General features: G+C 39.8%; 3 protein-coding genes across 5 annotated transcripts; all 3 read right to left on the reverse strand.

Annotated features, from left to right (window-relative positions):
- Positions 1-7,949: 7,949 nt before the first annotated feature.
- On the reverse strand, positions 7,950-21,093 carry ppa1a (inorganic pyrophosphatase 1a). The gene is made up of 11 exons (XM_042082439.1): positions 21,017-21,093; positions 20,258-20,322; positions 19,247-19,300; positions 12,079-12,198; positions 11,092-11,178; positions 10,250-10,376; positions 9,787-9,914; positions 9,340-9,425; positions 8,950-9,019; positions 8,584-8,623; positions 7,950-8,161 (listed from the first exon to the last, which is right to left on the reverse strand). Exons 1-11 carry the CDS (start codon positions 21,075-21,077, stop codon positions 8,130-8,132), a joined length of 870 nt encoding a protein of 289 aa, XP_041938373.1. The 5' UTR covers positions 21,078-21,093; the 3' UTR covers positions 7,950-8,129.
- A 19,164-nt stretch (positions 21,094-40,257) lies between these two features.
- On the reverse strand, positions 40,258-42,511 carry LOC121700186 (neuropeptide FF receptor 1-like). Its single transcript, XM_042082990.1, has 3 exons — positions 42,249-42,511; positions 41,780-41,879; positions 40,258-41,053 (listed from the first exon to the last, which is right to left on the reverse strand). Exons 1-3 carry the CDS (start codon positions 42,418-42,420, stop codon positions 40,258-40,260), a joined length of 1,068 nt encoding a protein of 355 aa, XP_041938924.1. The 5' UTR covers positions 42,421-42,511.
- Positions 42,512-57,365: 14,854 nt separating this feature from the next.
- lrrc20 (leucine rich repeat containing 20) lies at positions 57,366-67,381 on the reverse strand. 3 transcript variants are annotated; one of them, XM_042083710.1, is made up of 5 exons: positions 67,014-67,381; positions 66,543-66,633; positions 64,509-64,658; positions 64,185-64,232; positions 57,366-57,831 (listed from the first exon to the last, which is right to left on the reverse strand). In XM_042083710.1, exons 2-5 carry the CDS (start codon positions 66,610-66,612, stop codon positions 57,707-57,709), a joined length of 393 nt encoding a protein of 130 aa, XP_041939644.1. In that variant the 5' UTR covers positions 66,613-66,633; positions 67,014-67,381; the 3' UTR covers positions 57,366-57,706. The 3 variants fall into 3 exon arrangements, with proteins under 3 accessions (XP_041939644.1, XP_041939642.1, XP_041939643.1); XM_042083708.1 differs by having other exon boundaries at positions 64,065-64,232; positions 67,014-67,372; XM_042083709.1 differs by lacking the exon at positions 67,014-67,381 and adding an exon at positions 66,843-66,988 and having other exon boundaries at positions 64,065-64,232.
- Between the last annotated feature and the right edge of the window lie 4,708 nt (positions 67,382-72,089).

Genomic DNA, 72,089 nt, shown 5'->3' on the forward strand with positions numbered 1-72,089 from the left:
GACATTCTGTGACTTCTTCATTGAGGGCTTGCTTAGCAGCACTGTCCGCTTTCTCATTTCCCCTCAGACCAACATGGCCTGGGACCCAGCAAAAAACTACACTCAAGTTCTGGTTCTTTAGACGTTCTAGTTGATCAAGCTCAGCTTTGGTTGTACTTTTTGCGTGACATTAATACATACATAGTTATTCTACTGATCTTTATACTATTCATCCTGCACATAGACTTATTCTTACTACTCTTATAATGTTTCTGCACTACAATGACACTGTTTCTACACTGCACATAGCTGTATGTTATGTACATATCTGTTATATATTTGTCATATTGAATATCCATATTTATTCTGTTTTATTATATTCTGTTAATACACTGCATATATCTATATTATTATTTCTACTATTATAATGTTACTGCTACATCTACATACATTATTCTACTTATTGTATGAGATACAAGGATACAAGGAAGTTTATTGTCACATGCATATAGTTACTGGAAGTAAGAAATGCAGTGAAATTATGTCTGGTGTCAGCCTATTTGTGCATTAATGGGGGGGGGGGGGGGGTAAAAAGTGCAGTAGAAGAGGGGTTTAGTAGATTAAGTGGCAAGGGCTGCATAAAAAAGGTGGGGGAGGATTGGGATTGGGGGGGGCACCAACAAGGAGCACCCAAGAGCAACAGGGGCAAGGAAAAACTCCCTTACCAAGGAAGAAACCTTGGGCAGATCCACGGCTCAAGGGGCTAACCCAACTGCCAGGGGTCTTGGTGTGTGTGTTGGGGGGATGACAGGGGAGATGGGATAGTGTGCTGTGTATGTGGGGAGAGGGCAGTGTGCAATATGTGTGTTGGAGAAGCTTCCTCATGAGACAATGTGCTGTGTATTGGGGGGGGGGGGGGGGGGGGGGCAGTGTGCTGTAAGTATGTTGGGGATGTGTGTTGGAGAAGCTTCCTGATGAAATAATGTGTGTGTATGTGGTGGGGGGGGGGGGGGGGGGCAGGGACTCACTATTGCAAGCAGAGTACTGTATGTAATGTATGTGAGTGATGACAGTGAAGATGTGTGTGTGGGCGGGAGGGGAGTGGAGCAGTGACTGTGTGTGTGTGTGTGTGTAGTGTGTGTGTGGGTAGGTGGGGGCAGTGTGCTGTAAGTATGTAGAGGATGTGTGTTGGAGAAGATCCTGAAGACAATGTGCTGTGTATGTGGGGTATGTGCACACTTTTTAATAATAAATAAAAAGTGTGCAAAAGTTGGAGAAAGTCAGATATGTGTGTGTGTGTGTGTGTGTGTGTGTGTGTGTGTGATAACTGCTTATACACTGCACATATTTATATTTAATTCATATTACTCTAAACCACCTTCTGTAAATCAACTGTATACTACTGTCTACATTGCACTATATTTCTTGACCTGTCTCTGTATATTTCATCACCTTTCTATACTTTGCATCACATAGAATGCATACTGTACATGAATCACAGCTAAGATCTTTGGTTGCTATGAAGTATTTATTATTTTAGTTCACAGACACATGGCTGAAACCTTTTTAGGCTCTTGGCATCATCACCTCCTTGATTCTTTTATTCAGGTTCATATTGCTAAAACTTGAAGCATACACACAGTCATACAAACCCTCCTCTCCCTCTCGCCCCCTCTCTCAGACACACATACACACACGCACACACACACAGACCTTTGACCCATTCCCCTACCCTCTATCCACCGTTCTACATTTTATTCTTTTCAATGACTTGATGAAAATCTTGATGAATTTGAATTTAAAACTCTGTTGATGCCTGCCTTTTTTTATACAGACATATTTTTTGGATCATTTTTGATTTTTGATAATTGTCTAGGCATGACACCCCATGATTGTCTAGGCATGACACACACCATGCATCCCTGCACATGAGACACCCCCACACCCCATGTACACACACACACACACACCCACCCACGCACACACACACACACACACACAGACAGCCCCTCCTCCTGACACATGACTCCTACCAAAAGCACCACCGCCAAATTCAAAGGCATCCATACTCAACAGATGTCTATACTGATGCCTATAGCTTTCTCTTGTGTCTTTTCTTAATGATTTCTCTTAATGTTTTCTCTTAGGGGCCCCGCTTAGCCGCTCGCTACTAGGACCCGCATTTTCAGGAGTTGATAAACTAGCCATTTTTACTTTGCTATCTTTACCCATACTTTTACACCGCTTTTATTCTCCCGAACAGCACCGCTCATAATTGCTCGCGCATGACACTCCCATGACACCACACACCCCTGGACACACGCTCACCCATGACCAACACATCCGTGTACACCCCCACCCTGGACACACGCTCACCCATTACCAACACATCCCGGCACACCCCCACCCGGACACACGCTCACCCATGACCAACACATCCACGTACCACCCCCACCCCTGGACACACACACACACACACACACACACACCCCTGTACACACCCCCACCCTGGACACACACCCACCCCGGTACACACACCCCTGTACACACACGCACACACACACACACACACACACAAGCCCTGGCCCCTGGCCAAAAAAACAAGAAATGACTAAAAAAACATACAAAATGATCATAAAAAGTACAAAAATTACACTAAAACCTACAAAACTGTCAAATTCACTATCTCCACGCAGGCACACACACACACATACACACAGCCCCCTCCCCCAGACACATGACTCCTACCAAAAGCAACCCGCCACTTTCAAACAACCTGTCAGACTCAATTGATGACAAGTTCAAAGACCGGATGTCCCGCCCTCACCGGAAATCAAAGACCTTTGACCTTAATTAACCGGAAGTCCCGCCCACCTGTCACTTTTTAATTAATTGATAATTGAAGGTACTTCTTACACTCTCTCATGTTAAGTCTATGGAGAATTTTAAAGTTTAGTTTTTATTTAATATCTCAAAAAGTAAAAGTCGTAGAAATATGAAAAGTCATAGAACGAAAATTTGTAGCAAGAGCTACGTGTCGAAGTTTGAACCAAGTTTCTACGATAAGCGGTTCAAACCAAATTAGGGCCTGGAAGAATAATAATAAGTCGGAAGAAGCCCGTGGAATAACAATACAGTGCATTTGCACTGTAATGACCATGGCATCACGCTAAGCAACATAAATCCCATACAGCAACATCTCCTCCCTAGCTTCTAGCCACACAAGAAATGAATAATGGTAAATCTCTGCTTAGCATGCTTCTCCGCTTAGCATTCTAATAACAGAAGGGGCACATTTATGTTGACCACTACCATATGACTCATTATATATCTGTAACTGTATAAAACACTTACTTTCATAAAGGACGCACACCATCCAGCACATACACATGGAAACCGATATTTTAGGCACTTGGCCACGAACTCAAAACGTGTCTCTCTGAAGCTCTGTTCTAGAATCTTTGCTCTGTTGTTCCCAGAGTTGCTAGGCAACAACAAATAAACGAAACGACAGTCTTTGATACCAATGGTATCAAAAGTGTACGAGTGATTACGAATGGATGTGTGTGGTTTGCAATTAGAATAAACAAGAAATAACATTTCCAATAATTTCCCATGATAAATTACATATTTGCACCTTCCTTACTTATGAAGCTCACTAATGCCACTGTATTTAGTAAAATGTAATACAACCTTGCCACCTAGCGTTCAGATGTATTTAACATTAACGTGACATTGCTTTCGTCAACTCCATGCTTTTAGCAAAGATCCTTAATATTTATCAACCGTCTCTGCTTTTAGGAAAACAATCTTTTTATCATAGTTCCCTCTTCAATGAGCTATTACCAGCTCGTTTTTGTAACAGAGATAGCTGTTTATTGTCCCTAGGTTTACAGAAACACCTATTCATATTAATACGGAGCCTATGGAGTGCTGCCGACCACTGTTCATTACGGCCCAGAATGCCTTGCATGTCTTTACAACAAAACAACACAGTAAAACCTAAATGCCCGTAAACATATGCATTTGCATACTTGTAACATTTTTAATAATACTGTCCCATCATGATATTTAACAATGAAAAGTTTAATTTGAATACCGTCAATGTGAAAACAACTCTATTATTTATGTAAGCTATACAGTATATAGCTACTGTTCTCCTTGCTATTTCAGTTCGTAAGTCCATACTATCCCATGGCAGAGCAAGGATTTCATGATTGGGCTAGGTTGCCCGGAGACATTGAGCATACTTGGAAGGCATTGTGATAGAAGGTGAATGGTGAGAGTTACCAAATACCTGTGGGTGGTTTGCCAAATGATGGAAACTTTTGGAATGTTTTCTTTATTTTTTAGCTTATGCACCCTCACATTGGAGTCCCGAGTTCATATACAAAATTTGTTATCGATAAGTGACAGTGTTCTGAGATGGACAACTTCCTGTTTCGGAGCTTCGCCGCCGATTTCGTTTGGCTGTGACGGGCAAACGCTTCTGAAAATCAAAAATCCTTTCTGTAACTTTTGTGAGGCTTGGTCCAAGGATCATGTACGTCAAGTTTCGTGAAGTTCGGACCAAATTTGTGACCTGTGAAACTTTAGTTTCGCTTTCTATTCAATCCAATATGGCGGAAGAATGACAAGGGTCAGTGACATCATTTTCAATTTCCACACTACACCGGTTCCGGCCGGACGTTCCAGAGTTGGACCGGTGGCGATATCTCAAAAGGTCTACTGTAGGAGCAGGAGCTGGCCAAAAATCGGGCTTACAGGAATAATAAGAAAACTTAAGAAGAATAAGTGTGCTGCTTTGCAAGCACACTTAATAAATATAACTGCAAGTGGTGATTTAACAGGGTCCAAGCAAAATGAACATGAGGTAGCATAGCTTTTTAGTTTACATATGTTTCGATTGTTTGGGCCCAATTGTTAAAAAAAAACGTGATTGGATTTCGGTTATTGGATTTCAGTTACCGGATTTCGGCTATCGGATTTCAAATCTTGAAAATTGTTGTTCAAAGTTGTTCAAAGGGAAACAAGGATCCTGAAATTGGATTAGATCACATAATCTATTCTTGGTTTTGATCAGGATAAAACCTTTGTGTTGTTCAAAACTTTTGAGTTGGATTGGAATAAATTTGATCCATAAAATTAGGATTACCCTGTGCTGTAACGTTATAGTGTGCTAACCTCCACAACCCAACAGTATTCTATTCTAGTATGCTAACCTCCACAACCAAACTGAAGGAACTGTAGGGGGCGATGTGGGCTGAGGTAGAGTGAGTGTGTGGCGAGCAGGCAGAGCCTCGGTCAGAAACCTGTTATAGTGTGCTAACCTCCACAAACCAACAGCATTTGAACACTAATGCTTCAAGTGGGATTTGAACTCTGAACCTAAGGATCACCAGTACAAGGCATTATCCCACTGAGCCACTGTCAATCCTACATGTTGGCCAGTCACATTCACATGGTGAAAATGTGTGTTGGTAAAATGAAGGGCTTTCCTGAAAGAGTACACCTGAAATCTTTTTGAAATTCTGGGGCAATTAGACATTTGTAGAGAAGAACACTAATGGATGAAATATAAATATGATAGACTTAATGATGAAGGAAAAATAGTAAACAAAGAAGTTCCCCTAAATGTCAGAGTGTCTCTCTGATTCTTGGCAACTAATGACTGTGTATGTTGATTGCCTGATGTCATTCAGGTGCTGTTCAATGGTGTGAATCTTCAATAACCAATAGTATTCGAGCTAGAGCCTAAAGCACTACCAGGGATTCAAACTCTCAACCTAACTAACACCAGCACTAGGCATTATCCCACTGAGCCACTGACAATCCTACGTATTTGGCAGTCACATTCACATGGTGAAAATGTGTGTTGGCAAACACACAACATCAAGAAAATTCCTAGCATACATTTGACAATAGAATTAAGGGCTTTATAAAAAAGAGTACAGATCTGAAGATGTGCACTGTTAATGGTATCCACATAATGATGGTTGTATGGTTGTTCTCCAAGGAAAAAAAATGACTCATATAGGAATATAGGTGATATAGGAGAAATGGGCTGAGTGGTCAAACTTTATTGGTCTATATCTCTGAAATGGAACAACATATCCAAATTCTTTTGATAACTTTTGTGAAGCTTTGTCTAAACATTGTCTGTGAGAATTTTGGTGAAGATTTGATCATTTTTGAAGCCTGTGAAACTTTTTATGATGTTTGGCTTTTCCATGAAATTGTGTCAAAAGTAAACATTTTTAGACCATAAGACCAGGGCCAAAAAGATGCATCTGAGTTTAGAGATTAATATTATGAAAGAATTTTGAGTCTAGGTCAATCTGGTAAGGAGAAATTAGCATTATTAACTTTTTTTCCAATAGCGCCACCTTTGGGTGCAGTACCCCAAATTTTGGGTTATGGGCAGAGGGGGGTACTGGTAACCATACCTGAAAATTTGAAGAGTTTTGGAGTTATGGTTTAGGCTGCAGTATGACTTTTACAGAATTTTGGCCAAAAATGAACGGTACAGAAACAATAGGGGTCCTGCAGTTACGCTGCTCGGACCCCTAATAAAACTTAAGAAGAACAATAAGTGTGCTGCTTTGCAAGCACACTTAATTACGAGTCGTCACAAATCATTAGCATGTACAAATGGAACGCACAATAATTGTATTAGGGACTCCATAGCCACCCTGGCAAACGCTTCCTTCAGCTGCTGCCATCAAGCATCGTAACATAAAGGCTGGGACCTGCAGCCTCCGTGACAGTTTTTTTTTCCAACCAGGCATCCAGGCTTATGAATGACGGACCTGTTGCCTGTCTGCCTCTCTCTCTCTCTCTCTCTCTCTCTCAAACACACACATATACACACATACAGTGCCTATAAAAATAATTCACTCCCCCGCCCTGGATATTTTCCCTTTTGCTGCTTTTATAAATAGAATCAATTTAATTTATGATAATTTACTCTTTAATGTCAAAGTGAAAGAAGACTTCTACAAAGTAATGCTAATTAATTAAAATATATAATACAAAATAAGTAGTTGCATAAATATTCACCCCTTCAAGTAGTAGATGCACCTTTGGCCGCAATTGAAGCTTTTTAAAGCTAATTAAAGCTAGGATTGAGGTCTGGGCTTTGACTCGGCCACTCAAGAATATTCACCTTGTTAAACCATTTCTGTGTAATTAGTAGTATTAGATAACTTTATTGTCCCCGTGGGGCAGTTGGGTTTGCGGCACAGTCGCAAGGCACTTCATGACAGGACATCAGACATATGACACCAAACAAATAGTGTATACATCAGACACATACAGACATAACATGAAGAACATACATCACACATTACAATACACTATACACCCTTGGATATGACCAGGCCAGATCTAGCTTGTCTTCCATTTCCAATTTTGCTGAATTCATTTTACCTTTACCTTTACAAGACTTCCAGGGCCTGCTGTCGAGAAGTATTCCAACAGCATGATGGTTCCACCACCATGCTTCAATTTAGGGATGATGCATTTGTGGTGATGTGCAGTGTTTGGTGTCAAAAATAACATAGCGTACATAGCATCTATAAACATAGCACACATAGCATCTATTCTAGTCTGATGGTCAAAAAGCTGACTTTTGGTCTCATCAGACTAAAGAACCTTCTTCCATTTCAGAGGAATTCTAGTTCTAGATAGTTCTACGGGGAGTGTGCTGGATAGAAACAAATGGACAAATTGAGAAGGAACCTTTAATGGCACCAGACATGTAGTATTTTCATGCTGATCTGGGATTTTTCTGACTAAAGATTCATCTCATCCTTCTAGAGAGATGGTAGGTCAATAGGCTACTGTGCATGCAACATTCAAATCTGTTTTGAAATTCAAAGCCTTTCTTTTTTCGTTCATCACAAAAAGAAAGGAAAGTCCAGGTTTTGTTATACTTTTATTAATTTTCTTTTTAATAGGCAGAGCAGCAAACTGGGACAAACACATTTCTTTGTCAAAATCCTTGCTTCTTTTTTTCCTTTGAAAATATACAGAGCAGAGGAGAACTGATAGCAACAGTGATCTGTGGCAATTGCTAATGTAAGTTATGTAAGTTTTGATGATTGGTTCCATTTCTTTTTAAATTTCCACAATGGTGAGCATCAGCTTGACTAGGTCTTGTTGTAGTAGTACCATTTGTCAGCTGAAAAACAAAGACAGTTGTTATATACCCATACTAAATGCATTTAACATCTCTCACAAATACATCTCAGTCATAATGGTATATGATAAAACAGCAGGAGAAAAAATCACGTAAAGTACGAGCTGCTTTATTACAAACATGCCAGTGCACTCAATACATACACCGGATCAAAACAGTTGCTAGCAAGTTGTGCTCTTGGTGGATTGGTACTTTCTGGTTATAGTGTTTGCATGTGAGAATGTGGACCTACATTTATCATGAATTATGGTTATAACAAGTTTTATTTGTTTTTAAATCAGCTAAACAACAACAGTACTCTACCCTCCTCCCCAACAGGCAATCAATCCCCATTTTAAGACTAGCACAAAATATTGCTTTTGAATTTCAATTGGCATGTGAAGTGCCTCTAGAAATGCACATACCTGAATTTGGAATGGGTTCTGAGTGACCTAAAGGACTTGTCTGAAAAGCAAACAAAATCGACCCATCAAAAAAACCTCCGTACTCATGTTCTGCAGCTCAGGAGACAGTTATTTATATTATGCACTCATGGTGTTTCTTCAATGCATATACATAGTTCATCTGGGTCAAGTCAAGTCAAGTCAAGTCAACATTCTTTATATAGCGCATTTCATACACAGAGATCATTCAATGTGCTTTACATGTGCAAACAGGAATATCTGATAAAAGCATAGAAGGGCAATAGTCAAAGAACAGTTTAAAAAGTAAAGAATAATAATAAAATGATAATAAGAAGAAGGCTGAGCATGGTGGCGATAAATACTTACTGCGTTAACAACAGCTTTCGCTTCATCACTGGAGCAGCATAATGGGCTGTCACACACACAGGTGTTCATGCTGGCAAAACAGGGAGCAAATAGTAGGGGGTTTAGGAATGAATACAAAAATGTGTTAGGCTACTGTTTGGAGTTCAGGTGATGGCTAGCATAAAACTAAAAAACTCTTCATCTTTTTGTCCAAGTCCTAGTGGAAATATTTATGAGAAATGTGGAGCAATAGCATAAATAAGCAACTTGTCTGAAACTTCTGGATCTCCATTAGAATAATCTAAGTAAAATTGTTACCTGCATTTTATATTATCATCTAATGAGCGTGTTATTGATTCAAAATGTTTCTTATAAAATTAATTGGATTTAATTTTTTTCATTAAAACTTACCAGTTTAGTTCACCGCTATCAGTCTTTTTGGAAATCAGAGCTTTCCAAAAACCATGAGTGTCTTTGATTGTCTGAATGGCAAAGTCCTAGAAATAAAGATGCATGGATCAACAGAATAACAAAACAAAACTCTTGTTTGAATGTACTGTTAAAAGCTGGTAACTTTATGTTGCATCATGTCAACCTCACATCCTATACACCATTCAATAAATTAACACTAAGCTCTAAAAAACACCCATTTTGTAAAAAAAGTTGTGTTGTGTTGTTTGACACATCTCTAGTGGTTGTGTCACAAACAACACAACACAACTTTTTTTACAAATGCCTTGATATACTCATCATAAAATATTTTAGCTATTCACATTTGATAAAAAAACAAGATATTCCTTTATGTTCTATGTGTTCTATGTCTATATGTTATCCATGGACATGCAACGAACAACAAACCCTGTCTTTGAATTCTCCATTGAAGGCAAACTGGTTTTCAGGTTTTCCGTCTGGAACTTTGTACATTTTGAACCAATCTAGTGTTGCCTCCAGGTAACCAGGTTTCAGCCTCCTTACATCATCAATATCTGCACATAGAGGTGAATATCAAGCGTAAAATAAGATGAAAATACAACACGAGGAAAACATACCAAAAATGGTAAAATCCATAATGGTCAAATGTACAAGTAATACATAGTCAAAAAACATAGTTCCACCACGCTTCTGATTTCACATCTGGTGCTTCACGGCAGAGGACCGATCATGTGGAGAGGGAGAAGGTTCACCGTAGCACACAGAGATGGCTTTTAATTGTATTTTATATAATAAAATAAATACAATTGTATTGTATTCATAAAATACAACTAAAGGTCATCTGTGTGTGCTCCAGTGAACCTTCTCCCTCTGCACAAATAATACATACCATTGAAGTTGCTGGCTTCCGGGTCCTCAGTGTTTATTACAATGACTTTCCAATCTGTTTCTCCTTCGTCAATCAGTGCCAACGTCCCCAGCACCTTCACCTTGATTATTTCACCTCGAGAGCATACCTAAGAGCCAGATGCCAGACATCATAGAAATAAGTAAGGTAAGTGCAATTTATTTATGAAGCCATTAAACACAACTTCCCCTGGCCACAATGTTGTACAGTGTACATGAACCAGATTATAAATATACACATAGACATTAAAAGACCTTCACCAGCAGGTAGACTCAAACCCATGACAGTGACCAGTTAAACAGCCAGGGACGAGCACATAGTTACATGACATCACATCACAGAGTTACAGACATTGCATCACAGAGTTACAGACAACGACAAATTGGACACTAGAGGGCCAGAATACAGGTGTGTTTTGACTCTGAGCCTAGACTTAAAAGCACTGATGGAGGGAACACTTTAATCAAGTAACAACTGGAAGTGTGTAGTAACAACTGCAAAGGCTCTGTCACATTCTTGCTTGAGACCTGACCATGATGACATGACAAGATGTGAAACACACTAGCCAATGCACTCCTCATGTCACTATGAAGACTGATCTACTGTGAAATTGACTATAAGGTCTATTATATAAGGTAAAAGGTGATGCAGGGAGTTAAAAGAAAACAGACTCTGGAGATCACTGAGATACTAAAGATCAGGTAACATGTTATGTATGTCCAAATTCCTACACATCCATTTGTCTATTTACACCATTTGTATCGTCCACCCCAGTAATAATGATAGGACATAAATGATAGGGTTTAAAATAAAACTGTGAATACCTTGTTGCCGATGTCACAGATATCAATTGGGTCGTTGTCACCGCAGCACCCCGTGTCCTCGTCTTTGTGGTGTGGGTCTTCCCAAGTCTGGATTTGTGAGGAGGAGAATATGTCATTTTCACAGATTAAATTACATTTCTTTCCTACCTGAGAATAAACTAATAACACTTGAAGCTAAACCTTGAAGACAGGGCGCACAGGATGTCTCAAAAGTCCACCTGAACTCCACACAGCCATTAGTGTCACAGAAGAATGTCCCAGCGGCAGAATCTTGGGGTCGAGGGGTCGATTCAGAGATCAATACCACTTACACAGACGCCTTATACTCATTGACCTGCACTGTTACATTCACTTCTATTGCAATCTTCTGGAAAAATGAATGAAAGTGGCTGGGTACTCAACAGTATCTGTAGAATAGGCTACTTCAAGTCTAGCCATGTCTGTTGTTGGATCAAACTTTGTGGAGTCCAAGTCTATCTCTCTATCTACTCATCTATCTATCTATCTATCTATCTATCTTGAAACACACAGCAGTGTGCTGTCAGCTGTATTGTCGGTTTACCAATCCGTATGCATGTATTTAAGCATTATGCATGCAAGTATGAGGATGTGTCAGTAGGCTAACACTTCACCTGATCCCTATGTCATGAGACTCATGTATCTCTAAACACACAATAGAATGTAATAGTATTCATTCATTGCAGTTGTACAATGAATATGGCACTGAACAATGAATGGCAGTTATAGCAATAGCAAAACTTTTTAGAAGCATGACTGTTGCCTTGTCAAGTGTGATTAAAAATGCATCTTGTGATCAACATGCTGTTTGCCTAATTGACTATGACAGTTGTCATGACAATGATCAATAACACAAAAATAAATGACTGATCTGCATAACGTGGTTATGCCAATATTATGACAGATAACTCAACTGATTTAAACAATATTGTGTTACTCGTGATATAATTTCAGCAATTCAATGTTTACCTGCGGGATTGCTCCGTAGTTCCAGATATAACCTTTGTGTGGGAACACGTTGCACACGTAGCGAAGCTGTCCTTTCTTTATGTCCTGCTTTAAAGGGTTCAGTGGATCTTTGGTCGCAATCTGAAAAGATTAGGAAAAGTCAAGAAATTAAATTTTGTCATTCCAGGGACATTGGAGATTTAGATCGCTTCCTTCATAGATATAGAATGGTAGGGATTGTGGAAGAAAGTAGCCTAGATTTTATCCAACCCCTTAGTTTAAGTCACATTCATGCCACTGTGACGTAAAGTAAGCAATTTCGTACTTAAAGGCTGTGAAAAGTCATGGAAATTTCATTCAAGGTTACTGAAAAGTAATAGACAGGGAAAAACCCAGAATGATCTGATTAAGGTCCCTACCAAACTTTTCTCAATTGATTCTAAAGTACTTTTTTTGCGTAGAATTCATTTCTGCTTGGGACATTTTTATATCACGCGTAGTTAAGGAGATAATTTGCATATCTGAATACATTAGTGAATATAAATGCATAATAAATAAATGTATTGATAATACGGCTGTAAGCAGATCAATTAATGGCTTTGTGGCCAAATAATATTCAAATTGTATCAAATATAAAAATATTAAATAAATCAAATATTATGCAAATTAGATTTTTTTTTAACCTTTTTTGTTCATGTGCCACTTCACCTTTACAAGAACATCATGGCAAAGCAATTATGAATGTTTTTACTTAATTAGTGCAAATATACACTCTGTGCATTATTTTGTGAGAGGAAATTTGCATATGGGTATCATTTTGTTGACTAATTTGCATGCGGTGAAGAAATACTTGTCTTGTTTTCATGCTGTGTTGTAACTGATCTTCCCCTCCAGTTGTCCACTTGATTTAGTAATAGTAAATAGCTTGTAGAAATAGTATACAGTAATAGTAGATCCACTTATGTTTGGATGACATTTTATAATTAGTTAAAGAATATTCTATCTCTTTCAGGTGTAAAGTTATCTGCAGTGTAAATCCTGGTCATGGTTATATTAGTAAATTTACATAAATAATGCCAATAACAAAAATGCCAATGCAGACTCTAGTAAGCACAAGCAAGCTCTTGCAACCCATTTTTTTAGTGCTCAAATGTTCAATGTCCTCAGGCAGATCTTTCATCGGATAAGCTTCCTTATCATTCACTTTCCTTCACTTTCCTTTCGATCAATTTCAGAAAGTCCTCAGTAACATTATGGGCTCTAATATGATGATCAAAAGCGCAGCGCAAAGTGTGTTGTTATCACGACGCAAAGCTTATTCCGATTGTACACTCAAGTTTTTCGCCATGCGCGTCGAGTGCAGATGCGAGTAGACTATTTTGTTTGAATGGTCGCCAGTGACCATGCATTTTTGATCGCCAAAATATAGCCCAATATTTAAATTTTTCTTTTTCTTCTTTGTCCAGTGTAGTCTCTAAGTGGCTGTAAGGGAAGGCAAAAGACAGGTAGCAGCTTCCATGGTAGTATACATCCACAGCAAACATATCAAATGATTGTCCACTCAAAAGAAGACCCTATCTTAACGATCTGAAACACAAGTATCAAACGCAAAACACAAGTAGCTTTGTGGGCGGATCTCAAGCGCTGTTGCTATTATACTCGTGTCAAGTCAAGTCAAGTCAAGTTGATTTATATAGCGCATTTCATACACAGAGGTCATTCAATGTGCTTTACATAAACAAAACCAAACAAAAATAACAAATAAAAGCATAGAAGGGCAATATAGTCAAAGAATAGTTAAAAGGTAAAGATCATAATAAAAAGAAAACATAAAACACAAGGTAAAATCATTTAAAAATAAAAAATAATTAGTAAGCAAAAACAAAGGCAAAAGTAGTAAAAAAAAGTAATAAAAGACAAGGTAGAATAATTATCAAGGCAGATTCAGAATTTGTAACTCGGCACAGTTAGCAGAAAGCATCTGAGAACAGTTTGGTCTTAAGTCTAGATTTAAAACTGGCTACAGTTGGGGCCTTTTTGATGTCATCCGAAAGTTGGTTCCACAGCTGAGCCGCATAGCAGCTAAAAGCTGCTTCACCATGTTTAGTTCTAACTGTAGGTTTTACTAGCAGGTTTTTCACCTGGGACCTGAGAGGACGAGAAGGTGTGTACTGCTGAAACATGTCTGACAAGTATTTAGGTCCTGCTCCTACTGATTTATAAACAAGCAATAGTGCTTTAAAGTCAATTCTGTGTTGATGTTGGGTGCAGGAGAGAGGTGATAGTATTCAGTTAAGATCTTGGCCCCAGTCCAACTCAGCTCTGTGCTATTTGGTCTGAAGTATTCCCTGCGATTCCAAAAAAGGTTAAAATTGTCAATAAAATTCATCCCAACTGAAAAGCATGTTTTTGCGAGCCAGGCTTCCCTCTGCTGGGAGTGGGCCACTGATGAAAATTTGTATTCCAAGCTCATATAGGGCCGAGAAAAGTTCCTTGAAATCTTCTTTGACATACAGCTGTTCTCTGTAGATGTCATTTGCTCCAACATGCACAATGATGCGCTTGATAGTTGCATATTTTGACACCAGTTATGCAAGCTTGTTTTTTGTGTCAGACACTGAAGCATTTGGGAAACAACATACAATCATCCTTTCCCCATTTATATGTCTCACAGCAGAGTCGCCTAGAACGAGGGTTGTGGGATGAATAGGTGTCGAGTGCTGCTTCTTGTCTGTGCCCATCTTTCTATTGTTGTGGTTTGATTGCTGCCTGCTTTGGGTCTGTTACCTGAGAAATTCCTCTCTCACCTCCCGGAGGCATTCAAATCTGTTCCATAGTGAATTTCCCCTGGGGATCAATAAAGTATCTATCTATCTATCTATCTATCTATCTATCTAGTGTTAGGGGCTGTGGGCTTCCCTTAGGACCACAAGCCCTGTAGTAGTTTGCTGATCTGTCTGTATTTCTGATACGAGGCCTGAAGTTGTGCCCGACGCAAATCTAAAATGGGTTGGTCTGAAGTAGCTACATTACACGTGCAATAAGCCAATCAGATCTCACATTCCCTTTAAAAGTAGGCGTGTTTGTTCCATGGCAGATTGCTATTATAATGGCTGATTTGCCAGGTGCACACCAAGAGCGGTTCACAGCCGATGAGACCGACGTTCTTGTCAGGGCCGTAAAAGACAGAGAAGTGGCATTGTGGGGATGGGAGAAATCCACCCAAATTTGCTTCGGTTAAACAGGCGTGGGAGGAAATTGACACAATTGTTTCCATGGCTGGCATTTTTCTTTTTGACAAAATGTAAATAAAGAAATGTCACAAAGACATACTGTACTTTCCGATGTTTTAGGCTCACTCTCACTGACTCACGAGGTTATGAATGCATGGTGATATTTTTGCAATGTTGTCTAACATTAGACCGAGATTACTTTGCTTCACTATACCTCACTATAGTATAGACGATGCAGCTCTTCTGTCAGAAAAGCTCTCCTCTTCCGTGCTGCTGCTGGGGCATTTGGGTTAAATGGCATCGGCACATGCAGTTCAACATCACGCCTCCTTATGTCCTCTAATATTTCCTCATTTATGTCATCAACACATCCATGATTCATGGAAATGTTGTGTAAAACACAACATGCCACAAAGAATGCTGTGACTTTTTGCGGACTGTACTGTAAGTGCCTCCTGACCTATCGGCATACTGAAGCACATCTTCAGTATGCCGAATGTTAGTTCAATTACACTGCGTGTTTGTGTGTGTTTTCAATTAAATAGCATTGCCATGAGATGGCAGACATCTGTCACAGCCTGACGGGTCAGGTGTAGCTTACGCCTACATTCCTCCTCACTGAGGGAGAGAGAGGTCAGTCTGGGCCGGCAGACCCTCTCCCTCCCGCGTCTCTTCTCTGTCCCAAGACTTACTCCATCTCACTGTGCAAAAGAAAAATTATGAGCAAGCGCAACCACATAATTTACCCCCCTCCCCCACCTCCCTCCAACATTCTAAATCAAATGTATGCACCATATTGCTATGTAGCATAGTAATGTTATACACCATTTCAAAGCTTTGACTCTTGGGAATCCAAAAATGACAACTTTTTTCATGTACAATACTGAAATATTCACAAGAATCCATAGAAATTGAATCTTCATGTTGTGTTATCCAATATTAGTTGTCCAGATGTAGTCTATCTTATACACACTCATTGAACCAACAAAGTAAATGCAAAATAGAGACTTTTTTGTAATTATTCCATATTTTGTGTAGTCAGTCTATATCAGAACACCTGATATACAATCTAAATAGTTCACAAGAAACCTCAAAGTGTTACCTTTCATTTGAGACCAGGATTATGCTTCTACACAAAGGGGTTCATGTGCAGTAAGCATTTGATTGTCAGTATGCATTTTGGACAACAAAAAGTCCTATGGGGAGTTTCCATAGGCATTTTACAAAACGCATGAGCATACCTTGGCAAATAGTAGTCTAAAGCACTCATATTTTCATTCTATATTGATCTACTTTTGCACACAACTTCACAAGACCTGGTGCTAGGGCTCAGTTGTGTTTATAAGTCATATCAATTGACCTAGAGGGCTGAAATGTGGTCAGTTCAGAGATGCTTGTAATCCGGCAGAAAGAAAAAACTATATTCTAGCTTCTGTAACTCTTTGTGAGGTCATCACACATTTATTTTGACTGTTTCCTACGAAAACTAGAGGTTCTCAGCTTTCTATAGAGGTCCAACATTTGATGGTAGGCCCCAGAAGAGGTGGGAAAAATGCCCTTGTAAATAGGCACAGTGCAATTTCAGGCAAAAACTTGAAATAATTTTTGAGATTAAAAGTTAACCACGCTACATTATTGCCAAGCATGCGCTCTTAAAATAGCATGTGAAAAACGCGCCACTGACTTTAGACTAGGTTTTTTCTGGTACCAGGGAACGTTTGCGCCGGAATACGCCTCCTCTTTTCGCTGAACCACCCCCTGGAGCGCAAGTTCATTCCCTAACCGATGTGCGTCTGTGGAGGGAAAATTCTGCTGCATTCTGCTCAAATGCAAAATAGGAAGGATACAAGTGCCAGTGAGTGCAAGATAGGGCCCTTAGTCTCTTTGCTGTCTCCAGGTACATTTTGTCATTTGGTTATGTAGCTTTTTGAAAGACCTTTCTTCAGAGCATCGGCCTCGGCTACAATCTGCATATGGATTTGTATCTGCATTTGTCCTGTTGTTGCAGATGAAACATATGATGGTTTCTTCACCACTCGTTCAGAGACTCTCTTCTTTTTGTCTTGTTTGTCATCTTCATATACTTCTTCAGGTGTATCTACACCTGTGACAGCCTTTCACACTACACTCTTTTTGCTTCCTCTCTAAATGTGTCCTGATCAACCTGCAAGTTGAATGAGCATGAACACCTTGTGCGGTCGTGCTCACAAGTCTGTCTTTCACATAAGTACATTTTTCATAAGGCTCATCACCAGAATGTACTTGCACCTTGACCCACAGAGATTCTTTGTCTTCAATTGTGCTCAAACCAGACGTAGCAATACTTTGCTTCTTATCTCTCTCACCTATGACTTTTGAACAAAGCAAGCACCTGCTGTCTTCTGTGGAATGAGAGAGTAAAAATGGCTGGATTGCCATTGCCAATCAACAGTTATCTACAAAAAAGTATTAAAATCCTAATTAATCTATTGTTAATGTTGAAAATATGACCAAAAACCTTTAAATTGTCATAAGATTTCTTTGACATGTAAACCATTGCCTCCTACTATGCAAACGTTACGTTAGCTGGACATACCAGTCTTGATTTGATAGCTGGCAAATTATGCTGATGGCAATACTGGTTGAAAGGTACATGCTAATTAGCAGTGAAGGTACAGTGTATTAGCAGTATATATTTACACTAATCAAGTAAAAACATCCATAATTGCTTTGCCATGATGTTCTTGTAAAGGTGAAGTTTTACATGAACGAAAAAGGTAAAACATGACCAAATTACATTACTAAATACATAATGTAACTGCAATATCCTATCTAAAAACATACTTTTGTATGATCATTTGTTATATTTGATACAATTTAAATATTATTTGGGCCTAAAGCCATTAATCTATCTACTTAAAGCCATATTATCAATACATTTCTTTATTATGCATTTATATTCGCTAAGGTATTGAAATATGCAAATTGTCTCATTAACTATGCGTGATATAAAAATGTCCCAAGCAGAAATGGATTCTACGCGAAAAAGTACTATAGAATGAATTGAGAAATGTTTGGTAGTGACCTGAATCAGATCGTTCTGGGTTATGCCCTGTCTATAATGAAAACATTTTTAAATGTTGTCAGTGAAAAAGGGTGAGGACTCTGTTTAAAGCTGTGGTCTTTTGTATACATTTGTATACATTTAAATGTATCCTTGACAGTTTTTTGACCTTAAAGGATAAGTTCGGTGTGATATTGACCTAAAGTGTGTTGAAACATGACACCGAGTGTGAACTTTTGTCTCATAGCTCATCTGGGCTTGTCCCCTGCACTCCGAAATCTGGTGCTAGTTAGCCGATGCTACCAACAGGTTTTCAAAGGGGGTACCTCGGGCATCGGCCTAGCCATGCAAATAAGTAGTAGCTCCGCACTTCATTTGTAGACTTCAGAGGGCCCTAACATTTCAAAATGAGACATTGAGAACTGTGAAAAAGCACTGGTAGTTTATTTACCAGACGATTTATACAGACAGTACCTTCAGGAAGTTTACCGTTCGCCGCCATCTTGAATTTAGTCACGATAAGTCGAGCAACGAGAACGAATGAACAGGTATGATAAGGGATCAGATTCCAAAAAGAATTCCTTGGAAATGCATGGATTCCAGTTGCTTCCAGTAGCAGCAACTGGAATCCATGCATTTCCACGGAATTCTTTTTGGAATAAAAAAATATATACAGTAGGCCTACTCTGAAGCTGTAGGGGGAGCTCTGCAGAGAACCCTGCAAGCAAAAAGCAAGAAAACGAAGCGAAGGAATGGCCAAAACTGCATAGTTTCTCTTTAGTCAATGGGGAAACCTTTCCTCATTTTTGCAACTCAGCAAACAGCTAACAGATAAGTAAAGTCAGGCCTCAAAGGTAAGAATATGGTGAAGCATGAGATGGCAAAAGCAGTTAACACAGTTGATAACTCCCACCTCCATTTTTGCACTTGTCCATCTTGGAACCTCAATAACGGCATGGAATATGTTCTACAGAGAGAGAGAGAGAGAGTGAGAGGGAGAGAGAAAGAGAGAGAGAATGCATAAAAGTCAATGCACATAACACACTGTACACATTTTAGTATTTTATCTCAGCAAATCAAATACCTTCCTACTACCACTGGGAGGCTTGAAAATACATTGTGCTCTTAAAATGTGAAATGTGAACAGTGTGAGATATTACAGGAGGATAATGAGAGAGTCTCCCCCTATGCTTGGTCATCTCCATTATGGACATAATTCGTCCAGTAGTCACCTCCTGATAGTCAGGCGGCAGGCCTGAGGCAGTTACATAAGTTTAATAACTGTTATTTCTCAGAATGGACACACTGAATCCTTTACTGGCCTGACCAAACACAAAGGAAGTGATTTTGCTCATTTCACAGCCCTTTGTGTTGCAGGCTAGCCCACAAGGAAAATACAGATTGCTACTAAGCAGGGATTCTTGGAAGGTGGGTTATTGATTTTTCAGAGTTAAACACCTTATAATTTTACAGTATGTAACTGATGCTGGAGGCCATATCAAGTCTGTCTGAAGAGACAAGCAAAACAAAAACTCAGTGTAGATAATGAGACTCTTGTGTACTTGCTCAGTACTGTATCTACTGTAAAATACTATATTTGTGTACAGAAATAGAAGCGGTAAGGCAAGCAAGGGCAGAGTACAGGGTTGTGTATGCCTGGCAGCCAACCTTATGGGCAACTCTCCACTCTATGTATGTGATTTTTGATGTGTCCATACATTATTTTTTATTGTGTTAGATTATATTGTCCAGAAGAACATTGTACTGGACAGGCAACACTCCAGCATATCAGGTCATAGAAAATAACACATGCAATGCTCTTATTGACAACTTGACCTTACAATTAAAATTTCTGACACATTTGACATCCAAGAGCTGCCCTTCTTTGTAGTAGCTTTGTGTGTGTTTTTGTGTTTGGAAATACCTGGGCTTCATCTGCGTAGATGGGTATGTCGTGAAATGGGGAGATGTATTTTCCCTCTGAGTTCTCTGAAAAGAGAAGTAGATGTATGAAGAAGAAGTATAGGGTGTTCAAATTGATCAGACAATTCAGCATTGCAATGGAAAAAATGCAAAGACCCAAATGACAGAATGGAAGTCCTAAATTAACTCAGTCAGAACATAGTGCTTAAAGGTTAGACAGTGTTAGGATACGTTAGGTAATTATAGTGGATGGAATCCACTATCTTGAAATCTCCTGGCTTCTTCTTCTTCTTCTTATTATTATTATTATAACTATTTTTTCTTTTTATTTGATTTGTTAGTTAGAAATTAAGATGTGATCCTACTTGCACACTGTGTGCCGTCGCTTGGTGTGTTTCTTTTCCATTTCTTTTGTATTCTTTCTTTTTGCTGAAACGTTTGCATTATATAAGTTTTAATGGTACATTCCAGTGTTTTCACCTCTAGTGGAAAACAACACTTGGTTGTGAAGACATTAAAATTAAGTCGTTGAAGGATTTTCTTTTGGTGTAACTGTTGGTTGCACCATTGCATTCATTCTCCTACAAGTTACTTTGTTGTAATGAAAATAAGTATGCAAGGATTGTGCTCTATACAACCAAAGCATTTTTCACTGAATAGAATACCATTAAACATCTTCACCTGTACATACAAAAAGGTAATGCACACAAGAACAACAGAATCACTCAATCACCGATCCAAGGGACATGACACTACTCACTGAAAAACACTCTGTAGTCTTGCGTGTTTGGCCTTCCCCTCTCCTCAGTGGTGAAGCTCATGACTTTCCGGGCTGATATTCTTAGTCCCATCTACTGAATTAGATTGCTAAGCACTACTAGTAAGCTACCCAGACCTCTCTGCTAAGTAGCCCGACGAGGCAAGGGGTGCTGGGGGTGTGGGGCGGTGGAGAAGGAGGAGGAGCCTGTGTGGTCAAAGAGCGTATGGCCAGCGACGTCCGTAGCTCCAGGTGTGTGTCCGAGGCACATGGCTGTGAACAACAACAGAAGTAACACTGGCCTACACACTCAGAGACAGCCAGTACAGTCAGTACTGCCAAACTGCAGCTTGACTGACATAGGAATAGACTACAGAGGGTTTACAGTGTGTAGAGCTTTGATGCCATGGGGTAGCAAATCAAGGTGTAAAACATGTAGCAAATATCATTCATATAACCAGTCTGAACAGCCAGTTGTCCTACTTCTCAAATAGTTAAAGGCAGGTTTGCACAGAGTAAATGTATTTGGAGAAAAAAAGATTTCTTGCAATACACTTGACTTGAGGTGCATGCAGTGCAGAATGTGCCCTTGTCTATTTAATCATAATGATGATGAAAATAGTGTCTATTTTTACCTAGTTTCTTATTTACAGTTAGAGCCTATTATACCATGAAAATCTTCTCATCTAGGGTTAGAAAAAAAGATTTCTTGCAATACACTTGACTTGAGGTGCCTGCAGTGCAGAATGTGCCCTTGATTAAATAAATGACCTTGCCGGTTCACTGAACCTGCTGTAGATGTGGCTGAGCGACAATATACTACCACAAGGCATTGCTGAAAGAATGGAACATATTCATGCAGCCAGAATGCTCAAAGTTCTAAGCAGGTTTGAGTGCTCTTAAACCTGACCCCTCTGATTTCTCAAGGTCCTCTGCGAGCTGTCATATCGTACAAAAAATAATTGATGTTCGGGATGCTATGAAAATGTGGAATCCTTGTGGAATGCGTTGTCCTTGCGTACTCTGTGCTTTGTCCTGAGGTCTCCTGTAATGTCAACTGTGTCAGCTAAGAACATTAGTGAGGCCACACAGAGAGAGCGAGAGAGAGAGAAAGGAAGAAAGTAGTAAAGAAAGAGAGATTGTGTGTGTGTGTGTGTGTGTGTGTGTGCATGACATGTATGTGTGTGTATATGTGTGTATGACTCCCCTTCTCTCTTTCTCTCTCTCTCTCTCTCTCTCTCTCTATGTATGTGTGTGTACACTCCAACTACTGCTAAGCAGATGGCACTGACTAACCAACGACTTAAACCAATTACTGACTGGATTAAGTGTTACAGCCACACTGGGACCTTTAACCCCGCTGAGGGATCCGTGTGCAAGTGTGCAATTAGCACATGAAGTAAGGACTGACCCAAAATAGTCACATGAACCTGGAAAGTTATTTTTATATGCTTGTACTTACCTAGTTGCTTATTTATAGTTAGAGCCTATTATACCGTGAAAAGCTTCTCATCTATATTACATTTTATGTGTATTCTCTCTCAGTATACAATATATACAACATATTAAAGTTTTGATTTTTTGATTTAGTTTTGATTCAGGGCTATATTAATGTAGCTGGATTCTTGTTTGTCCATTTGATGACTCATGTCTCAATACATTATTCAGTCATCTTGCTGGGTAGCCCACCTAATGAACTCAGAACCAGAATCTCTTAATAATACATCAATAAATGTCTCAAGAGGAACAGTCCACATAACATTTCAGTTGTCCTGGTCAAATGTCTCTCAGCAGCATGTCTGTAGATAATTGCATTTTAATTATTAATTAGTTAATTCATTAATTAACTAATATTAATTAACACTCCTGGTAGACTTTGCGGTTACAGCACCAACTAGCCTAGCACTGGAAGTTTCTGTCACATGTTTGTGTGCAATATTATGATTAAACCCAGTTCATAAATATTAATCTATACCTTCATTTAAGTGTCATGTATTTAATGAAGACTCAGACATGTTGTATATCTTTTGATAGCAATATGCATACAGGTTTCTATATTATATCGATGATATAACAGATGTATCTGCAATATACACAGACGTATCATGGATCCATTATTAGAATAAATTGTGGGTACTGTATATACCGTATTATACTGTATTATAGACTAGTTTATTCATTATAATGAATGAATGAATTAATTATTTCAGCATTTTAGCTACATGCCCTCTCATAGAGGAGACTGCACACCTTGACAAGTCATTCTACTGGTGTATTTATTTCACAAGGTACAACTTGACTAGCCTGATGAGCCAGACCCACATCAAGATGTAGGGTGCGTCTAGATTTCTAGGCTACAACTTAACTTGAATAAGAAAAAATAGTGCAACTCTGCTCATTTAAGAAACAGCAACCGGTAATGGTTCATTCATTGACGAGCTGATGTTTCAGTCTGTCAGACCTTCATAAGAGTAACTTTGTCATAGAATGCAAGCACAACATATGTAATCAACACATACTGTAGAAGACAGTGCGCTGGTGTCCTGTCATGATGGATGATGTCATAACTGTGTGCCATCGCCCAGTTTGGATATGTTGGCTCATGTAGGCAGACAACATTTCCTTTGACATAATGATATCCATTTGATGGAGTTGCTAGAGGTTTTTAAATGACCACGCATGACCCTGCCATAGGGTACTTCAGTGACCGCTGTTTGGATGACAATAGAAAATTTCAGTATATGATAGATCAACACTGAACATCACAGTCTCAAGTTATTATAGTATAGTATATGTACTCTTTTGATCCTGTGAGGGAAATTTGAAGGATGTCATGTCTTAGAGTGTTCAAAGCCTCCTAATGGTACTGTAACATAATTTTAAAAAGCTGTAAACGCATAGCTGATAAAATAGGTTGAGAAACCTTAACATGAAAGAGAAAAAAGATTAAAGGAATACACAAGGGAAAATAAATTTCTCTAAAAGCAAAGGGATACAGAGGCCCCCGAAATAATATGAGCCCAAAGGAACATCATGCTATTTTCAGGAAATAATAAAAACAAAAATCTGAATAATGCATGAAGATATTTAAACTATGACAAATTGATTTACTGTAAGACCATCATTAAAATGGAAATAGTTAACAGGTGACAGGGGGGGAGGGGCTTTCAGCCTTCATACTGTATTTGAAATTCAGAGTGTCAAGTCAAGTCAAGTTTATTTATATAGCGCATTTCATACACAGAGGTCATTCAATGTGCTTTACATAAACAAAGGCAAACAGTAATAACAAATATAAACATAAAAGGGCAACAGTGAAAGAATAGTTTAAAAGGTAAGGATCATAATAAAAAAAAACATAAAACGCACAAGGTAAAATCATTTCAAAATAAAGAATAATTAAAAAGACAAAATAAGACACAAGGTAGAATAATTTTCAAGGCAGATTCAGAATTTGTAACTCAGTGCAGTTAGCAGAAAGCATCTGAGAACAGTTTAGTCTTTTGACTAGATTTAAAACTGGCTACAGTTGGGGCCTTTTTAATGTCATCCGAAAATTGGTTCCAGAGCTGAGCTGCATAGCAGCTAACAGCTGCTTCACCATGTTTAGTTCTAACAGCAGGTTTTACTAACAAGTTTTTCTCCTGAGACCTGAGAGGTCTGGAGGGTGTGTACTGCTGAAACATGTCTGAAAGGTATTTAGGTCCTGCTCCATTTAGTGATTTATAAACAAGCAGTAGTGCTTTAAAGTAAATTCTGTGACTTACTGGAAGCCAGTGCAGGGACCTAAAAATTGCGGTATGGTCAGTTCTTTTAGTTTTTGTGAGAACCCTAGCTGCTGCATTTTGTATCACCTGAAGCTGTTTGATAGTCTTTTTAGGAAGGCCTGTGAAAAGTCCATTGCAGTAATCGACCTCAGATAGATCAGCCTTGTGCTGCTATGCAGATTGTTTTATATGTTTTTCACATATTATCAAATGTATGCAGTAGTCTATCAGAGGACATGGCATACAGCACATACACAAATAGAGTACATTTTGAAAAACGTTATTTTTTTAGATTTTTAGTACTGAGGAATCGTATTCTTTTTTTATTACTCTGATTAATCTGATTTTTGTGTATACCCCTGTTGACTCAATGATAATAACATCTCATTTCAGAATATATTTCAAAGTTTGACGTTCATTTGGATTATTAATATAACTATGTCTATTATTAATATATTAATATATTTTGTCATTTTTGGCGAAGACATGCATTCCGTTAGGGATATTGAACATATTTAACGTTCTCTAACCATCGTGATTTCGAATTGGTGCAGTTTTCAGCACAAAAACTCATTTTATTCTTTTGCTCTTTTGCATTGCTCTATGCTGTTCTATGGTGCTTTCTGCCTCTTGGTTGCGCACACATGTTTTTGTGACGTTCCATAGAAATCCATGTATGTATGAGTGTCATTGTAGAGGCAGGTCTATACACATGTATTTTCAAAGTAGTTATTTATTTTGTTAAGTATGTGTTCCGGATAAGTTTTATTCAGTATTTCTGAACGGTTGCTAGTTTTTAGTATCATTTTCTCCATTTCCAAAACTTTTTCTATTGTATTGTACCATGAAAGTATTACAGTTTTTTTTTTGTTGTTTCCATAGCCTTGTGAGCAGAGCCGGACAGTAACGGAGTACATTTACTTGAGTACAATTTTGAGGGATCTGTACTTTACTCGAGTATCATTTTTGGGGAGTACTCATGACTTTACTCAAGTACATTTGAGAGGTAAATATTGTACTCTTTACTCCACTACATTTCTATCCATTTACCCGTTGTAGTACCCGTTACTACTTTTTTTTTAAAAAGGAAAGAAAAATCTCGGAAACCCTCAATTTGTTGTTTCCCTCTCAAACGTGATTGGATTGTGCAGGCGCCAATGATTGGGACACAGGGACAGCCTATCAGCAATAAACTTTCTAGCTTCTAGATTCTAGCTATAGAATAGTGCACTAAATGATTTGCTAGCTGCGATAATGCAGCTTTTTACATTCTCGGTTACGTTTGAGTAGTCGAAGCCGCACCCGCCAATTTGCCAGCTGTAGCTAGCCATTCAGATGGCTAACTTTGGCCTGACAATAGTTAGCACAAAGATTGTTAAGGCGGAGCCCAAAGTTTCGCGGCATATAAAAAAAATGCTGTAGCCTACAATTGTATTTAAATACATGAGAGATATGCTACCCAAAGTCTTGTATTTGCCTGACCTAATATTGCAGCACTTGTTGAATTGCGACTTGTTGAATGTCAGAAGCACCTAAATACTTTGCTGGTCCACGTAAATTAAAGTTAGTTGCACCAGTAAAACCAATTTAAAAAGTTAGTCTGGAGCCATTGGAAAATTCTGAACCAGCACTTCATAATTAATAATACTGCTATGTAGACTACATGATGGGGTATCTTTTCTAATATTTATTAGTTTATTATAGTGTAAACTGAAATATTATACTGTGTTTTACAGAGAAGGCATGAGACACATCTGGAGGAATACTGTCAACTGACTTCAACAGCCTGCAAGAGGCCATCAGAAGGTGGAACAGGCATCAAGGCAAAGCAACTGAAGCTGCTGGAGACCAAGCAGGTGTCTCAGAAGACGGTTGATCGGGCTATCCTCCGCTTCATCGTTCAAGGTCTCCAGTCCTTCTCCCTGGGTGAGAAACCATCCATCCAAGACCTTGTTGTAGAATTACAACCGAGTAGTGCTGTCATGTCCCGCACAACTGTGCGGCACAAGATTGATTCAGCTACATCTAAAATGAAAGAACGCCTCAAGAACGAAATGAAAAAGGTACCATACATTGCTACCACTACTGATTGTTGGACGGCCAGGAGAAGGAGCTTTACAGGTGTAACAGCCCACTGGCTCGATCCTTGCAGCTTGGAACGCCGTTCAGCTGCCCTTGCTTGCCGTCAACTAAGGGGCTCCCACACATTCGATGCCTTGGCAGCTGTTTTGACCGACATTCATGCAGAGTATGAAATAAGTCTTAAAGGAGAATGTCTCATAGCCCATCTCGGCTTGTCCCCTGCACTCCAAAATCTGGCGCTAGTTAGCCGATGCTACTAACAGCTTTTTCAATAGTGGTGCTTCGGCATCGGGCTAGCCATGCAAATAAATCACTGTTTTACACCCATTTACGAGGCTCAATGTATCTCCACACTTCATTGGTAGACTTCCGAGGGCCCTGACATTTAAAACGAGACATTGAGAACTTTGAAAAAGCACTGGTAGTTTACTTACAAGACGATTTATACAGACAGTACCTTCACGAAGTTTAGCGTTTGCAGCCATCTTGAATTTAGTCACGATAAGTCGAGCAACAAGTAAGAATGAACAGGTATGATAAGGGATCAGATTCCAAAAATAATTCAGTGGAAATGCATGGATTCCAGTTTCTTCCAGTAGCAGCAACTGGAATCCATGCATTTCCACTGAATGAACGGGTCGAATTTCGTGAAAGCGTTCCGTGTCTTTGGTCAGCAGGACGAAAATAACAATGAAGAGTTAGTTGCAGAAGGCACAATTGAAGAAGAAGAAGTAGGAGAAGATTGTGATGCATCTGATGGTGAAGAGGAGGTGGAATTCATGGATGTGGAAGCCATTCTGGAGGAAGATGCTTCAGTATCAGCTGCCGAAACATCATCGGTGTGCATGCCACTTACTAGAGCCCGACCGATTTATCGGCCGGACGATATTAGGCATTTTCCAAACTATCGGTATCATTTAAAATGGCCGATAAATGAATATTTTAAAAATAAAATAAAAACAGATGAAACACCCTTCAACCATGTCATGAGTGTTGGCGTTGTATAGTTTGTCCACCAGAGGGCACTCTACACGTCCCTGCTGGCAACACTCGTGTATAACGCGCCACACATCCTGCAACCTGCTGATCCAGCCAGAGTCGGGCAGAGAGAACCAGTTATCCGCGAGTGAGATCATCAGTGAAGTGTGTTCAAGGTGATTTGGTCACGAGACATACATTGCTTGAAATAACAATTAAAAGAACATCCCCATCAGTTCTCTTAACTCAAATAAGCATGACAAAATTCGTGAAAACAATGTCCAGTTTTGCTGCTGTTAAATAGGCCGAGAGTGAAGAGGAATTAGCTAGTAATTACGTTACGTTGTTACAGTGTAGTTGACTGTCTGTCCTTTTAACTTTTGACAATGTGACTGAAGATGTATTTCTTTAATAGCGTGACAGTTATAGCAGTCAGACGTATCTCTCCCCGGCCTGTTATTTTGAAAGCGTATGTTTTACAATTTGCAGTATGACGTTATCCATTGCTAAATTAGGGCTCATCATAGACTAGCTAACCACAAAGCTAGCTAATAGACCTCTCCAGAATAAGTCCCGTAACTTCTGTATCCATCCAACTTCTGGGCGTCGATTGTCTATGGGAAATAACATGGCGTTTCGAAATATCATACTGGTAAAACATTTGTAGGTAGCGAAGTAGAAAAAGCTGGTGGGCAGATTGGCCTACACACTTCTGCCATCTAGTTTCCACTGGATTTTTTGATTGTCGGTGCCGTTTAAGTAGTATATTATAGACTATACTACTTAAATGGCACCGAAAATAAAAAAAATCCAGTGGAAACTAGATGACAAAAGTGTGTAGGCCAATCTGCCCACCAGCTTTTTCTACTTTGTCACCTACAGAGTTTGACAGTTACGATCTTTCAAAACGCCATGTTATTTCCCATAGACATTTGACGACCGAAGGTTGGATGGATACGGAAGTTAGGAGGCGGGACTTATTCTGGAGAGGTCTATAAGCCTATCTCATCTAAAAAAAGCGTCTCTTCCGTTTTGCTACGTTAAGACAGAGAATGTCTAATAAGGGGAGAACTGCCACTCTCGGAAAACTTCCGGTTTCTGAACTGGTTGCAGTTCCTTTTGTGGTTCCACATGAGGGCGCTCGTCCACGAGTGCAGAATGCATGGAGGTCTATGGAGCTGTACCCCTCAAAATCCACTTTTCTCGGGATATAATTTTTTTTCAAGTAATTTGAATATTGTATTCGAAAGGGGAGGCAAAGAAAATACACTTGGTGGAGTATTATATTTTTAAAGTCACTTAATTGTTCTAAAAAGCCTTTCAAATGTGTCAATGATGTCACTCATTAGCACAATGCTAGCGTGTTATGGGCAACAATGACCCAAACTGTAAGAAATCAAAAGGACACAAGTACTCGTTCATTCAACTTTTGACCTATAACCCATGTTGAAGTTATACAAACTACAATCAAATCTGAAATTTGTCAACGACAATCAGGTGAAAGACACAAATTTAGCCGTCTAGCTCCATTGACTCCCATTCATTCTGCACTCATGGCAATCGCCCCCAGTGGAAATCTGGTGGAACTGCAACCAAAATTCGGTACAATGGGACTTAATACGGAGTGGCCAGGCTCTCCGTAGACGGGCTCTGGTTAAGACCATATACAGTAAAAGAAATGGACGAACAGACTCCGTCATTCTCAATGGGAGGGTATTGACAAAGATTGTTAAGGCGGAGCAAGATACTTCGTCGTAGTTCATGTCTATGGGCGCGAAATGGGGATCGAATCCTGTCTGCATATAGAGGCGTGTCGATGACGTATTGACGAGCGTAAGTTGCAACCAGCCAACAGCAGCGGCAGAAATAACCGGCGCACACCTGATATAAGGTTGATTTTCTCCAGACTGGATTGCTCAAAAATGCTAAAAATGTACCTGAAATGCAGAGGTGGAAAGTAACGAAATACATTTACTCACGTTACTGTATTGAGTAGTTTTTCTGTGTATTTTGTATTTTTTAAGTAGTTTATAAAATCGGTATTTTAAATTTTACTTGATTACATTTTGAGTGAAGTATTGTACTTCGCTACATCAAAAATCCCATTCGTTACTTGAGTAAAAAAAAACGGAAAGGGAGAGAAAAAAATCGCGCCCTAAACCACTAGCCTAGTGATAATGATCAGCATGTAGCCTACAACAGGACATGAATCAAGCTGGCGCCATGCAGTCTTTCTGAAAGTGATGGAGACTGGATCACGAAATGCATCAGATTAGCCTAACCTATGAAAGTGTATTTTACGCTATTCCAATCGGTTGTCTCAGTTCGTTTTAGCACTAATGATTGCGGAGATATTTAAGCAAACACCATGGGATTTCGTGTTTTGACGTTTGTGCTCACCTTTCTTTGGAAAGAAGTTTATTAGCAGTTGTTTCCCCTCATTTTGATGTCTCTCTTTTTCCTGTTTTGGCCTTTGTTTTTAGTAACCTGACTTGGCTTTCTTGGAGAAAGACATTGCACCAGCAGCAAAACAATTAGCGGTCCACTACTAGCGATGCTCAACTAAATAAACAAAAGATAGACTACCTTATGAATCGTGCAGGCGGACTAAACCATTTAGCTCTTTAGCAAGGGAGAGTGAGAGTGACCTTACACAGTTTTCACTATGTTTTGTATACAAAATCCAGTCAGTCAACCTTTAAATTTCGTCTGACATTCATTTTGACATTTAATTTGGAAGTTAAAATATTCAGGTAAAATAAATATATGGTGGAAATAAGTATTGAACGCTTTTTTTTTTTTTTCCCCAGTAATTAGCCTAAACTACCAGTGAGTCTATTTGAAATTTTCACCACACATTATATTAACACACATATAAAAAATCCAAACATAAGAGTTTTGTGTATTAAAGTGGAATGACACAGGAAAAAAGTATTGAACATGCCTACTGAAATTTCTTCAATACTTTGTGGAAAAGCCTTTGTTTGTAAAGACAGCTTCAAGACATTTCCTGTATGACAAAACTTATTGGTCGCAGTATCAGGTCTGATTTTGGCCCATTGTTCTAAACAGATTCCAGGGGTCCCTCTTGTGAATCCTGATCTTTAGTTACTTCCAAAACTATTTAATTGAATTGGCTGCCTTCAAGTCTTTCTGGAGCTTTCTCCGAGTGGTCCTTGACTCTTGGAATTGACTATCCTTCTGACTCCCTGGTCAGAAATATTACAAGGAGATCCTGTGCATGGCCGGTTGCTGATGCAGTGATGTTTCTTCCACTTGCAGATAATGGCTCCCATGCTGTTTACTGGAAGATTCTGGTGTTTTGAAATGCATCTGTAACCAGTTTCATTGATATGTTTTGCAACAATAAGGTTGCAAAGGTCTTGGGAGAGCTTTTTGGTTTTATCCATCATGAAATGTTTCTTGTGTGACACCTTGGTAATGAAAAACCTTTTTATAGCCCATCAATATGTAGGCTACTAACCAAACTTATATTAATTTGCACAGATAGAAAGGATAACTACTCTCTATATAGATTCCTTCCCTTTCCTTGCCTTAGGGCTTTTTCTTAGCATGTTTAATACTTTTCCCCTGTGTTATTCCACTTCATTACATGACTCTACTTATGGAGTTGTTTGGATTTTTTATGTGTGTATTACCTGAGTTATTACTAATGCCTGGTGAAAATGTTGTGCCCCCTGTATTCCACTTTTCACGGGCCCTCTCCTCCATTGGGGCCCTATACTTCCCACTTTCCCCCCCAGTACGCCCTTTAATCTGCTGAACCTTCTGCTCGTTTCCAAATATAAAAAAAACTCTGCAACTCAATATTGGCCTGCCTGCCTCAGCTGCCTGTGAGGGGCTTTTCAGTTGTGCTGGATTACTGTTCACTGCAAAGCGACCCAAGGATGAGTGCAACTAACTTTGAAAATCAACTACTGCTCAAACTTAAAGGAGAACTCCGGTGATTTTTCACATAGATCTCCATTTCTCAACGTCCTTTTCAGGCAAGTACCTCCACTCGGCGGCCATATTGCAATACTTTTTTGGCACTTATCGTGCATCTATTTCAGCAGAAATGCGTGTGCGTAAGGCTTCACGACACCAATCGTGCTCCAGCAGCGAGATCACAACAGATGATTGGCACGATGTCTTCACAGCACACCACATGATTGGCTCAATGTATTTTACAACACACCACATGATTGGCTCAATGTATTCACATGTCAACGTTTTGCCGCGGAAGGGTTGTGATATGTGTAGACATATGATGTGTATACAACTGGCGTTACAAACTAACCCCATGCATTACTATGGAGGATTTTTTGAGTGCTGTATCTCCTCATTAGAAAGTCTTTGGTGAAACTGGTTGTTCTGGTACCCCCCCCGCCCCAAAAAAAAAGTAACTAAGTAACTTTTACTTAAAGTACATTTTAAATGAACTACTTTTTACTTTTACTTGAGTACATTTTCAGATTGGTATTTTAACTTGTACTTGAGTAATATTTCATCAAGGTATTGGTACTTTTACTTGAGTACAATATTTTCATACTTTTTCCACCTCTGCTGAAATGTTCAGAAGGGTTTGAGGATCATGAAAATGTGCCCGAAATTCACATTCCTAACTCTATAGTCAAGTCAAGTCAAGTCAAGTCAAGTCGGCTTTTATTGTCAATTTCTTTACATGCACTGGTCATACAAAGAATTGAAATTTCGTTTCTTACTTTCCCATGCAGACATAGACATGCTTTAAATACAGACATAGACATACTATGGACATAGCCATAGACAATAAACATTAAATTAAAGTGCAAGACTGAAATATAGAACATGTATGTATCAAAATAGAAATATAGGACATATATTAAAAAAAAAAATAGAGGTAGTTGTGTTGTATATTTCTATAGTCTTAACAGTTACATGAAGTTTAAACTTGTGCTTGTGTGACCTGTATATTTACATTGATATGCAGTATGCAGTAATTCAAGTATATCAGGCTTGATGTGAAGCAGCAACACGTTTGGCTGCGCAGTCACAGTGCAGTTCCACATGGCGGTGTTGGGGGGGGGGGGAGGGGGGGGGGTTTGGTAGACAGGATCCTAGTTTCCTAGGTTCCTGGTTGGCTGGTGGGTGGGGGGGGCTGTCAGTGATGGGAGAGTGGGTAGAGTGTTCAGCATCCTGATTGCTTGGTGGATGAAGCTACTTGCCAGTCTGGTGGTGCGGGAGCGGAGGAACCAAGAACCAAGACCTTAGCATATGTGGTGAAATTCTGAGCTATGCCCATAGACTTCAATGGAGCAGTCGCTGCCTCTGCTCTGCATAAAGGGGGATTTTGACCCCCCCCTTGTGCGATCCGGGTTCCCGGAAGTGGCTCCTGATGAAATATCTTGCTCCGCCTTAACAATCTTTGGTATTGAGTCATTTTTCAGTTGGTCCCCCCAGTACTGCGCAGACTCACACCTAACTTTGTGACGTTAGCCATCGAACTGAATCTTGTAACTCATATGATAGATACACAGAAATTCTTCTCACACTTCCTTCGCCTTCAAAGTCATCAAAGTTAAACATTTATTTATGTATTATTATTAATATCATCCTCACAAGTGATATCAAGTCGTGTTAATGTTGAAACTACCACACATGATAATCTTCAAAAACAGTCATGGTAAAACAAAACAAAAAAGTTATAGCCTTGAGGCTAATCTTCTTTCCACTTTTCTGACCTACGGTCAATCCATCGAAAACCTCTGAAATGATTATTGTTAGACTACCTAACGGTAAAACTACTGTTTTTTATTAGGTTTACTTGCCTCTATGCTTTACCTTAACATAGGCTACAATGCTATTGTAGGCTACATAGCTTTGTTCACGAGTTTCTGTGCTGGCTGGACTACACTTCTTATCCAAACAATAATTCTTATCCAAATTTATCTCCCTTCAGTGCGTTAGCTTCCCTTCAACCGGACATGCTATTCTTCTTACGGGAACCTAACGTTACGTACGAGGTAGTCGAGTCTTGTTTTGCCTTTGCCTTATTGTTTATGTAGATAACACAGAAGCTAAAATATCGGCACATGATATATTAAGTTATGGGAGTTCAAAAAAATCCTAAATGAATGGGCGTTCTATGGGGTTAGCAGAGAGTTGATAACCACCGCTACATCGATGCTTCTACTTCCGGGAATTCGCCTGCCCCCTTGGTTAAGACGGATCGCTACTTCCGGTCATGCGGAACACCATTCAAGGTGAATGGCAATAGCACAGATGATTTGCACAAGACGGTATTATGTACCTCTGTGTACCAACAGCAGATAAAAGCAACCATATTTGAGCTTTCATCATTTTCCCCGCAATGTGGACCGTAGAAGAAAATGGATTCAAGCCATCAGGAGAGAGGAAGGCCCACTGTTTAACATCTCTAATAGCACAGTCGTTTCTAGTATGCATTTCCATAGCAGTAACCTGTACAAAACACCTAGTGGTTTTAACAAACCAGAGTTAAACAAGACGCTGTACCTTTTGTTTTTTCATGGGTCTCTGACACAACCCAAGCCAGGAGGTCTGTTTTTAAGAAGACAACTGAGAGACTGGGGTTTGATGAAGTCCAACAACCTTGTGATAACTAAGATGTTGATGCCCTGGTAAGATTTGATCTGAGTAGATGAACTGGCAAGGAGATAAATAGCCAGGTGTACATTTGCATATACATTATGTTTATTTGGAGGATTTTACTGGCTCTGTGCACTAGATAATGAGTACTTAAATTGTACCAAAACGTAAGAAATAACATTACAATGTGCAAGTGTTAAGCTTCTTAAAACCATGGGTGACTGATTAGCACTGATATGTGCCAGTGTGCTCGGTTTCAAGTTGATATTTAAACACAAATTTAGCTTTCACCTTTTTCCTAAATACACAGCCTAGGCATGATATGAAAGATGAACCTTGTGTTTGTGTTATGGTGGGTGAACGGCACACGTTTCTCGCTCGTTGTAATCGCTTTTAAAAAGCACCTAAAGATGAATGCTTCAGTTGTACCAAAATGTATGAAATACAATTTATGCAAGTGTTTTGCTTCTTAAACCCGTGGGCAGCTCCAAGGAGCACTGCTGTGTGCCAGTCTGCTCTGTCTAAGCAGGCACGCCTGCAGGTGTACGTTCGTACGCACTGTGCGTACCATCAGGCTACTCAACAGCTAGAGAAAATTTCCCTTGTGGGTGTGTGTATTCACACCAAATTGGCCTACCATACCTTCCCAACTATGCACAGTATCCCATTAGCTGCATGCCATCAGGCTATTTACCATTTTCTATTACGTAAAGTTAGTGAACACGTTATCAAAATTAACGTGCACACATTTTGTTTGAGCAGGAGAGAGAATACACACGCAGGCACGCAATAGGCTACTTGTTGTTTTCTTTTACTCGGCTATCTATATATAGCCGAGTAACACAATGTTGAGCTAATTCACTAACTCAATACTCATCATGGATATCACAAGTTTAAACAACGAAAACAGAAAGGATGGAGGCAGCAAATCTAGGAGTTTTGGTGTGCTTGTCAGAATGTTAGACTGCACTAAAGCCAGACTTCACGTTACGTTAGAACAAAACTTTAGCCTGTATAGGGCTGTATCAAGTTGTCCTTACCATAGCATTAATTCCTGCAGGCGCCCCTGGTTTCAAGTAGATATTTACGTGATTTTAGCTTCCACCCGCCTACGTGCACTACGTGGAGTTTACCTAGTGCTGCACAGAGCCAACATAGCCAACATAGATTATTTCATACATTTATCTTTCATACACCTTTTACTGAAACACAGATTATTGTGATGTTATTTTGTGTCACAGCACTCATAACTTACTACAGTATGTCATCATTGTACACTACAGTAATTGTAGTGTACCGTAATTAATTAATAAGTATTGTTGTTTACAGTTAGCAGGATGTCAGCATCAGGAAAATAAGCTATTCTTGATATGGACTGAGTTTAAAGAGGTGCTGTGATCTGTTTCATTATTTCTCTACTTTTTTCTCTACTTGTCTATTTGTTTGCATCAGGTAGGTGCATTAGATGCAGCTCACACGAGGATAGTGGAACTGGAGGTGCTGGTGTTGTCACGTGAGTATTTTCACTTCCCTGCTCTTCTACATGCCTACGCACGCACCCACCCATACACTCCCACATGCTAAGTTGTTAGTAATAATCACTGAATCCGAAATCAAGAAAATACATCGAGAAATATGTCACACACACATGCACGCCCACATGCTGATCAACAGAATAATTGTAAAACAGACAAATTGAAAATTGAACAAAGCACGCACGCATGCACATACACACAGACCAATAGTATGAAAAATCAGGAACAGAGTTTATTTACAATGATGCGCATCAAGAGAGAGACAGCATGACTTCACCTAAAGATCCATCTGCTGCTCTAATTAGACAAGGAAATAGTTAGGGTTAAGTAGTAAGTATCCTTCCAGGCTGATGGGAGATGGCGTTGGTCATCCCATCTCACGTGGACTACACTGATTAGTGGCAACCTGGCAATCCGGAGCAGATAGCTACTGACGCAGCCATGCAGAACAGTGAAACACTGCAAAGTCATATTCCTTCTTATCTCTAAATACAGTCACACAGAGATATACAAAGGGACAGTACAGATATCATAGTCATTACCTAGAATCATACTTTTAGTATCAAAGTGACCCACTAATGAGAAATGCAGAACATTAAACCACATATTGGAATATTGGACATAATATTCTATTCCACTTTCTCTCAAGAACTTCAATGAAGGACTCGTCTCACCAAATCCTCTCCTCTACACGGAAATGTCTGACTTGGTGTCAGTGACTGTCACACCAGGGAAGGCCAGTTACCGCAACCTGACCTTGCACCTGGGTGAAATTCTGGTGACTCATTTTTAGTTGAGGTTTCCTCCCAACGAACTTGATGTGAGGTGCCTCGTGATGCTGGTGATGTCTGGCCATTTCACCTCCATTAGTACAAAGTGGGGAACCTGCAAAGAATCAACCACCTGACAATCTAGGCTTGCACTCAGATGTATCACAACGATGCTGCAGTGGGAGACCTTGACCTACCAGAGATCCACGTAGTGGTGGAGCACTTCTGGCTCCAGCCCCTGCCGCATATCTGTGGTTTGCCACGTTCCCTTGAGGACCCTCCCTGCCAACCACTGCTGGGTCTCATCTCTCCTGGCAGCAAGGACCTCATGGCTTGCTGTGAGCCTGCTCTCCACAGGTCAATTTTCAATAAAATATGTTTCTTGTTTACTTGTTACTTTGACACTAACCTTTTATAGGGCATATATAATGTGGATTTCACTCTGCAGCGTCCCGATGTTTTTGTTTTTTTAATGACCAACTGGTTAGGTTACGTTTACCTGAGTGCGTGGCATGTGCAACAATGTGATTACAGAGTCCTCTACCAACACACAAAACAGCATATCCCCGTAGTCTTGCTGGCCGAAGTAGTGTTAGTAATAGCACGGTGAGTGGAACATATTAGCAAAAGTTTCTGAACCTTAATATAACTTCTAACTTGTAAGTAAAGAAATGTTTTCAATCGTATTCAAGTGACCAAATGATTCAAAAGAGATTAGTCTTTGTTTTGTTTGTGCCATTTCATGAAGTCAGTTTAATTCCTGACCACCTGGCAGAGTTTTTTGCACTGCACTGCACTGCATTTTCAAACAGAACATAAATGACCATCTTTTTTTACCCTGAAGCCAAAGGCTGTCAGATAGCAACATCAGTAGTCAGTGGCAATATGAGGCAACACAACACAGTTGAGTGCATTGATTTGCTCCTTGGATTCATCAGTTCCAATTAAACCTAAAGATGACCTCTAGCTGGGATTACTATCTGGAAATGCTCATCTAAGAATGAAATGTTCGGAGGGCTCCACAGCATGTTCCAAAATACACGATAAAGAGGAGGATCTGCTGTTTGACATCCCCTAAAACTAATAAATGTCCACCATTAAGGAGATTATACCACAACCAGACTAGAGAGGAGAGTGAGATGGCCGGCAGTGGGTGATGCTGGTGTTATACAATGTTTTTGATGAGTATAACCAGACAATGTATAATAAGGACACAGCACTCAATCTGGAGAATCCTCCATATAAATGTATGGGGTTAGTTTATAACACCAATATACCACTTATATTTCTCATATTCTGTGTGAATTGATTTATTTTTCCACTTTACACACAGATTACACAACATCAGAGTTGTTGACAACTGGGACATTTAATAAATAACATTTTAAAATGATTTTCACATTCCAACAATCCATGTCATACCATTCCATGGCCGATTGATTGTGGTTTACATTCATGGTCTTCATTAATAAAAGAAATGCTTACATTCGGCACATAGCTTATCTAATCATATTTTATGTAGTGCAAAGTTAACAATACACATACAGTAGCATCAGTACGACAAGCTGCACAATTACAAATACTGGCACTTCTGTTGTTTCACAAAGCACATTACAGAAATAAATCAGTCCTTCTGTTTGTGAATGAGTTGATCAAGAACATGATTCAAACCAGTAAGAATAGAACCGACATTATAATACAATAAAACAATTATTTGAACTTAAGTTCAAATGTGTCAGTAGTATCTCCTCTTAAGTATTCCTTTTCATTTTATACACATTTTGTACATATCTATTTTCATTTTCATACATCTTGAAGCCCAGGCTACATTTTGAAAATCATAAGGGTGTAAACAGTAGCGGGTGACCCATAGTGTCTGGCTGGCAGACTTGAAACCACTTTGCAGGACTTAATGTACTATTTTTCTGTATTTCTTCATGTATTTTTTTCTGATCTCGCCTGTTTTTAAGTAAAGAAAAGTACAAAGAAAAGCAGCAGCCTTCATAATGCCTTAATAGCACAGTCGGATAAAAAAAAGAGCGTGCCATCAAAGCCATAAACATGCTGCTACTTGGGGAATATAAGGAGCAGCAGTTTGTGCTTTATTCATAACATTTTATTTTGACATGCCATTATTACTGACCTGCACATAATAAAAAACACACAAACTAAGCTGACGTCGTAATTCAACTCTTCCCATTTCAGAGGTTTGAAGATGGGTCATCATGGGAATATTTGCTAGGCTTGTGTACAAACTAGATGTACCGCAGAGCGGTACAAATTATTACCGCCGCCCAGTCCAGCACATGTTTTCCACAAAAATAAGTCATGCTGAAAGGCATATATGATTCTAACTGTCTCACTGAATTGCATTATGCACACTCAATTCTCACTGGTATCTGCTAGACAACAAGTACCAAAACATGATTAGTTCATAGATTTCACATGTAAAATACATTTTATACAACCCCACCCCCATCTTGCCTGTTCATAATTCTGAGAAATTCTTGAATTGTGCGCGTGTGTGCGTGTACATGTTAATGTTTATGTGTGTGTGTGGGTGGGTGGGTGGGTGTGTGTGCGTGCATGTGCATGTGCTTGTGTGTTTGCCTGTTTATGTGCCTGTGTGTGTGCATGTGCATGCATGCGTATATATGTCTACTGTGTGAGTATGTGTCATACGTAGGATTACTGTGAATGTATGTGTGTGCGTGTGTATCTGTTTATGCACATGTGTGCATATGGAATGGGTTTACATGACACCTGGAGGCAAACATACGCAAAAAATTGGTCATCCTAGGCCCTACGGTTCTCGAGATATTCACAGAAAACTGTGTCTGCCCTACCCTCCTTTCGGGGGGCTCCAGTCTAGCGGGGGGGCTACAGATCAAAACGAAAAACGATTGTTCCATGCTATCCATGTGGGGTTACATGCCCACCAAGTTTCGTGTACCCCGGTCTTACAGTGTCCTGGGAATTCTTGACGGAAATTTGGACATTCGCTGCGCGGCGGTCATAATAATGGCTTCTATCGGCATGGTGATGCCAATTTAAAGCACAACTCTCGCCAAAATGCATCCTAGTTTTTGTGAATGTACCCAAGTCAAACTTTCGTTTAAAAGCATAATTACGTCCGAAGCGCCACTTTTCAAAATCAAAATCGCTATTTTTAAAACACATAGTTTACTATGTGGACATAATTATGCTTTTAAACAAAATTTTGATTCGGGTACATTCACAAAAACACCCTAGGATGCATCTTGGCGAGAGTTACGCTTTAAGCTCCAGCAAAGCTAATTACACTAGATAATGTATTTGTCGACCCTGAGACCTTCTCCTTTATACTTTGTCCACCATATCAAACTTTATCCACCATCCCAAACATTGTCTATCATTTCACAGGCACCAGGCAGGGACACAAGCGTCACTATTATCTCATAATGATGAGGAGCATAGGCTATATCCACGTTAAGACAGGCAGGTCAGATCTCGTGCCCCAGGCCTCAGTCGATGTCCTCCAGTACGAGCTCGTTCTGTTTCTCTTGCCCACAGAACTCTCTCCTCCGGGTGTCCTGCGCTTGGGGCTGGCCGCTCTGTCCGTCTATGAACACCCGATTGTGGCGCCCCACGGCGGGCCTCCGTGGTTGCACCACGCTGGGCACCTCAGCCAGGCACAGTTGGAACTGGAACGCCGCCTGGAAGCCACGGCGGAAGTTCTCGTTGAAGTAACCGTAGACCACGGGGTTGACGCTGCTGTTGAAGAACGCCAGCCAGTGGGCGAACGGGAACACGTAAGCCGACAGCATGCTGATCTGGCTCGGCGTCATGTTCCCGTAGTCCGTCAGCATGATTAGCGTCCACAGCGGCAGCCACGATACGGTGAACAGCATGGCCACAATCAGGAGCATGTGGATGACCTTGATCTTGCGCCGGTAGACCCGACGGCCGTCCTCCTCGGCCCGGCCCTCGCGGAGCTGCGCCGGCGACTTGAAGAGCTTGAGGGCCACGCGCGTGTACATGATGACGATGAGCGTGACGGGCGCCAGGTAGATGTGTGAGAACAGCACGGTGGTGTAGATCTTGCGCATGCTCTGGTCCGGCCATGCCTCCCAGCAGGTGTACAGAGGGTAGGTGTTGTTGTGCTCGTCAACCATGAAGTGGAACTCGTCTTTGGTTACGGTCAGCGTGGCTGCCGAGGGACACATGATGACGATGGCTAATGCCCAGATGAAGGTGATGGTGATAATGGCTTGCCTTTGGGTGAGTTTCTGTTGGAATGGGTACACGATACATCTGAACCTGCAAAGAGAAGTATATAAGTATATATACTCTTTTGATCCCGTGAGGGAAATTTGGTCTCTGCATTTATCTCAATCCGTGAATTAGTGAAACACACTCAGCACACAGTGAACAGAAGCACACACTAATCCCGACGCAGTGAGCTGCCTGCTACAGCGGCGCTTGGGGAGCAGTGAGGGGTTAGGTGCCTTGCTCAAGGGCACTTCAGCTGTTCCTACTGGTCGGGGTTCAAGTCCAAAGCTCTAACCAGTAAGCCACAGCTGCCCTCCGTGATTCCCAGTGAGAATGTCAACACAACAAAAGAGTTTAACAATGATGTAGTAGACAATTCTGAAGAATTCCACAATCAAGAAGTTTAAAGAAAAGGTTTTATTTCAGTTAGCCTATACATGTATATAAATTAGCTTCTGAATATTGCATGCAATAACAGAGGAAGTGCCTCCAAACCTCTGGAGCACTTTGGTCAACGTAGCAGGGCCTTGTAGATCCAACTAGATTTATTAAAAAGTAAAACCTACACCCACCCAGAGATGTTCCGAAATTGATTAAAAATATCTAAAATGCAGAAGTTGGGTAAGACAAAAGAAAATCATCTGCATTATGAGAAAGTTTAAACTATTGCTCCTGGCCTGAACATTCTAATGGAAAGTTGTCCCCATATTTTAATTTTAGAAAATATAGCATTGGGCTCTTATGGTCAAAGTTGGGTCAAAACACCTTACAGACCTTTCTACTGCGATGGCCACCAAGGTGAACACCGATGCAGAAACAGATGCTCCTTGGACGAGTCCACTCATTTTACAAACAACTTCATCGAATGGCCATCCTGGGGGACGAAGAACAGAATACCATTAGCATTCGACCATCTGCTAAATGAGGACATTAGAAGATTCATTTTTTAAAACTGCTAAACTGTTCCATAGAAAAACAGAAGTGTTATTATTTCAACTCCATATCCTTCCTGATACCCATCTGCTGACGTCTCAGAAGGAAGATGATGTTTATAATAATTACATAACTTTTATTTATTTTTTGTTGGTGGCTACTGAATATTCATGGTCAGTTAAGTACACGGTGGCATTTATACATCAATAACTAATGATATTCAAACCAAGATGTCAACAGTAATGAAAAATAAATATATATTTTTTGTGCTTCTCATCTGCATACTGCAGTTGACTCCATGAGTGCCCACCTGTTATCAAGTTGTCAGCCAGCGTGATTGGCAGACACAGGATGCCCACAAAGAGGTCACTAATAGCCAAGTTGAGGATGAAGATGTTGGTGACCGTCCTCATCTGCCGGTTCCTCACCACTATCAGACAGACGAGGGAGTTGCCGATCATGCACAGGAAAAAGATGAGCATGTAGGCGAAGATGACAATCGTGGCAACTGGCCGCGAGTGCTGATAGTAAGGGGAGAAAGTGTAGTTGCTGGGCTCTTTGGTGACCACCTGATTGAAGGCCTGCACGAGGTGGAAGGCTCCTACCTCCACGTCCAGTGCGTCTGTAGACACTGCCATGAACAAACAAAACAAAAGTCACTGTTATTGTTTAATCTGACCCTTAATATGGTCAAACTCTCCACACACTGCCATGAACAAACAAAACAAAAGACACTGTTATTGTTTCATCTGACCCTTAACATGGTCAAACTCTCCAGATGTCTTCTGATGTGACATGTTACTCAGTCAGTAAGGAGGTTTGTAGTAGATGGCATGCTGATCCCCCTTAAATGTATCAAATTATTTATAATAGTTAGTGAGAATGAGAGTCCATTAGCCAGCGGGCTGGCCTCAACAGGAGCTGGAATCTAGAAGTAGTTAGAGAGTAATTATCCCTCCTATTTGTGCAAATTAATATAAGCTGGGTTAGTACATATTGATGGGCTATAAAAAGGTTTTTCGTTACCAAGGTGTCACACAAGAAACATTTCATGACGGGTAAAAGCAAAGAGCTCTCCCAAGACCTTTGCAACCTTATTGTTGCAAAACATGGTTATAGATGCATTTCAAAACTTCAGAATCATCCAGTAAGCAGTATTGGAGCCGTTATCTTTTCATCTCATGCTACTGGCAGACTTCATACAGTTGAAGGAATGATGAATGGAGTCATTTTGTTCCGGGAGAATCTTGCCATCCACCAGGATGACGAGGATGAGACATGGCTAGACCTTCTAGTAGGACAATGATCCAAAGCATTTAGCAGAGGAGACTCTCAATTGATTTCAGAGAAAGGAAATCAAAGCCCTGACCTTCAATCCTGAATACTGCGACTGATTAGTTTCGTCGTCATACAGGAAATGCCTTGAAGCTGTCATTACAAATAAAGGCTTTTCCACAAAGTATTTGACAAATTTCAGTAGGCGTGTTCAATACTTTTTTCCTGTGTCATTCCACTTTATTACACATAACTCTACTTATGGACATTAATTTTTGGATTTTGTCATATGGGTGGATTATCTGAGTTAATACTAATGTCTGGTGAAAATTTCATGCAAATAGCCTCATTGGAAGTATACTATGTTCAATACACATTTAATACGTGTCTAATACTTATTTTCCCCACTGTATATATATTCTTTGCTTTTCTTTTCTTTTTTTCTTTCAGGATGTATTCGAATGTACACATTTTTTTTTGTGAAAAATATGCTGAAAGACTAAGGCATGTCTCTTGAAGTGTACCTGACATTTGCGCATATGCTCATGATTTTACTTTTTGGAGTGTTATTTGCAAAAAACTTTTGGAGTAGCCTATTATTTGCAATTCACATATATTTTCCAGAAGCAGTTATCTAATGTATACAATATTTTTCATCCCTTACAATTTAACAAATTAGCATATTTGTGACTCTTTAGAAACAAGAAGAAACTTTGAATATTACACAGTGCATTAGGGGGAGATTAATCAATTCTCATTTTAATTAACCCACTGCCTCCTCACCTCGTCCATCATCTAAGCTCTTCAGGAAGAGAAACCCATACGTATCTGATAAGATCAGTCTCCATCCATCACCAGCCGAACACAACTCCTTGAGCATCATTTACCCCTCACAACTCTATCAGTAAGTTCTCCTTACACTAACATTTGCTCTGCATTGAGAGGTGGATTTCAATCGCACCATCTTCCACCATCCTCTCGGCAGCTTTCTCCCAGAGCAGTCAAGAAAACAAGAGTGGCTATCACTCCCATAACAGACCGTGGAAAAAGATGGCAGCGTGTTTTTCCATGCCAGTTTCCGGGTTATGGAGACAGTTTTGGAACTGAAAACTGGCAATCACTTGGTCATTAGTCAAAGTGTTGCTAGATTACGCCCTGCAGCAATACAGCCCACCCTCCTGCAATACAGCCATCCAGCACAGGTTTTTTGGAACTGTTGATCGTGTGGCGGCGACATCTAAGAGTGTTGCAACTCTCTTCTTCTATGGCTCTGGTTTCTCCTTTTTGCCTGATCCCAGCTTTGGCTGCAGTTTAACACAGACCCATTCCTAAACAGGTGAGCCATAAATCAGACTCCAGCTGGCCACACCACAATACTTCAATCTCCCACCAGAGGGCACAAGCTCACTTTCAAATGCGTGCAGTAGTTAGCTGGTGGGATGACTGGAGAAACAGATATGTTGTTTGTTAAATTAGTCCTTCATCCTGACCTTGAACTCCCTCCAAATAATCTTGTCTCTAGTAATCAAATGTGTACGGAGCCCAGGAGGTGTCATTGCAAGATATTTTTGTGTATCGAGAGAATGTGCACTCATTTCACTAAATTGTGCTCTCAATTTACTAAATCGTGCACACGTTTTACTAAATTGTACACTCATTTTACTAAATTGTGCTCTAAATTTAGTGTATTGTGCGCACAATTTAGAAAAATTTAGTAAATTGTGCACACGTTTTACTATATTGTGCACACGTATTACTAAATTGTGCACTCATTTTACAACAATTAAAATGAGGGCACAATTGAGTAAAATGAGCGCACTATTTAGTAAAATGTGCTCACAATTTTCTAAATCGTGCACACAATATACTAAATTGAGAGCACAATTTAGTAAAACATGTGCACGATTTAGTAAAATGTGCACACAATTTAGTAAAATGAATGCATGTTTTCTGGATATATACCAAAAACAATCTTGCAATAACCCCTCTAGGGTTCCGTAAATGTGCATCTGCAATGCATCTGCAAATACACCTACATCAGGCCTGATTGTATGAACTGTGTATTTTGTGATATATGTCAATTGCTGCTGCAAAACCGCAATTTTCCCACGGGGCTGAAGTGATTATCTATTTATCTGTGGCTTGATGAAAAAGGGCTGGATCTGCCTGATTAAATCAGATGTATTCAGATAGGTTGCCACAGATGAGTCGGGTCGATGTTGGGGCCATGTCTGGGAGGTGGAAAAGGAGCAGAGTAGGGGCACTGAGCATGTTGGGCCAGTGGCACATGCACAGAGAGCTGAAGACTGAAATAAAACAGCAATCTGACCTCCGACTCATCTTCAGACCACCAGACCAGAGAAAAGGTAGCGCTGCAACATTCAAACATGCTCTGGCCAGGATGTGTGTGTGTGTGTATCTTTTGCTCCCTGATGATCCTGTGGATTATGGGCTCTTGGAGCATCCACAGATATCAAGGCTTAACTGCAGCTGCTGAGAAAAACAGGCTGAATGTAGAAACCAGCATTCACTCTCCCCTTGACCAAAGGCTTTGACCAAAGTGCGGATTCCACTGTCCCTTCTTCCCCTCTGTCTCAAACGCACGCACACAGCAGGGTACAGTATATAGCCTTAGTATACTGTCAATATTTTGTGCCGCATCAATCCACACTCTACCCTTTTGTAACAGCCTGTGGATTAACCCTGGTAAGGTGTTCATATTTCTGTTATTCAGCCAATTGTTTATTGTTTATGATCCCCCATTAGCTGGGGCATGAGTCCCAGCTATTCCTCCTGGGGTCCGACAGTACAGATAATAATTAGGTTAAAAATTAATTACATCAGCCAATGTTCCCGGGTCTGGTGGACCCACCACATTATTAGCCTTTTAAATTAATACAGCCATAACAATTTATGTAAAAAAAAGATTTTTGATTATTGATGATTATTTCTTAGAACTTAATCAGAACAGGTACAAGCGGTTGAAATGGAACAATTTTGTAACTTTGTGTTGGAATAGCAGGTGCAGAAAGACCACATTCCCACACAGAGACACCTACACGCAGATACACACACACATACAGATGCATACAGACACAAAGACACACACAGACACACACACACACACACACACACACACACACACACACACACACACAGCAGGCTCAATTAGAAGGTTAAGGCACAATAGCACCTACAATTGTTACACCCGAGTCCGCCAACACCACATATATAGTTATGTCTGTGTGTGTGTGTGTGTGTGTATATGTGTGTGTGTGTTCTTGCAAACATTGGAAACGGTGTGTGTGTTCTTGCAAACATTGGAAACGGGTCCCACAGACTCGAACACCTTACAAGGTTTAATTCAGTTTTGCTTAGTAGTAGGCTATAATATTGTGCAGGCAAATTAGGCAGTCTCCTTATCAATTTAGATAGATAGATAGATAGATAGATAGATACTTTATTGATCCCCAGGGGAAATTCAAGAATATCCGAATTACCGATTCGTGTTATGGGTGTTTCCTTTGGTAAGAAGGCCAGGTTGTTGTGGTCGAAATATGTTGGCTTTTTAATCAATGTAGCAATTATAATTAAGGCTCATTCTCAACTAATTTTCCCTTTTTTTGCAAGAGCACCCTTGGATAGGCTACTTTGGATAATGCGTCTTATTCACAGAGCTACATTCGTCTTCTTCACATCATCGAAACTTTTTGATTGTCAGGAAGAAAAGCGGAGATAAAACAAATGAAGTAGGCCTAAAGCTCATTACATAAGCCATATTTGACTTCATGGTCACAATGAGCCCCAAGCCTCAAAGCCCCAAGCCCCAAACCTCTTCCTGAGTCTCATCAACAGGTAGGCTACTGAACCCATATTCAAGAAACTGCGTGCAACAACAAGAATAGCTTACATTATTTAGGCTATAGGCTACAAAACACACAAACAGGCCAGAACAATCACACTCATTGGAAGAAAATGAATTACGAAGGTAAATGAGTCCATAAATGTAAGTTTTTGTGATTATTTTCGTATTTAATGCTTATTTCAGTCTCCTTAAACGGACACGTGTCCACATCTGTGCGCTTGGTCCAACGAAATACCTGCCAATCAAAGAAAAATAAACTTTTTTACCATTATCGTGTGGGTCGGATGTCATGATCCCAGACTACTGCAGTTGTACTCGATCCCGTGGGGAGATAAGAAAAACTGAGGGGAAATTGAGAAAAAACAATCAGACTGCGGTAAAGTCCTCTCAGACTTTAAGGGGTTGCACCACTTTGTCGCACAGAAAAGAATATCCGCAATCCATCATCAAACCTCGAGCGTGGAAAGTGCCCCTCTGTCGTAAAAATTACTTCATTGTAGAGATGACTGAATCACACTGCGTGCTCATCCGTTATCAAGCACTCCTCTCCAGTCCAGTCAGAGTATGGTTTGAGCGATGCTATTCCTTTGCTCGTGTATGGGGGGAGCTGGAGCATCCGCGAGAGGGAGGGTCAGGGAATGTGAATCTTGCATCAGATAGGCTATAGGTAGGCTACTTGTATAAGCTGTCAGAGATAATAGCAGTTTGTGATCTCTTGATATTTTATTCCAGGTATATTCACAACAATTGTAGGCTATGTCATCATAGTTCTTCTAGTAGTCATCTGGAAAAAAATGACCGTTGCAATATGCTTGTTTTTCCACAAAGGGGAGCTACTCACTCCCTTTAGCACCTCACCAGTCCTGGCCCTGTCACTACAAGCGTCTTATGCTTGATCACCCTCAAGCACATTGGACTTTCTTAATTTAACTTATATAGTGTATTTAGTATTTCGTTTTGTTAGTTTCTTATCTTATCTTCTACTGTCTTTATTGTACAGTGGAGTTTAGTTATATGTTTATACTATACTAATGTTTACCATTTCTGTTGTAAGTGCATGTTGTGTGTTATGTCTGTATGCTACTGAGACCCTTGAATTTCCCCTTGAGGATCAATAAAGTATCTATCTATCTATCTATCTATCTATCTACTGTATTATCGCAATCAGAGTCTTATAGGCTATATTAGCCTGGCCCGCCCACTAGATCTTCTTTCGGGCAGGAATGGGACAACATTCCATTCTCAAAACTCTATGTAGTAACTGGTCTCCTCAGTTTCCTCAGGGCAACATTTATCCCCCTCTGCCCCTCATATTGATTAATGCTACTTCATATAAGTAAAGCGCTGCAATGTGAGAACAGTCTAGTAGGTTATCTGACATCAGAAACGCACTGTCACCGTCAGCACTCATGCTGCTGACACAGTGTCTGCGTGATAACTTAATTGGCCTTGATCGTGCAGGACATTTCAGAATGTCGACTGTGTAATCCATCATAAATGGCTAGTTTCAATGGTAAAGTTAGCTGGACAAATGAAAGAAAACGAGAAGGATTCAGTGAAGCATATCGTCATATTTTAGAACCTTCAAAATTAGAAAACTGATGCAACTGAGATGGAGGACAACTCTACGTAGAGTAGTAGAACGTAGGCCTATTGTCCAAAGGAACTTACATTAAATGAGGAGATATTTGCTGAATGTCACAAAAAGTGTTACAGAAATTGCTTGGCATCGCTTATTCAATGCCTCTCTACCGAAACACCTGTAGTTTGCGGAGGATGAACGAGAAAGCACTCGTTTGATAAATCAGCCAGTAGGCTAGGCCTAGTAGACAAATAACTTTCAGAAATAATCTGTAGCCTACTGCAAAAACGAATGTTGGTGGATAGGCTATTTAAACTATCTAGCGGGTGTTTTAACAGTTGCAAGAAATAGAAGCTTCATGGAACCATCGTTTTTCGTGTTGATCTGTAGTCCCCCCGCTGGACTGGACCCCCGAAAGGAGGGTAGGGCAGACACAGTTTTCTGGGAATATCTCGAGAACCGTAGGGTTTAGAACGACCATTTTTTTTTTTGTATGTTGATCTCATGGGGCCGTCACCCCAGTCTGAGGTCAAGAGGGCACTAGAGCAGGTTTTCTTCCAGGATGTCTCTGTACATTGCTGCATTCATCTTTCTCTCAATCCTGACTAGTCTCCCAGTTCCCAGGGCCGTTTCAAGGAATGTGGGGGCCCCAAGCAAAATGGACATGGAGCACCCCCCCCCCCCGCACGCAAAGCCTACAGGAACCACCGCATAGCCATAACGTTTAAGTTCACCCACAGTTTATATAAATACAAAATGTTGACAGTGCAATACTGCAGTTGCATATATATACTGTGCATTGTTTTGAACATTTGCAAAAACACCGCCGTACCATAAAATCCAATATAAATATAAAAAAATGCACAATAACTAAATCCAACATACTTAAACACACACACACACACACTCACATTAACATTTTTCAGTTCTGCCAAAGTGAGAAAATAAAACACTGCCATCTTATGCAGAAAAAGGATGCATTGTTCAAACTATAAAGAGTGCAGGTTGTATGGCAATTTAAAAATCCAACATAAATACAAGTACACACACACACACACACACACATAAGATTAACCTTTCAGGCCATCTTTATCAGTGGAGGTATCCTTAGGAAGAGCCTGAGGGCTGAGAAATTTAAGCAAAGCACCTTGAGGGAGAAAGAAAAGATATGTTAGCATTTCCATATTTTGATATTTAGAAGGGATGCAGCTGCTTTCACAACTACCAATGCTTACTGTAAAAACATCCCAAGCTAATGTTATACATTGACCTAGGCCTACTTGTAGCTTAACATAGCATTTAAGCATTCTGCTGTTTGAGAATTGGACAGACGCACCTGATGCTTTAAAGACAGTAAACAGCTGGCGTGCATGAATACTACTAGACATGAATGTTCCAGTCTGCTTTGATGCACAGAATTTATCGTGTGGTTTTCCTAACCCCCATTTGGTAAATAGATTGTCACGGTCGAATAGTTAGTATAGCAGAGAAGCTATGACACTTTCATCAAAACCTATTTGTGGGTAGCCGTGGCCCACTGGTTAGCACTCTGGACTTGTAGTCGAACCCCGACCAGTAGGCCGCGTCTGAAGTGCCCTTGAGCAAGGCACCTAACCCCTCACTGCTCCCCGAGCGCCGCCATTGTAGCAGGCAGCTCACTGCGCCGGGATTAGTGTGTGCTTCACCTCACTGTGTGTTCACTGTGTGCTGTTTGTGTTTCACTAATTCACCGATTGGGTTAAATGCAGAGACCAAATTTCCCTCACGGGATCAAAAACGTGTATATACTTATACTTATTACAAAGCTATAGCAATGTTATGTCATTAAATATGATAAACAGTGATTCTGGAACAGATCTGCGTCTTCCTTATCCCGTTAATAAACATATTACAGTATGTAACCATATTCCGTCCGTTCGAGAAAAAAAAGTTGCGCTAACTGTTCTAGCAGCTAGTTTGTTACAAGCAGCATGGGCCGTCAGGCAGGTAGTTAACATAAAATTTTTTTGCTAGGCTAGCCTTCCTGCTGCGACATTACACCATTTGTACAAGACAAGTAGAGCTATTTTATCCAGTGTAATTTATCCCTTACCACTATCTTGTTTTTTCTTGTCATTCTCTTCTGGCCTCCAGACGCATAACTCCGCTTCATTATGACTGCCGAGCTGCCAGCAGCAGAGACCACAAACCTGGCTGGCTGGCTGCTGCCCTTGAGGGGGATCCCGGTATTGCCGGTAACAGTGTTGTTGCACTTCAATGCATTGACTATCAAAGGGGCGCTCACAGTTTGTCGTTGCATTTTATTTTTAACCAGTCATTGTCTTGGCGCCCCTGGCCAGCTTGGGGCCCCAAGCAATTGCTTGGTTTGCTTGCCTTCTAGCGACGGGCCTGCCAGTTCCTGCCGCTGAAAAACATCCCCACATACAGTATGATGCTGCCACCACCATGCTTCACTGTAGGGATGGTATTGGCCAGGTGATGAGGTGCCTGGTGCCCTCCAAACATAAAGCATGGCATTCACGACAAAGAGTTCGATCTTTGTCTCATCAGACCAGATAATTTTGTTTCTCACAGTCTGAGAGCTTCAGGTGCCTTTTGGCAAACTACAGACAGGCTGCCATTTGCCTTTTACTAAGGAGTGGCTTCTGTCTGGCCACTCTACCATACAGGCCTGATTGGTGAAGTGCTGCTGTGATGGTCGTCCTTCTGGAAGGTTCTCCTCTCTCCACAGAGGAACCCTGAAGCTCTGTCAGAGACACCATCATTGGTCACCTCTTTAACTAAAGCCCTTCTCCCCCGATCACTCGCGACGGCCAGCTCTAGGAAGAGTCTTGGTGGTTTCAAACTTCCATTTACTGATAATGGAGGCCACTGTGCTCATTGGGACCTTTAAAGCAGCAACATTTTTTCTGTACCCTTCCCCAGATCTGTGCCTCGAGACAATCCTGTCTTAGAGGTCTACAGGCAATTCCTTCAACTTCATGCTTGTTTTGTAATCTGACATGCACTGTTAACTGTGGGACCTTATATAGACAGGTGTGTGCCTTTCCAAATTATTATAACCATTTTGGAATAAGGCTGTAACATAACAAAATATGGAAAAAGTGAAGCGCTGTGAATACTTTCCGCACTGTAAATATGGGTTTAAGAGACTTGTATATTATCACATTCTGTTTTTATTTGCATTTTACACAACATCCCAACATTTTCTGATTTGGGGTTGTATTTTTAAATCATATTTAAGCACAACTTTCAATGACTGAAGTGCTGTAGGCTAGAGAGCAGAGCAGAATACTGTACTAATAGCCTTCGCAGCAGGTAGGCTAGATACAAACCCATAACAGCGACCAGAAAACAAAAACTGCAGTGATGGCCAAGGCTCATTTGCTTTGCTTTTTGCAAATAATGGGAGACATTGAATAATGGTGGGGTAGCTCTTACAAAAAATAACTGCATTAGGCTACTTCAAGTATAACATTTTGGTGGCTCACGTGTAGTAAAGGCAATGTTTTGGGTATGAAAAAAGGCATTGCACTACACATTTGACCTACTGCACTTTACTGCAAAATGTTATTGTACTGCATTGTACTGTTTTGTTTGCAATCATCTTTAATCTTTCATCTTTTGTAAGCAATCTTTGAATGCCTGTTGAACATGTCCTCAGGCCAGAAGACATTCAATTACATACAACATACAATACAATTACAATACAATACAGACATACAATTGGCCTCTAGAACATCTTAGTCTGTGTTGGTGCTCACAACCACAGTTTCTCTTCCTAGCCGTGCCTAAGGAAAAAGAAGAGGGCATACCCTGTGTGCCACATAAACATTTGAACCAGGGCACTGTGTGATTTCATGTAAATGTTAAAGATTAGGTCTCAGACATTATATATGACATTACATGGTGGAAAATAAATAAATTCAGATAGACTGTAGGCTATAGCATATTTTCAAATGATAACAGCATTAGAAATGTTGACACATACTTTGCACACTTGGTTTTTGGAATCTTATTGCCATTAATTCATCTCTGTGGATTCTGTCAAACTAACAGGTTGATTGGAGACCATTAGGGGATTCCATTTTCTCTAAATCTCTAAATGTTTGTTTGGACTGGAACGCTCACCACTCATTGACATTCTCGTTGTCGCGACTTAAAGCTACCTGGCTCTGTACTTATTAAGATCTTTGTTGTCGGGCAACTAATGCCATACCAACTATTTGTCACTGTGTCCTTCAAAAGACCGTTGCTTTAGTTTACACCATCAACTATGAAAAATAGATGTCTTTTGTGCAGCTTATAACAACAAAAGACCCAATGCTTCGGTGAGTGCACTCTGTAGTGGACAAAGCACAGTAAAAACCTCTGAGATTTTCTCAGAGAGACATTAAGAGTAAGCAATTAGATTCTTTTGAGAACATGTGTGAGTTGCCATTGTTCACACAGCAGGCTACCTTTTCTTCCCCAGCTGGAAAAGAACATGACAAATGGATATCAAAAACAGCTTTAAAACCAATTAGAAAAGAAATTCCTATTTTCATTATTTTCCGCCTATCATGCAGCATTTCAATGAATACTCAGCAGGCTTGTTTAAAAAAAGAAGAAAAAAAGGCATAGACTGAAACAAAGTGTAAAAGAAAAGAATGGGATATTGGTCTCAGACTCAGACGAACACCAGAGAGATAACAGTAAGCATGCAAATTAGGGCCCCATGTCTGGTAAATGTTTTTTATGGATCAGCATAGTAAACATGGAAAGAACATAAAAGCTTTGCAGAATGAAGTGTCTGTGAATCTCATACAGACAGCAACATCAGTTATTTTGTACACGGAAAGGCTGGGAATTCAAAGTAATTGAGACACTCAATGTCAAGTGATACCAAGGACCCCGATTAAGATGCTTGGCAAAGTGAAAAGTCTAAATCCAATCCAATCCAATCCACTTTATTTATATAGCACAATTTAAACAAACACAAGGTTTCCAAAGTGCTGTACACACAACAATAAAAAGACACAGTAGGATAAAAGTAAAATAAAATAAAACAAAATAAAATTAGATAAGTAAAATCAAATCAAATACATACATACATAAATAAATAAATAAATAAATAAATAAATAACTGCACTGCCCACACAACACATTTAAAACACATTGATCACTCTACCTGGTGTTAATAAAAGCCAGAGAAAAAAGATGGGTTTTAAGCAGAGATTTAAAATGAGACAGAGAGGAGGCTTGTCTGATGTGGAGTGGCAATGCATTCAGTTTTGGAGCTGCAACAGCAAAATCTTGTTCTCCTCTGAGTTTTAGCCCAGTTCTAGGCACTGTCAGGAACTAAAGTGTAACTAAAACTTGCATAATGAATATGCAAAATCTATTTGCAAATTTAATCAAGTTCAAGTTTTATTTTATACTCACATGGCAGTTTTACCAGGAAAACTGAAATACATGAGCATACAGTGTGAGCAATCAAGTTAAAACGTTAAATAGGTTAAACAAGTTAAAATACATACATTAATTTAGGATTATTAGGATAATTACTTTAATGTTCCATTTAATGTCTAGTCAGGAATGGGATGGGAAACTTTCTATATCTTTCTGCTCTGGCTTGGAGAGTCAGCAATTATGCCCATTAGCTAACGGACCACTCAGATGTTTTAGCTCTGGCGTGTGTCTCTGTGTGTGTGTTTGTGTGTGGTGGGGGGGGGGGCAATTTCAGAAAGGGGGCTCAAGGAGGTTGCATGTCTTTTGTGCAGCTTAGCAAGTCTCTGCATAATTGGTTTCTTCTCTCCTGGAGGGTTGGTAGTGAGGGGTCCTGGAGGGCATGTTTGTAACTGATGCAGAAGAAAGATCCTAAGCCCAAACATACAGACAGTGACCTCAATTATTCTCTAGACAAGTGTAGACACATTCATTTCATGGTTTTGTCTTCAAACCTCTGCATGCAGTTATTGAAATAGGCCTTTACTGAAGATCTGAGTGTACCAGACATGGCACCACTTGACATGGAATGTCTCAATTAGTCTACAAGAACACCTCAATTAATTTAGCCAATGAATTGTGCTACATAAGTTGCAACTGAAATTCATGGGCAACTGCTTCATGTAGCAAACTGCCCTAACCTTTTCTGTGCAAGTGTGGCTTATTATACGGTAGGTATGTGTTGTTTTAACAGTGAGTTTGGGCTTTATCTGCCCCAGTCCCTAAAGACCATGCTTCGTGCAGACAGACTCCAATTTGTCTGGTCATCAGAGAATCTTCTAGCCTGGCGGGCCATCCTATATCATTGAAATGTATAGTCTGGAATCAAACCATTCACCTCGCTTAATCCAAGGGACGGGCAGAGAATTGTCTTTCAAACTGCCTAGGCATGCAATAGGCCAGCGCTACGACCATATCCGTATCCGGTCGGCAAAACGGCAAATACATCCTTCTTCGAAAGGAATGACTTAAGTGCATTGTGTTGCTCAACTTTCAAAGAAAAGCACAAGTCCAACTCCTCCAAAGTTGACGCCAACGCCGATTCAAACAACCGCTCTTCGTTCGCCATAGCCACCTTCATTGTTGTTCACCATCGCAGGACTGTCGTTATCCTGTTAAGCTCGCCTTAAGACTCTCTAACAAAATAGAGCACTGTGATTGGATGAAGTCCACGGCGTCAGCCAATAGAAATCCCTATGGTTTGATACTAGACGTACAGGCTGAGCAAATTAATTTGCTGCCGCTAGGGTGCGTCTAGATTTCTAGGCTAAGGATCTTCTTCATTGGTAGCAATAAAAACTTAATGTCCTTCTGTTTAATGAAACTTCCCATATTGCATTTTGAGTCCTCAAGAGCCAAAAATGTTGAAAGAAGATGACAAGCAAAGGACACAAAATCTTTTAATACAGTTCCTACACCTGTTAACCCTGGTCTGTTTGATTTCTGGACAATGAATGTGATTGTTTTGTTTTGTTTTGTTTAACATGGAAGACAAACCTAATTACAAGGAGGACAAACACAACACATTTTGCCTGACTGAGAGACTTATTTTGTCTATCCATTTGATAGCGAGAGTTTATTCAATTGCTTAGAACACAACACTATGTTTACATGGATACTTTTAATCTGATTACAAATGGAGTAATGGCTCAATCAGAATACAAATGCCTCACGCAAACATCTGTTCTAATCAGATTGAGAGGTGGTGTACTGCGTTCTGATAATCCGATTCCATTGGAAAAATCTACCCATGTAAACATGTAGCCTACTCCGATTTTTAGTACATTTCTTCTTTCTGCGCAGGTGTTCCCTATGTGTTAATAATGAAATAAGTTTCCATGGCAGCAATACAACTAGAAGCTTCTAAATGATTAAATGCTTGTTCCATGTAAGTGCATATTAAACGCCAATCGGTTTATTTAGCGTTCATGTAACCAGTTCAGTTGAAATCTTTAATCAGATAAATTTTTGTTGAAAAAAAAAAACAAAACGTCCACGTAAATGCGGCTACTGATGCATTGGATCAAACAGAGCTTGGCAGGCATTACAGTTTTGTTGTAAAACTTAAAGTTTAGAAGTATAAAATCATTTTATATTCCAAGGGAGACAAAAAGGAAGAGCTGGAGGGAAAGGGGCAATGGGAGGCATCCAACAATGTGGAAAAATTGTACGGCGAGAGGTAATCAAATTGAAAATGTCTGTCTCCTCTTGTAATGAGAACCAATAAACCTGGCACACTCATTCAAGTGTACATCCATTGGCAGTAGCGCTTTCTGTCGCGGTTCTTCTTTTTATTACAGGCACAGAACAATTCCATTTTGTACTTCAATGACAGTAGTAGCAGCCTTCAAAGCTCTCAGTCTGTGTGCAAAGTATAATTTTACCTGACAACCTTGATTCAAATAATTATTCAATCCAGTATTTATTCTAATTTTTACAAGGCAATGTTCAGGCCTCAGTTAATAACACCTGAAACACTAATGCAGTGTTTCCCACAGAATTGGATTCAATTTGTGGCGGTAGCGGACTTGGACAACAGGGGGTGGGGGGTGTATTAAGATCGTCTTGGTAGTGTATAGGTCTAATTGAGTGCCTGTCACTTTAAGACGTTTGAGGGAACCCTTGCAATTGTAACACAGTTGAAAGGCTGCTGATGTGTGGATGCAATTCATAACGTTTTCTACATAGTTAAAATAAAGGTTCGTACTTCTCCTTGGGACAAGCACTTTTGAATTTTGGAAAACAGTGTCAGAGTCAATAAAATGAGCCCTTCAACAAAATTGACAAGCAGCTGTAAGTAGGCTAAACATGCTAAATTCGACATCCAAACAGTATTCTAATGTTAGCTTTGAGATACTGCTTGATTTCATAACTTAACTTAGTTTAGTCTCTTCAATGTAGCCTACTATGTTGTGATAAGACCTTAGCAGAGTTCACTTCAATGCAGCAGTTTTGAACAAATTTGCGCAGCATGGTCACGATGCTAAGCGGATTTAATAGCAATTTAGCCCATCATCTTCTATGCAATGGTTCTATGTGGCAACATCAATCCTTCAACAATCGTGAATATTTTGTTAAATGCACATGCAGAGGAGGGGCAGCCGGCTACGAGAGAGAGCGGGGCAGGGCAAGGAAAGGCTGCGTGCGTAAAAAGCGCAGCTCAATGGCAATGCAAGGATTTGACCTTATATTTAATTTAATTTAAATTAAACATATAATATTAATCTGTGGCGGCCGATTTTTATTTCGTGGCGCCCCGCCACAGATTAGTCAATGTATGGGAAACACTGCTAATGCATGGAATTATCGCCAATTATCGTCATGTTAAGTTCACTTTAATTTCTACTACGTCAAAAGGAATCACATCTTGGTGTAGGCCTATATACAGTGTGCATTTATATAAAGAGATTGCTTCCTGGGCCTTTCTTCTGTTTGTATTTAATAAATATTGTTATTACTTTAGTGTTAAAAAAGGCAAGTGTAAATTGTTAAAAACAACAACCGCAACAAAACTGCTTCTCATGATCAAACTCAATTTCATCTACACACACCAGAAAAATCACTGATCAATGACCAATTCAAAACTGAGAGACGAGATGCTGGGCGGTTGTCCATCGAGTGGATTAGATCTCATATTGACCGTTTTCAAGGCAGGCATGCTGGACAGCTTCTGCACAGGCACTTCTGTGTGAGGAAAAGAGAAGAGCGTGATGAACACCTAGGATCAAATAATCAGAGATATACTGTATGTTTACTCATACTGCTCTTAGGGATGCTGCAGAAAGTTCCATAAACAACAACATTCGGAGGTCTGATAATTCAGTATTATTGACCTTATTCACACAGCTTTGTGACAGGGTCCTGTTGGCCCTGTAAGGACTTATTTTGCTATAATGAATGGGGAGCAATACATTACCCCTTACTCTCAAAGGGGAGCGCTTTTGTATGTAGGAAAAACCATAAGGTGACCAGAGCTGGCCCCAAGCATCAAGGAAAACATCAAAAAAAGCAAAGACTAAGAAATCGTTTTAGGAGATAGGCCACTAGGGAGGAGGTGTTTTTACACTTTTCAGACACTCAAAGTTTGAAAACTATGGATTGTTTTAGAACCAACAACCTTTCTACATTAACTCGGGGTTTTGTGTGCAAAAAGTGGAATTAATTGTAAAAACTTTTCGGACTAGATATAATTCGCTTATTTTAAAACATGCAGATAAAAACACTAAAAGATGGATCGTGAAAATCTGAAGACAAAAAAATCTTGTTCCTTAGACTCTATACTAACAAAATATGCACACAAAAAAAATCAATTTTCACATGAAATCCAGCGGGAGCCTATTTTCCAAACACAACTCTGTAGTCACAAATTTTACATTTCTACCACACAAAACATTTCTACCAAAATAACACCATGCAACACCACGCTAAATGGGAGCACCGGTGGGTCAGCGCACTCAGCACATGAATCATGGACATGGTGAAGTCACACCACGTACACGATACTTCTAAAAATCATAGAAGACAAACTCATTGACTCAAGTCAACCTCCGTAATGTTTCTCTAGATATCAAATAAAACTATACAACGCTACTCAGCTGATTAAAGGAGAAATTCTGCGAGTTTTCACATAGATCTCAGTTTCTCGAGGTCACAAAGTATTGTCGGTATGAAAAACCCCAAAAACAGTCAGTTTTACCTAACTCGAGTTGCTACAGCCTGCAGCTAATGCAACCACGTAGCTACAGCTACACTCTGGGGCATGTCCCCATGTAGCCTACATGCCCCCCGTGAGTCCCCATGTAGCCTACATGCCCCCAGAAATAAACATATTTCGCTGCAAGATGTGACAATAAAATAGCCAAAAGTGATATCATCACCTGCTTGCACTGTGTGGTTTCCGCAGCACGACAGCCATAATTAGTGCAAGCTGTGGAGTAAAATGGAGTGCCTTATGGGCAATATCCCCCCCCCCATCTCCAGCGAATGGTATCCCCAAGGAGCTGAACTTTAGGAATTATTTGGATAGCTTCATTCAACACCACCAAAAGGAGAACATATGATGGAGAACATACTGTAGGTTTGTGTGAAATTTTCTTTCTTATTTAAAAATATTTAAACAGACATGATCAATTATTTATTTAAATAAACATCCTTCCTGCATAGTCTGGTGCTGTTTAAAAATGTAGTTGATAAAAGTCTCTCTGGTAAACAAAATAAAATGTGTGTGGGTAGACATTGCAAGGTGCTAAACAGAGAGGTGAAAAAGAAATATCTGAGCAGCACTATAAAAAAGAAAACTAAGAAGAAAGCCAACATGACCAAAGGTAAGGTGCACATGTAGGTGCCTTGCTTGTAGCCAATGGTGATAGGTTAATGTAGCATTTAGGCATTTTTATTAAAACATACACAACATGTTTGTGCACCATAAAAACTGAGGCCTGAGGTCAATTATACTTTAATTGGCCAGTTTCGCCTAGCCAGACCTTTTAATCAAATGTCAGATATTGCATCCAGTGATGGATGCCCTTGGGGGGTGGGGGTGCACACGGGAGATGAGGAAGCCTGTTCCATATTTCCTGTGCAGAAGGCTACAGGTAAACCATGAAAACAAATCTCTTGATACTCAAGCTTCTGTGTACCCGAATTTGTGCATTTGCTTTTGCCCCTGGCAAAGGAGGAGCCTATTTCTGAATGCCAAGGCAGGCATAAGCAGGTGGATGCACACAGAGTGCTGCGACGCTCCAGCTGAGCTAGTCTGGTCTAATACCATGGGGGAAGCAAACACTGTGTACATAGGATTGTGGTAGCATGCGATTTCTAACCCTTTTATTGCAAATCTGCTGAATTCCATGTTTTGGTGTCTAATAATGTGGTGTCTACATTTTGTATCAATTACTTCTGTGGATCCTTGATGCCCTAGATGTAAAGCCGATTCAAACTCTGTTCAATGTTCTTTATAATTAAGAGATGTTTTGCTAAAATGTTGGATGCAGCCCGAGGTGACTTTGATTGACCAGATTAAAGGGTAATTTTGCTCATGGTGCATATATTATTTGTCCCCTCTGTAAACACATGTGAGATGTGTTGGATGCTGCTTACAGTATGTCTCTTTTTTCCTGCAAACAGTGAAAAATTGATGGAGCTTTTTTCTAATACTGTATCCGGAGAAGCCAATTACTCTAATTGCTTCAGAAGTCCACTTATACATTTTTAAGAGTTTTTGGTGGTCTGATCACAATGAAATGACACTTTGGGGAATTTGGGGTCCTGTTCACATGTGCAGAATATTCATTATAACATTGATTAGAACTAATCATAAGTGGCCAGATTTGGACATGGTCGTGCACAGAATTTCATCAAATAATTTTGTATAAAACATGTAAGATGTTGGAGAGGCCATTTTTATGCCTTGCCTTGCACTGGAGCACAATGGAATGGAAAGTGAGGATGCTCTTTGTTAAACACAGAGCTACAGTCGACAATCATCCCAGACATATTAATCAGCAAACTGCTGGTCTTCAGGCTCTGCACCTCCATCGCACTTGGATAAGAGACTTCTCACTAACCGACCACAGACTGTTAAACTTGGCCTCTGCATCTCCTCCACTGTACTGTCAGCGCTTGCGCAGCACAAGGCGGCATACTGAGTCCATTACTATATTGCCTGCACTCGTGTGACTGCAGACCGGCCCACTCCACCGACACCATCATTACATTAGCAGACGACACGACATTCACTGAATTCATCTCATGGGGGAGATGAGTCTGCCTACAGAGACGAGAATCAAGAACTGACTGCATGGTGTTCTAAAAATAATCTCTCAGCTGGCTGCTCAGTTGCGGACGAATAAGCTCTCTAGGAGGTAGTGAAAATGGCCCAGAAAATCCTTGCTCACCGCCCTCCCAGGAAGCTATCGGATATATGGTCTTTTGAGTCTCCGCCATCTACTTCAAGGCAGTATTGCCTAAAAAGGGTTAGGGTCAGGGTTAGACAAGGCAGTGCTGCCTTGAAGTCGCCGGTGACAACACTGCCTTGAAATCGATGGTGGGGGCCCAAAAAACCATCAAACAAGATATTGCCACGTCCCACTTCATTAGCACAACTATCATTATGGACTCCTCACATCCCGGGCATCATCTGTTCCTCTGAGAGGTGCTACAGACATGGATTCAGATTCAGAGACAATCTATTTTTCAAGACCATCAGCTCTGAACTCTAGTAAGCACCTAGAAACATTATACTTCAGCAATAATACAATACAATCTAGGTTTTTACTATTTATTGTTTAGGGGTTTACCGTTTACAATGTATTGAGCTATTTGTGTCATCCTTTACATTTTCTAAATCCTTAACTTCTCATACACCAATAGGAGTTGCACCCCGAATTCCATTGCATGCTCAGCTAAAAAGAGTCTTTTGGTGATCAGGTCACAATGAAATGGCACTGCAATTTGGAATCCTGTTGACATGTGCATGATATTCACTGTAACATTAGAACTAATTATAAGTGGTCAGATTTGGACATGGATGTACAGTACACAGAATTTCATCACGTTGTTTCATTCAACAAATGTGATGCATTTTTCACTTTTTGTCTCTGCATAAAAACATGTAAATAGATGGACTCCAACTGACTGCCTGCAAAGGTACAGCAGCTGCGCCATACAGTCTTACTCGCTTACTTTTTTTGCCGGCTCTGCCCTGACGAATGTATGAGAAACTCCATCGGTACCTTGTTCTAGTCAGTGCTTGGCATGTATGTGTGTAGTGCCGTAAAGCAGTGTTGGCAGACGTGGTAAAATATAATATAGATGAGTTGTTTGCAATATTGAACCAACTTGTATGTAAATCAAAACAGTTCTGGAACACTGTCTATGTAAGCTATGCCAGTTTAAATCATATGAATCCTCTGACACAATAACCAAAGTGCAAAGACAAAAAGCAAGGTGGTTCAGTGAGTAGGCCTTGTGTAGGCTAATATACTGTTGAAGTAGGTCTAATCTTTTTTTTTTTTTTTTAGCTAGGTGGTCCGTGCGTTTCTTTTTTATTGGTTAAGTGGTCCTTCATCTGAAAAAGTTTGAGAAACACTGCCGTAAAGCAATTTGTTACATTGTGAGACCGCAAGACTTTCTGACTGAGGCCGGCGGCTTGCGGGACTAATGTTGTAAGGCTGTTTTTCCCGCTCACAGACACTAGGGGGAAGGGAGACTGCCACCATTCAACCCAGAAAAAATCATATAACCATCCCAATGACTCTGGGATGTAGGTTTCACTCCAGGATGCCTTCTAGTCTTGAGATGTCACTGTGCCCTTCACAGATTCAAGGCACCCTTGGTTAGGTGCACGATAGCTGCACCAAAACATGACCAAACCTCCATGGTATGGTGTTCGGACACCTACATTTTCTAGCTATGCTCGCGGCGCTCATAATACACAATAAATGGTCTCTTTTCAAACTTTCTTTGCTTTACTCTATTACATACCAAAGGTATCCAGCCACGAACAGCAAACTGCTTTGAATTTCATCACTTTTAAGGAAGAAACAAATTCAGCCACAACTGTACCAAATGTAGAAAAGGTTGGAAAGTAATGTCAATACCCGGCTTCCACCGTTGTGCCCTTGAGCATAATTGACATGTGTAAGTCACTTTGGGAAAAAAAGCGTCTGCTAACTGAATAAATGTAAATGATGACAAGCTATAATCAGAAACCAGCATCTTCTGTGTGCCTGTCAAGCATGCAGGCATTTAGACAGAGGGGAAGGAATTAGCATGCAAGCTGATGCTCACTTTCTTGACTTCCAAAATATAGTTTTCTACCATTCAGACACTTTATGACATGAAAGTACCTGTAATTACAAAACATTATAAGAGCTTCTGCAAATGGCCTTTTGAAAATGAAAATATTCCATGAGAAATGTCATGACGCTTGCCTTATGGTATTTCCAATTCCTTGGCATTTCACATCATTATCAATCAGCTGCAGATTGTCTGTGATCTTTTACATATTTAATGAAAAGCCTTAAGTCAGTGACAGAGAGAGCAACAGAACATGGGGAAGGTTTGATTAGGTCTGCCGAACTTGTTGCATCAAGACACTTGCCACTGGGACAATGTAACTAATCTAGATTTAATTTGTGTTCCCCACTTCCAGGAACATAACTGGGGTTTGATTACACCCTATTATTCATTTTAATTTATATCCTGCCACCCAGTTTAATAATCTCTTTGGTCCACAGGAGAACTGTGTTGTGTGCCTCTAAGTCCAATAGCACTGTAATTAGTTCTCATCTAATTGTCATCTAGTGTGAAGACAAAGGAACTAATCACAATTTGGTCCCTTGATTGCGTTATACGTTGTCACAGCAAACCGTATCTAGAATTACAAATGTTTTTTTTTCTCTCTCGATTTAGCAGACACTTTTTCCCAAAGCGACTTACCTATGTCAATTATATTACAAGGGCATCATTGCATGGTCCCCGGAGCAACTTGGGGTTAAGTGCCTGCCTTGCTCAAAGGCACAACGTTGGAAGCTGGGAATTGAACCCACAACTTTTCAGGATACTACATGCTAGCCCAGCTCCTTAACCACTATGCTACCACCACAAATGAGAATGAATGATTAGCCTTTCGTTTTGGCCCAGAGATAAATTTTCATACGGCCGTATAAAAAATAACTTGTATACAACCATAATGTCATATTCTGTAACTGCATGCACACCATTTAAAGATGCTTCAAGAGGCAAGCAAATGTAACACTGTGTGTAAAATAGATATAAAGAAGAGAAATTTAGAGATATGAAAGTGTTTTTCTACCTGAAACTTCAAATTCTGCAATTGGGTTCAAACTCAACTGTTTGTCAATAAGCACTAGCAATTGTTCAACTGTATTTCCTCTCTTGAGGAATGTACCTACCGGATATCTGATTGTTTTCCAGATTTATGTTTTCAAGTGTACGGATGTCTGTCAGCCTATCTGGAAAACTTGTGAGCTTGTTTTGGGACAAGTTGATGCTGGTCAAATGTTCCATCTCACCTACAGCATCTGGTAATTTGGTGAGCACGTTGCCTTGCAGGTCCAATTCTGTTCGGAAGTTATACGACATATGAGCATGAGATAAATTTTATAGATAGATATATAATAATTTTATAGATTTAAATAGATTTTTTCCCTTCAAGTCAGTAAAACTGTCAATATTGTGTGAAAGCTCCTGATAAAAAAGAAAAATGAACAAGCTTAATACATGGAAATTAAACTGCAATTAATAGTGCATTTGTGCAGTGCACAAAATACCTAAGGAATGACGAGCTTTACAAACTCATAAATGTTTAAGTTATTATTACAGAATCAGGTACATACCTCTTAATTGAACAAATGTGGCGAAAAATTTATTGGTCAATGCTTTTAGTTCATTGTTGGCCAATGTTATACTCTGTATATTCTCAGTGACGGTCCTCAACACCTTGAAGACTCCATCAGGGAAACTGATCAACTTGCAGTTGGACAAGTCTGTAAAAAACAAACAGGACTGTTGACTGGGGGGACAAGTACAATCACAGGGGCTGTCCGAAACAGAAGGCAGCTGCCTGCTGCCTCGTTGCATTCAACAAGTCACTTGCCTTAGTAGGCATCAAGGTACCAGCTAGGAATTTTGTTTTGGACGGTAAGCAGGGTTGAGTCAGATTACTTTGAAATATAATCCATTACTGACCATTTTTTCTAATCAGTAACATAATCAATAGGATTACCCAAAACATGTAACGTAATCTGATTACTTTAGGATTACTTTTTACACAACTTGCACAAGACATACACATTCTTTTTTTCAACTGTCTTTAATTCAAAGTTGTGGCAATATTCCCAAGTACTGAACGCATTTTTCATTGTCTGCATGATAAAATGTAATCAAGTAATCCTCAACAATGTAACCATAATCTGATTACACATTTTTTTAATTGTAATCTGGGCTGATTATAGTTACTTGATTTTTGTAATCTGATTACGTAATCCATTACTACCCAACCCTGACTGTAAGATGGCAACACAGAACCTGTGGCGCATTTCCCAAGACCATAGTTGCTAACTAAGTTTGCTAACTAAGTAACCTAACAGGTTAGCAACTATGGTTTTGGGAAACGCACCCCAGAGCGGTAGAGAAAACAGAGTGGCGACACTCCCATTAGAGACCCAGTAAAAAGATGGCAGCGCTTTTCCATGCCAGTTTCCGGATTATGGGAGTTTTGAAACTGAAAACGACCAATCACTTGGTCAGTAGTCAATGAGTTACTAGATTATGCCCTCCAACATCCAGAAATACATCCCACCCTCCTGCGATACAGCAATTTAGCACAGAACTTTTGGAACTTTTGATCTTGTGGCGGACTGTCGCAACTCTCTCTTTCTATGGCGCTGCACAGAACGCCGCTGCCAGGATACTGACAGCTGTCTTAATCAGTGGGAGTTGAGGCAGAGAGGTTCTAAATAAATGGTTGAGCAGCATGAAGGATACATGTTGTACACGGCCTTCAAAATTCAGCAAAACAAAGGTATCTTAGAGTTAGAATTTCATACAAGTATTTGATTCGGACATGCCTCAATCCCTTGCTGCCGCCGAATGATATCTTAGAAGGAAGGAACAGTTTCTGTTTTGGACACAGCCATAGTGCCACAGTAGTAGGCTACATTTAGGCTATACCAAAACCACAAAGCTGCAAACCTTTTCCTTGATTACACTCATTTACACTCAACTCATTTGCTTTCAAAGGCTTGATTACTAAACTGCAACCTTAATCAAAATTCCCTTGTCTGTGACCAGTCTTAAACATAGGCCTCCTTCACCATCCCACATTGATGATACTAGATGATTGAACACTAGTGATTTATTGATTGTTCCTCAGTCTACCTAATGAGTCAGGTATGGCAACAGGGAATGTGCCATAATGTTACCCACCCACACACACACACACACACAAAACAAACACAATCCTGATGGGCATCTTTCTGATCTAGAGCAACACTGCCACCTGTTGTCCATCAAAATCACCATATTTTGAGACTGAACTCCCATGTGTTGCAGTCAGTCATCCCTGAGGTGTACCCTGAGGTGTCTTGAAGCTGTTGAGGCATTGATGTTAGGCCTACCAACCTAGTCGTGAAGTCATAATAATGTTATAGCTTTATACTTTGCCACTGAAATCAATTAATCAATAGGCCTAATAATAATGTTTTAATAAGAGGATGGTGGACATGATTAAAACTGGACCTGCTACTGTGTCTGGATAAAAGCAATTATAGCCTATTAAGTGATTCTTCATATGACTGCTAACACTCAACCTTTCTAATACTTTAAGACCCTGCAAATGGACAGCTCAATTCAGGCACCATTACACTTACCTAAATGATTATTTCCTTCTTCAACTGCTTCATTGACTCTTCTGGCAACATTGGCAACATCCTGGGCCATCTTGAAAGGTGTTTGAACAATCTAAGAAATATTTAATTTGAAATAGGCTACATAAGTTGTTAGGTAGGCCTAGATGATAATTTCATTAACAAACCAGAATTCCTCAGTAAAAATAGCTCTAAAGTTAATTCAGTATGGACATTGTAACAGCAAACGAATCTCTGCCTCAGACTCTTTTTCCACTATGGTGATTGCAATAACTTCTTTCCGGAAAAAAAACAATAACCTACATTTAACTGATTTTACTGAACAGCCTCCTCGCCCCTAACGTAGTTGGCGTCACTCATTCATTCATTGCTGAGGCGGAAGTTAACTAAAGGGGTTGAGAAAATCCTGGTGCTCGGTATGCTAACATTGTAACAGCTAGCTGTGACTAAACTGTTTCGTTTTCTGGCTCTTACCTGATGACTTTGTAGCGACGACTGACTTTTAGAACTCCCGACCTCAGGCGTGCATATAAACAAAGCTGGCGACTATGCCGCTTTCAGCCAATCACACTGACACTACAGTGCGGCATCGACAAATTTGGCGATTTGTGATTATATTTTTAGCACCCCACGGACAAATGCGCAAGTCACCCACAATCTATTTGTCTATCGACAAACGGCTCTGAACATATCTGAGAAACTACTAGAAATCGACATCAATGGCTTCTAAACCCAAAGTGTCCCAATCTACCAAGCTCTGAGAACATAGACTACAGAAAGTTTGTTTCCATGCGGTTATGTGGCTCGCCATTATGAATTAATACGCATGCGCGTCTCTCAACAGATTGACTTCCCATTGTTCATAGGCTGCAAATGTAAGAATTCTCCAGCTTTATAACATACATTTTACCAAATTAAAGTTGCTCATAAACTGTGTAATTCGTTTACCTCTGAAAACAATCTATTTTAGCCTACATGTAACAAACAAGTGTGACACAATCTCTGAGAAATAATGATTGTAGCTTCCATGTTACCTGTATCAGAGCAGATGTTCCTGTACTCAGCCTACAACATGAGATTTTGGCCACAAACCCACAGAATCAGTCCAAGCCCGCTGTCCGAGGCACTGGCCAGAGTGATATCGTTCTGGAACCTCCATGATGGGTCAACATTTCTATACAGACATGTTCTGCAGAACAAAAGAGGACCACCTAGTATTTAACCCATGACTCGCTGTCCTCAAAGCCAGTTCGAGCAGGGAATGCAGAACACCATGGGCCTGAATGAAAAAGCCATGAGGTGTCCACTATGCTGTCAGTGCACATACCTCTCCAAATAGCCTATGTGCCTCCCCTAGAAATGTCCATGTTGAACCAGCTAGACCTACTCATTTTAGTAGAAATGAATGAAAGCTTGTGCAGTGAGATAGTAAGCAGAGTCCCATCCTTGCTGTCTAGTCCTAAGAGTAAATTGCATTTTATGAAAAACGGAACAGCACATTTAGGCTATAGCTATCTTAACACACACATGTAAAACAATAGTACAAAGTATAATACTAAGTAATAATACTTATTATTAATAATAAGTATAATAATGAATAAACAGTGGAGCTATATCAACATATTATGTTGATAATTGGGAATATGCTTTGGCTAGCATGCACAAATAAGTGGGGGGTAATGGTTGTGTGAAAAACTACAGTGTGTTGTGGTGTCCTTGAAGTTAAGTCATGTTCTTCAAGTTGATATTGATAGATTTCTTTTCAGTTTCTTCAACTTTACTTTATTACCTGTAACTATACTGCCACTATAATGTGAAAATAGAATCAATTATGTGCTGTTTTGACATTAACCAGCTTTGGTGATATGATTTCTTCTTTTATGGTTTCTTTTGTAATTACACTAATTTGGCATAATCTTTCTTTGGAGAACCAGATGTTTTATCAGATGAATCTGTTGATTTGTTCTAATTGGTGGAGATAAGGGAGGAGATCATACAGGATTTGAGATAATGAAAAACATATGGCATAGGTATAGAAGGTGAAAGTGGCAAAAAGATTCAAATTGAATCTGGCAGTCATTTAGAGTATTTTGGATCATCACCCAATGAGCTTTAAGGTAGTTGCCCATTGTAGAGCAAAATGTGAAATGTGATCTGAATAAGAGGTGATTTATTTCTTGTGAGAACCAAAAAAATCTTGAGACAAGATATTTTTCTTTGGGTGGGCAGTGACTGAAATGAGCTCCCAAGCACAGAAAAAGGCTGAAAATCCACCCATTTTTATTTGCTGCATGCCACACTGATGTTTTCCGCTTATATTATGCCCCCCCCAAGCATTTCTGAAAAACATCTTCTTATTATTATAGTTTATAGTTTTACAGTCCTGGCTTATGAGCCTGTGATCTCCAGGCCTGCAGGGAATGAAAACATGATTGATAAAATATGGTTATTCTGTTTGCATGACTATTAACTTCTTGTTTTTACTGTTTCACACAGATAATACAAATAGAATATTGTCTGATAATACACCGAATATAGAACTCGTGTAGTGGTCATGTGATTGTACAAATTGCTTTTAGTCCATTTAAACAGGTTCATGGTGAATGCCCCAGGACATTAAGTATTATCTCATTGTTATTTACTAAATATATTCATGCTAGGGGTGTCAATATGAAAATGATCATTTCTGTGGTGGTTATTCACCTATCCCATAGCCTACATTAGCCAAGGCTTTAATTATAAGTTAATAAAGTTATGTATTCACCCTGTTTGATCAATCAAAGCAACAAAACATAGAGACCATTGCCTTTGGCATGCCATTCTGGTTGAAAAACTAAATAAAAAAAGTACATAATTAGTTTTTTTCCTGAAATAAAAAATACTTCTGGACACAGAAACATAATGAAAGCACAGTGAACTATTTAGCTATAGCTCTACATTATACTGATTCTGTATTATACTGATTCCATAGGCTACTGTTTCAATGATAGGATGCATCAAAAGCCATCAAATCACTGAACCTCTGGTGAACAAGAGCCATAGAATGCACAGGAATGTTGGGAAAGTTCAGTATTGGGTTAGTTCTGGCAGGCCTCGTCAGTGAAGCAGACACACCTGATTACCCTGCTGGTTCATGATGTCTGCATGTGAACTTCAAACATTTGCCAGGATGGGGTTTACAATACATTCTGTTATTTAATCATCAACTGCTTTTGAATGTCATAGGTGGGTCATTCCATGTGAAATCAGATAAGGTTATTGCAGCACCGTCTCAGATTTTGTTCAAACCTTGTCTATATCAAGAATGGGTTCCAAAACCAAGGCCTGTAAAATATTTCTATTCAAAGTCTATGTCTTCATTTTATTTTCAGTCCTTGAAATTACATCAGTTTTATAGCCTGAAAATCACATTATCTGGGAAGCAATGTTTGGGCATTAATATCATGAAAAGTATTATTCATAGACAGCCCAAACTTTGTAGGGTGGAAGACAAACATGTTCTCAGAACCATTACAATTTAGTACAACATTCTCATTGATTTTCTACAATGTCCTAGATTGGGGAAAAAAAGTGCAAAAAGAGTGGTGTGTGTGGTGTGTACAAAGAGCCAATGTTGTACCATAGATAAATAAATAGAGTCAAAATCATTGTTTTTTTGTACCATAGATAAATTAAGAGTCAAAATCATTGTTTTGCCACAGAGACAAGAATGAAAACACATTGGTATACAATATAACCAAGTAAGTGTATTTATGTATGAATGAAACATGGTACATCATTGGCACTTTATACACAAAATGACTATAGCATGTCTGTCTTCCACCTTATAAAGTTTGAGCAGGCTGGGAATAATACTTTCCAAGATATTAATGCCCAAACATGGCCTCCAAGATAAGGCCTTTCTGAGAGTGTAGAAATATTACAAAATCAAGGGTGAAAAAATGTATCAAAACATTGGAATTTAACAAAAAATATTTTACAGGTCTTTTGGGACCTAAATGAATAGGTAGACAAATTTTGAGCAGAATCTGAGATGGTGCAGCAACCATTTTCCTGGATTTTGTCTGATTTGACACGGAATGACCCAGGTCTAAGTCCCTTTCCCCCCACCATCCTCATGTCCACACTTTATATGTCAGTCTCTAAGTTCTTCAAGTAATCAAATAAGTAAGGGATAATGTATAGAGCGCCGGTCATTATCGGGAAATAGGTCCTGACAGGGTGAACCGGACCCCAACTCTGCGCGCCCTGTCAGGACCTATTTCCCGATAATGACTGGGGTTCTATACATTATCCCTTACATAACTGACTGGGCCCTAATTCAAAGGCTGGGCAAATTATAAAGTTATAGCCAGTGAGCAAAGTGTCTTGTCCATGAACTGAAGCCAGCATGTGGTGTGTGAGAGCCTCGGCGGTGACCCACCTTAGGACCTTACTTGTGACATTAAATGGGATATACACCACATAACTGTACAGAATATGTCCGTCACTCAGTCCTGTATGTTTTCTCTGCAGAAAAAAATTATGCTTCTTAATTTTTCAGCATTTCCTACTCCTGCAATTCCTTACATGTGTATGTGAGTGAGTGTATTCTACAACCCCAAAACAGAAAAAGTTGGGACGTTGTGCAAAATGCAAATAAAAACGAAATGTAATAATATACAAGTCTCGTAAACCCATATTTAGCAGCAAAAAGGACATAGACAACATATCTAATGTTGAAAATGAAAATGTGGAATATTTCATGGAAAATATATGTTCATTTTGAATTTGATGCCAGCAACATGTTTCAAAAAAAGTTGGGACGGGAGCATGTTTACCACTGTACTGCTTCACCTCTTCATTTAACAAAATTCTGTGAATGTTTAGGAACTGAGGATACTATTTGCTAGAGTTTTGAGAATGAAATGTTGTCCCATTACTGCCCAATTTCAGTTGCTCAACAGTATGGGGTATTCTTAGTCATGTTTTTCATTCCATTATGCACCTAATTTGACAAATTTGGACTGCAGACAGATCATTTTAGCACATGGACTCTTCCTCTATGGATAAATACTATTTAAATATGTGCAGAATTTATTTTGCCATTGCTTTCCTGAAATATTCAAGGTCTTCCCTGGAATAGATATTGCCTGGATGGCAGTATATATTGCTCAAAACCTGTATACATCTTTCAGAATTGATTGTGCTTTGCCAAATGTGCAAGATGCTCATGCTGTAGGCACTAATGCTCCTCCACACCGTCATAGATGTTGGGTTTCGAACTGAGCACTAAAACAAGTTGGATAGGTTGGATACATGGATAAGCCCTCTCCCAGAGGAGTCCATGATTTCCAAAAATAATGGCAAATTTTGATTGGTCTACCCACAGGACCTTTTTCCATGTTACCTCAGTCCATTTTAAACAAGCTAAGGCCCAGATAAGACGGTGGTATTTTCTGTATCGTGTCTCAATACAATTTTGGTTGTTAAAATTTTGCCTGCAGTTTTTGAATTGAGTATCAAACTGTGCACATAGACAATGGTTATCAGAGGTTGTCCTGAGCCCAT

This window comes from Alosa sapidissima, chromosome 24, assembly GCF_018492685.1.
Source record: "Alosa sapidissima isolate fAloSap1 chromosome 24, fAloSap1.pri, whole genome shotgun sequence".
Taxonomy (NCBI): Eukaryota; Metazoa; Chordata; class Actinopteri; order Clupeiformes; family Clupeidae; genus Alosa; species Alosa sapidissima.

Coding starts and splice junctions, on each gene's coding strand:
- ppa1a (XM_042082439.1), bottom strand. CDS start 21,077: ATGAGCTTCACCACTGAGGAGAGGGGAAGGCCAAACACGCAAGACTAC. Junction 9,020..9,339: donor GATAGCGGTGAACTAAACTG/GTAAGTTTTAAT, acceptor CTGTTTTGCCAG/CATGAACACCTGTGTGTGTG. Junction 8,162..8,583: donor AGAACCCATTCCAAATTCAG/GTATGTGCATTT, acceptor TTTGTTTTTCAG/CTGACAAATGGTACTACTAC.
- LOC121700186 (XM_042082990.1), bottom strand. CDS start 42,420: ATGCTCATCTTTTTCCTGTGCATGATCGGCAACTCCCTCGTCTGTCTG. Junction 41,880..42,248: donor GGCTGACAACTTGATAACAG/GTGGGCACTCAT, acceptor TTCGTCCCCCAG/GATGGCCATTCGATGAAGTT. Junction 41,054..41,779: donor GTGGCCATCGCAGTAGAAAG/GTCTGTAAGGTG, acceptor TTCTCTTTGCAG/GTTCAGATGTATCGTGTACC.
- lrrc20 (XM_042083708.1), bottom strand. CDS start 66,612: ATGGCCCAGGATGTTGCCAATGTTGCCAGAAGAGTCAATGAAGCAGTT. Junction 64,659..66,542: donor AGAAGGAAATAATCATTTAG/GTAAGTGTAATG, acceptor TGTTTTTTACAG/ACTTGTCCAACTGCAAGTTG. Junction 64,233..64,508: donor CACATTTGTTCAATTAAGAG/GTATGTACCTGA, acceptor ACTTCCGAACAG/AATTGGACCTGCAAGGCAAC.